Source organism: Triplophysa rosa, linkage group LG25 (assembly GCF_024868665.1).
Source record: "Triplophysa rosa linkage group LG25, Trosa_1v2, whole genome shotgun sequence".
Taxonomy (NCBI): domain Eukaryota; kingdom Metazoa; phylum Chordata; class Actinopteri; order Cypriniformes; family Nemacheilidae; genus Triplophysa; species Triplophysa rosa.
Genome location: NC_079914.1, coordinates 13,915,213 through 13,981,925, shown reverse-complemented (window position 1 = coordinate 13,981,925; position 66,713 = coordinate 13,915,213). Strand labels below are relative to the sequence as shown.

The 66,713-nt window shown below is 38.0% G+C and overlaps 6 protein-coding genes across 10 annotated transcripts in view; 4 read left to right on the top strand and 2 right to left on the bottom strand.

The window, feature by feature from the left end:
• LOC130548501 (uncharacterized) overlaps positions 1 to 391 on the bottom strand; it is a 14,327-nt gene extending 13,936 nt beyond the window's left edge. Inside the window, exon 1 of the mRNA XM_057325323.1 lies at positions 380 to 391. The gene's annotated coding sequence lies outside the window, so the exon portion shown is untranslated. The remainder of the gene's footprint in view (positions 1 to 379) is intronic.
• The window catches only part of LOC130548504 (T-lymphocyte surface antigen Ly-9-like), a 49,392-nt gene extending 34,840 nt beyond the window's left edge, over positions 1 to 14,552 (bottom strand). Inside the window, exon 1 of the mRNA XM_057325328.1 lies at positions 14,108 to 14,552. The gene's annotated coding sequence lies outside the window, so the exon portion shown is untranslated. The remainder of the gene's footprint in view (positions 1 to 14,107) is intronic.
• Positions 6,058 to 9,981, top strand: LOC130548503 (T-lymphocyte surface antigen Ly-9-like). Of its 2 annotated transcripts, XR_008962045.1 has the most exons (4): positions 6,058 to 6,214; positions 8,690 to 9,013; positions 9,198 to 9,308; positions 9,736 to 9,981. XR_008962045.1 is itself a non-coding variant. In XM_057325325.1 (3 exons), the coding sequence occupies exons 1-3, from the start codon at positions 8,367 to 8,369 to the stop codon at positions 9,299 to 9,301; spliced, it is 555 nt and encodes a 184-aa protein (XP_057181308.1). In that variant the 5' UTR covers positions 8,212 to 8,366; the 3' UTR covers positions 9,302 to 9,981. The 2 variants fall into 2 exon arrangements, 1 of the variants encoding a protein (XP_057181308.1); XM_057325325.1 differs by lacking the exon at positions 6,058 to 6,214 and adding an exon at positions 8,212 to 8,493 and having other exon boundaries at positions 9,198 to 9,981.
• A 29,611-nt stretch (positions 14,553 to 44,163) lies between the features above and the next one.
• LOC130548489 (natural killer cell receptor 2B4-like) lies at positions 44,164 to 48,888 on the top strand. 2 transcript variants are annotated; one of them, XM_057325296.1, is made up of 9 exons: positions 44,164 to 44,336; positions 45,098 to 45,421; positions 45,658 to 45,960; positions 46,046 to 46,159; positions 46,238 to 46,311; positions 46,440 to 46,989; positions 47,396 to 47,734; positions 48,420 to 48,512; positions 48,585 to 48,888. In XM_057325296.1, exons 1-6 carry the CDS (start codon positions 44,303 to 44,305, stop codon positions 46,500 to 46,502), a joined length of 912 nt encoding a protein of 303 aa, XP_057181279.1. In that variant the 5' UTR covers positions 44,164 to 44,302; the 3' UTR covers positions 46,503 to 46,989; positions 47,396 to 47,734; positions 48,420 to 48,512; positions 48,585 to 48,888. The 2 variants fall into 2 exon arrangements, with proteins under 2 accessions (XP_057181279.1, XP_057181277.1); XM_057325294.1 differs by lacking the exon at positions 44,164 to 44,336 and adding an exon at positions 44,890 to 45,023.
• Positions 48,889 to 53,155: 4,267 nt separating this feature from the next.
• Positions 53,156 to 57,377, top strand: LOC130548522 (uncharacterized). The gene is made up of 5 exons (XM_057325361.1): positions 53,156 to 54,737; positions 55,591 to 55,926; positions 56,026 to 56,313; positions 56,402 to 56,490; positions 57,333 to 57,377. The coding sequence occupies exons 1-5, from the start codon at positions 54,689 to 54,691 to the stop codon at positions 57,375 to 57,377; spliced, it is 807 nt and encodes a 268-aa protein (XP_057181344.1). The 5' UTR covers positions 53,156 to 54,688.
• Positions 57,378 to 59,055: 1,678 nt separating this feature from the next.
• LOC130548492 (natural killer cell receptor 2B4-like) lies at positions 59,056 to 64,878 on the top strand. 3 transcript variants are annotated; one of them, XM_057325306.1, is made up of 6 exons: positions 59,056 to 59,138; positions 61,292 to 61,624; positions 61,702 to 61,992; positions 62,081 to 62,206; positions 62,290 to 62,360; positions 64,178 to 64,878. In XM_057325306.1, the coding sequence occupies exons 2-6, from the start codon at positions 61,336 to 61,338 to the stop codon at positions 64,220 to 64,222; spliced, it is 822 nt and encodes a 273-aa protein (XP_057181289.1). In that variant the 5' UTR covers positions 59,056 to 59,138; positions 61,292 to 61,335; the 3' UTR covers positions 64,223 to 64,878. The 3 variants fall into 3 exon arrangements, with proteins under 3 accessions (XP_057181289.1, XP_057181288.1, XP_057181290.1); XM_057325305.1 differs by lacking the exon at positions 59,056 to 59,138 and adding an exon at positions 60,337 to 60,738; XM_057325307.1 differs by lacking the exons at positions 59,056 to 59,138; positions 62,290 to 62,360 and adding an exon at positions 60,337 to 60,738.
• Positions 64,879 to 66,713: the final 1,835 nt, after the last annotated feature.

Sequence of the window (66,713 nt, the reverse complement as noted above, 5' to 3'; positions counted from 1 at the left end):
CTCTCGAATTGCATTATGTATTTGTAAAACGCTTTCTGTTTGTTTCAGAGTTTAGTTTCTTTTGCAAAAAAGGTTGCGTTTGTTTGCAAAACGCTGGATTTGTTTGTTAAGTTTAGGCACAATTTTCGCTCCATAAAAATCGCCCATCCCTACTGTCCTGTCCTAAATAAACATTTGACTTTTTGAGTGAACTGCACTTCTGTCATTCTTGGTCCCTGAATCCAGAGCTTCTGGGTGTTCCATCGACTACGACTAAACTCTTAAACTTTCAACCTAGACAAAAGTAATATCTTACAGTCCCCTCATTACACATATAATCATATTTTTCTCATATCAGGTGAATTTCATCACTTTTAAAGAGAACTTATAAACCGCTTACCTCTCCCAAGCGCTCATAGCGCGAACTGAAGAGGAGCTCCAAAACAACGTCAACTACACAGCGGTGTGTCAAAATACAAGTCCTCAAAAATAGTGTTAACAAAAGATCTTGCAAATTACATAAAATAAACAGAAATCAATACAATTAACTGAGAGGAGGATTTTAGTGAAAATGTAGTAAATGTTTACATTACAAGTATTTTTTTTAACCCGTATACACCAGACGGGAACGCTGAAGCATTGCGCCCATAGACTGTATGAAATATGGACGTAGTGTCCGTGACGTCACCCGTAGGTTTCTGATGAGCAGTTTTGAAGCTTAAAGTGGGCGGAGCCGGCCGTTGCCATCTTGGCGTCTATGGAAGGCCGTATGGAAAGCCGTTTGGGTCATATTTCGCCATCAACCAGACGCCTGGTGTTCAAAAGACGCCTGGTTTTACGGCGTTTAAGACTTACAGACGCCGTAAAGTACGGCGTTTTGTAGCGCATGCTTATCGAAAGCCAACAGGTTCAGAATTCGCGTGCTTTTGATCGCCGTATTAATATTAAAACGGCAATTTCTTAACGCCGCCAGGCAGGGCCGTAGCTAGTGGGGTGAAAGGTGGTGACAATTCTAGGGGCCCCCACTGCCCAGGGGCCTCACAAAATCCAATAGTTATACTATAAAGCCAAATGTTTTGTAAATAATTTTAATACATGAATTGCATACATGAGATTTTAATGAAATCCACATTCTAACTATATAAAGACGTAAACACATGAACATCTCCGAGCTGCTCTCAGAGTTTACTTCACACGCATTTCACTGTTTCCTTTGAGAACAGCTACTCGCACTGAAACTCAAAGGTCTTTGCAGCGGCCCGCCAAAATAAACTCCCTGCCGCCAGGCGTTAAATAAGCGCCGCCTGGTATGGCAAGCCGATGCTGTCACAATTACGCCATAGATTAAACGCGTTTATATCCGAACGCCGTTTTTGATGGATTCACAATTCGCGTGCTTTTGATCGCCGTATTGATATTAAAACGCAGATTTCTTGACGCCGCCAGGCGTTAAATAAGTGCCGCCTGGTGCTAAATTAACGTCATATGCCGCCACGCGTTTAAATAACGACGTTAACTTAATGTCACACGTCACTCAAAATGCAAACTTATTAGCTAATATACATAGCCCCTCCTCTTCTGGGTTTGCGCGCTCTACGGCAAGTCGGAGGCTCGGAGCATCCAGTTTGCAAGAGCGCTGGTCAATGGGATTGATGTTAGAGGTTAGTTAAAGTTTAAAGTTATACTCGTATATAGATAACAGAAATGTCTACACAACCTAATAATTTTAGAAGACGCCTATCAGCGATAAGGGATCGCATTAATTCACACCTTGATAGTTTTCTGGAAGCATCACCAGAGCATGGATAGCAAAGTCTTGCAGACAGGTAATGGTTAATTATAACGTCAGAAATTGATTGTTCAGTTTAATTTAAATACCAAAATTACTCTCTAAAGTATTAATTAACGTGTCTACGACATTACGACAGTATACTATATTAATTATTATATATTACATTATAATAACTATAACACTATTTAATTATACTATGCTATATTAATAATGTACTATAGTATACTACAGTTTAATATATATATTAAGTTGAATATAATTAGTATAATATAGCCAATTATATTAACTATACTGTATTATAATTAATATAACATCATAGTACGCTACAGTTTAGTATAGTGTGCTTTAATATTTTTTATGTAGGTTGTATTTGTAAAATAATGTATCATATCTAAGATATGTTCATACCTCAGGGAATAAGTTAATTAATAGTCCATATTAAGTGCTACAATCCTATGTGTAATTTTAATGTATAGCTTTCCTGTTGCGCAGTGGTTATATCATGACACTAGCAATGCCAGGGTCATTGTTTCGATCCCAGGGATTGCACATACACATAAACAAATGTATAGTATAATGCAATGTAAGTCCATAAAAGTGTCATAGATGTAATGTGCAAATGTTCTCTGAAAGTTTTGAAATGTTCCGCAATGAACATTCACGTGGTCCTGCTCGTCCCAGGAGGGCACGTAGGAGAAATATTACAGCCACATTTAGAGTCACTCTTCTCAGGCCATGTGTTGAGCGCTTTACATCTTCGAGAGGTAAGACCTCTGCTGTGTTGTTTATTAAATTGTTTGTCATGTTGATTGCAAACCGTATGTTAGCACAATTGTATAACACCTTTGCACACTTTTGCCCAGTAGATGCCATTGCCAGTCAGAGGGTAGTAGTGCAGAGAGAGCAGAGTGAGAGTCAGTTTGCAGAAACTCTCCGAAGCACGTTTCCACAACTTCAAGGGGGGGAGTTTGAGTTGTGCAGGGTTGATGCACAAAGACTGGTTTCTCCACTATGTCTTGAAGTAAAAACACCAGCAGCAATAATTGGTAGTGGGCAGTTAGGAAGATCAGCACTGTACATAAAAGAAAAGGTAATTTAGCAGTAATACTTTGTTTTTTTGTCTTTAATTACTCTTGCATAGAAACAATGTGTCCAGTATTTGATTTTGTGTCATTCTTTACTCGATATACAATTAGTTTTATGTAAGGAAACATATAATTAATTTCTTGGTTTCTTTACATGGTTTACATATAAATTACAATTAATCCATCAGTTGTTAATTTTTTTTAGACTACTTCTGCACTTGCACCAGTGTCCTCGTCTCCAGCAGCACCAGTGGCCTCCTCTCCAGCCCCACCAGTGTCATTCTCTCCAGCAGCACCAGTGGCCTTGTCTCCAGCAGCACCAGTGGCCTTCTCTCCGGCAGCACCAGTGGCCTTTTCTCCAGCCCCACCAGTGGCCTTCTCTTTAGCAGCACCAGTGGCCTCCTCTCCAGCCCCACCAGTGTCATTCTCTCCAGCAGCACCAGTGGCCTTCTCTCCAGCAGCACCAGTGGCCTACTCTCCAGCCCCACCAGTGGCATTCTCTCCAGCAGCACCAGTGGCCTCCTCTCCAGCCCCACCAGTGGCCTTCTCTCCAGCAGCACCAGTGGCCTCCTCTCCAGCCCCACCAGTGGCCTTCTCTCCAGCAGCACCAGTGGCCTCCTCTCCAGCCCCACCAGTGGCCTTCTCTCCAGCAGCACCAGTGGCCTTCTCTCCAGCCGCACCAGTGGCCTCCTCTCCAGCCCCACCAGTGGCCTTCTCTCCAGCAGCACCAGTGGCCTCCTCTCCAGCCCCACCAGTGGCCTTCTCTCCAGCCCCACCAGTGGCCTTCTCTTTAGCAGCACCAGTGGCCTTCTCTTTAGCAGCACCAGTGGCCTCCTCTCCAGCCCCACCAGTGTCCTTCTCTCCAGCAGCACCAGTGGCCTTCTCTCCAGCAGCACCAGTGGCCTCCTCTCCAGCCCCACCAGTGGCCTTCTCTCCAGCAGCACCAGTGGCCTTCTCTTTAGCAGCACCAGTGGCCTTCTCTCCAGCCCCACCAGTGGCCTTCTCTCCAGCAGCACCAGTGGCCTTCTCTCCAGCAGCACCAGTGGCCTCCTCTCCAGCCCCACCAGTGGCCTTCTCTTTAGCAGCACCAGTGGCCTTCTCTTTAGCAGCACCAGTGGCCTCCTCTCCAGCCCCACCAGTGTCCTTCTCTTCAGCAGCACCAGTGGCCTTCTCTCCAGCAGCACCAGTGGCCTCCTCTCCAGCCCCACCAGTGGCCTTCTCTCCAGCAGCACCAGTGGCCTTCTCTTTAGCAGCACCAGTGGCCTTCTCTCCAGCCCCACCAGTGGCCTTCTCTCCAGCAGCACCAGTGGCCTTCTCTCCAGCAGCACCAGTGGCCTCCTCTCCAGCCCCACCAGTGGCCTTCTCTCCAGCAGCACCAGTGGCCTTCTCTTTAGCAGCACCAGTGGCCTTCTCTCCAGCCCCACCAGTGGCCTTCTCTCCAGCAGCACCAGTGGCCTTCTCTCCAGCAGCACCAGTGGCCTCCTCTCCAGCCCCACCAGTGGCCTTCTCTCCAGCAGCACCAGTGGCCTTCTCTTTAGCAGCACCAGTGGCCTTCTCTCCAGCCCCACCAGTGGCCTTCTCTCCAGCAGCACCAGTGGCCTTCTCTTTAGCAGCACCAGTGGCCTTCTCTCCAGCCCCACCAGTGGTCTTCTCTCCAGCAGCACCAGTGGCCTTCTCTCCAGCAGCACCAGTGGCCTCCTCTCCAGCCCCACCAGTGGCCTTCTCTCCAGCAGCACCAGTGGCCTTCTCTTTAGCAGCACCAGTGGCCTTCTCTCCAGCCCCACCAGTGGCCTTCTCTCCAGCAGCACCAGTGGCCTTTTCTTTAGCAGCACCAGTGGCCTTCTCTTTAGCAGCACCAGTGGCCTTCTCTTTAGCAGCACCAGTGGCCTCCTCTCCAGCCCCACCAGTGTCCTTCTATTCCGGTAAAATACTTTAGAGTATAAAATGATGCTCAGTGTTTGGTATAATATGTGCCATCACTATATTAACTGTTTATTTCTACGTATAGTGTATTGATTTGTTGTTTCAGGCGTGTTTGGTGCTGATGCAGATGAAGTGTCAGAAGTGTCATACATTAGAACGTGTCAGAATACACAGAGATCATCTATACAGCCTTCAATACTGTGTTAGTAACACTGAATACACATGTGGTTAAATAAACTGATGCTTTATAAATCACCAGTGTCCTCGTCTCCAGCAACTCCTCGAAATTTTTGATGGACACGACTGGCAGAAACCTCTGTCATGCAATTCTAGAGGTAAAGCAATGTCTAATGTTTATATTTTACATATGTGTTTTACATAAAGCAGTGTGAACACCCTTCTTTATGATTTTCTGTATTTTCAGGTGTTTTTGTGCTTAAGTGAAGACACTTCCCCTGTGAAAATCTGATTATTCAGCCAATCAATAACTGTCAACACCCTAGTAGAATAAAACACCTTATAAGCACTGTATAGACACAGTAATGCTTTTATTGATGTGTGTGCGTGTGTGTGTGTGTGTATGCGCGTGTGTGTGCGTGTGTATGCGCGTGCGTGTGTGTGTGTGTGTGTGTGTGTGTGTGTGTGTGTGACAGCACTGTACAATGGTATGTACAAACAAATTGGAATGATGATAGCTGTGTGCCTGGTGCATGGTGGTGTGGAGCCACATTTCTTTTCGGAAAGGCTGTTCTGTCAGGCATATGCAACATTCAGACCCCCGTACCAGACCTTTAAGAGATCGTAGACTACGATTTCAGAGCAAAGATGATCAAGGTTAGTTAATGTATTATACATACATGAAATGTATATTATGTATAAAATGTTTACTATGTATGTTTACTAATGTTTTGTGTTTAGTTTCTGTTTGTAATCAAATGCTTATTTTGTAAATACTTTCTCAATTTAGATACAGTCGGCACAGAATGTACAGGATGCACAGGATGCAATAATGGAGGCATCTGATCAGCTAGTGATGCTGGGGTCGCTAAGGCACATCCAGACCTTAGAGGACAGAAATGAATTATTAGAGAACACTTGAGAACAGGCTAAGAGATTCTCTGGATCAGTGAGTTTCAGAATGTACTAATAATATTTTACCTGACAAACTAACTGTAATAGCTTATCATTGTGTAATATTGTGTATATCTTTTTATCTCTAGATTTAAAGAGGGCCTGGGGTGCCTTGGGCTTTTGCCTGGAATGCAGAAGCACCCAGGGCTCTTTAAAGATGTGTTCATCTATGAGGAAAAGCAACTTTTTGCAAAAGACTCGTCTGCTTTGTTTAGAGCAGAAGTTTCTCCAGCTGGCAGTAATAGAAGAGTTGTGGAAAGCAGAATCATCTGTTTTTGGAGGGACTGGCTCATAGAAGTGGAGGGTATGTACAGTATGCCATCATTCTGTACTTGTTAATTGTGAGACACATAAAACACTAATATGCATGTAATATGTTACATGTTTGAATGTTATAATACATAGAAAAATAATGTACTAAGGGTTACTTTTTCAAAATTTGTTAATGTCATAGACGGTTTCATCTTAACAACATAAACAAACGTTACTGCGCATGCACACTTTTGTGACCCCAACTGAACTTCCGGTACACATTCACAAACAATAGAGTGCCTGTAGATTATTTCTGATAACAATCAATAGAATCCGAGAAGACCCGTTACTTGGCTAAACTTGTCTCTCCAATATTTTGCATTTAGTCTGCGATACCAGACTCAACCGCTAGACGTCAATGTACCATACAGGGGTGCCTTTCCCGAACAACGACATAACTCGCTGGTTAACCACCATAGTACGATGCATCGTTGAGAAACTAACTAGCTACTTACGACTGCTTCCCGAAAACATAGTAACTTTGTCGCACATCTGTCGTTTGAACCAGGTTGGTTCAACAACATAGTTGATGACGTCACATAGGTGGTGGAGTAAACCCGTCTTCTAATTAATCAGTTTAGATCGATTTAATGTCATATTATTGCTGTAAATAATATACACTGCATATGAAAACTATTTTTGCTCTCTATTGTTTTTTCACAATATTTAACTCATTCAGAAGTTTCCTCCTACGTAACTCCACCCAGGGTCATAGAGCATGAGCAGGTCATGCGCATGAGCACTTTTCAAAAAACAGCACTTCTAATTTCTTGACAAACTAAAAGATGTCAAATTGAATTTGTATATAATTAGAATGATGGATATAGAATGCACTGCATGAATTCAACAAAATTCAAAAAATCGTTTGTTTAATACAATTATTATACAGTAAAATAACAATACAAATTAATATGAACATAAATTAAATAAGATATAAATAGTTATATTATTAGACACAAGCTGGAAAGTTAACTGGGGGTCAGGCGCGCCTGATGAAACGTCTATACCGACCGTAGTGTCATCTCAAATCCATGTCCAGCTTAACTTTGTGGAAAACAAAAAATTGGGGGGAAAAAACAACTGAAAAGAAAAACATATAACTAAAGGGCTCGGCATAGTCCAGGCGAATTGCGCTTTCATTCTGCGTTTTGGGGTAAAACGAAGCTCGAAAACGTTGAGAGACGGTATAGTGTTTTCGAACAATCCAACACCCCTTTGTTTCTGGAGGCGGGGTTTACATGACGTATGCAAATAGCCTCTGCGCACGTGGCCACACAAACAACACACCCACCTATTACGTAAAGCCCATGGACCAATGGTGGCTCGAGGGTGTTTACCGGCCAACACAAACTTTCCCGGAGAGTTCTATTTGGTTTTCTGCAGCGAACTAGTGAAACGAATTGTCGTTTGGACCAGATTTTGTTCGAAATCAGGTCACAGACGGTCGTTTTTCGATTTCGAATGTAGTATGCTGAGCCCTTAATACAGTATGTTCCAGGTAGCAATATGTACAATTTGTAAAAGTAAAAATAAGTCAAGTCATGATTAAAGGTATAGTTCACCCCCAAAACGAAAATTCTGTCATCATTTACTCACCCTCTTGACATTTTAAACCTGTATGACTTTCTTTCTTAAGCAGAACACAAAAGAAGATATTTTGAAGAAAGTTGTTAACAGAAAACCGTTGGTCCCCATTGACTTTTTCTTCATACAATAAAGTCACATTCTTCTAAACTCTTCCTTCTTCATCTGAAATCTCTGAGATTTGTTTATAATGTTTGAATGAAATCATTCGGTTTAGGTGGTCGTCCATAATTTAGCCATTATATCTGTATTCTCAATGAAGCATCATCAGAGAGAGCTCATGATCTCATCAGTCGATTGAAGCTTTGACATCTGACATGTTTTCTTGAATTTTTCTTAATTTTTTAATGGTGTGAAAGAATTTAAGTTTACGAGATTCAATTCAACCGTAGACGTGATAATATTTCTATAGGTTTTTCCCTGAGCTTCTAGTATTGAGGTCAGTATATGAGCTGAACACGTGTGGTTTATTCTTCTGGGTATAACAGTTAAACCAGAATATGTTTGTGTGCGTGCCCATGTCTCTGTGCAATATCTATCGTGTCTTCTCATAACCACGAATGAACGCCACGATGAGAACAAAAGTGTGTAAAAGATCAATGTGCTCCATAAACCCATTTTCTGTTGATGTGCAAACACGTGTCAGAATGATTGTCTCTCATCTGTGTGCTTTATTCCTCCTGTCTGGTGAGTGACTGCATTTCATTTCTAGATTATGAGTACAAATCTAATTCTGTTTGTTTCTACAGATTTGTGCAATTAACAAACAGTTAAAAACATTATAAAATACTTTAGAGAATAAAATGATGCTCGGTGTTTGGTATGTGCCATCACTATATTAACTGTTTATTTCTACTTATAGTGTATTGATTTGTTGTTTCAGGTGTGTTTGGTGTTGATGCAGATGAAGTGAAGTCAGTGATGGAGGGAGATTCTGTCACACTACACACTCATCTTACTGACATACAGAGAGATGATCACATACTGTGGATGTTTGAATTTCACAACACTCTTATAGCTGAAATCTATAAACAGAATGTTATTATGCATGACAGTAATGAGATATTTGGAGGCAGACTGAAGTTGGACAGTCAGACTGGATCTCTCAGCATCACAAACATCAGATTGAGAGACTCTGGACTTTATCAACTACAGATCAGCAGTAACAGAGGAACTTCACACAAGAGATTCAGTGTTACTGTCTATGGTGAGTTTAATATCATTCTCAAACGGAATTTCAACAGTCCTCTGAAAGGTTTAAGATTATTTTCCATGTATTTTAGAGCAAGACGACATCATTACGCAACACACTGATGAAAAAATGTTTTACTGTTTAAACTGATCTGATCTTCTCTGTACTGAAAGGTTCTTGCCATTTTTATCTGTTTCAGGTTTTCAGCGAGTAAATTTGTTTCTTTATGTGGTGATTTTGCTGTCAGTTGTGATAGTTGTGATGAGTGCTGTGATATGTCTGTGCAGTAATGTCCAAACATAACTAGAGAGTAAGTGTCCTTTAACTAATCCAACACTATAGCTGCGTCCCAAATCGCGCACTTATGCACTACATTATTAGTATAAATAGCTTGGTGTGTTCACATTGAACGTTCTCAAAAAAAGAAGTGCACTAATAAGTACGCGGATGATGCACTCATTCAACCGAAGATATGTAGCGTGCAACGCTGTCCACTTCACGCACTTACAGTTTCGCTTTTGTCCTCGTCTGGCAAACCGCATAACTTCCCGTTAGTATAAAACCGCACGAGTATTCCATGTGGGACGAGACCTTCTTAAAGTCATACACTACATGGTTGAGTGCACAGCGCATGTAAGTGCATAGCTCATAGTGTATAGTATGTCATTTGGGACCCAACTAATGTATAATAAATACACACAATAAACAACAGTAATAACACACACATGTGCTTTCAGATGAAGAAGGAAGAGTTTAGAAGAACGTGTCAGAATACACCGAGATCATCTATACAGTCTTCAATACTGTGTTAGTAACACTGAATACACATGTGGTTAAATAAACTGATGCTTTATAAATCTGAACTGTAATTTGTTATGTTTCTAATATATTCTGTTAGTTTGGTCTGTGTGCGCGTGTGTGTAACGTGGTTTCATCTCGTCCAGAAATAAACTTCACACGAGAACAAAAGTGTGTGAAAGATTAAAGTGAAAAGTTTTCTGAGTAATGTTTAGCAGGCTGATTTTCTCACTTCTGTTTGATCTGATCCTGTTTGTGGCAAGTTGTCACTCTTCACACTGATCTTACTGAACTACAGAGAGATGATCTGATACTGTGGATGTTTGGACCTCAAGGGACTCGTATAGCTGAGATCTATAGGCTAATCGGGGTATTGATATGTTTGATAATAGCAAGTCGTTTGGAGGCAGACTGAAGCTGGACAGTCAGACTGGATCTCTCAGCATCACAGACATCATCATCACAGACTCTGGACGTTATCAACTACAGATCAGCAGGGATAAGATCTCACACATTTATACTAATGTTGTAAGTAATGTTAAATAATATAAATAATGAAGTAAGTAAAGTGTATTTGACCATCTGTCACATTTTAGCTCGTCTGTCTGTTCCTGTCATCACCAGAAACTCTTCTCAATGTTCTTCATCATCAGAAAGATCTTCAGTGTCAAAATGTGTGTTGTTGTGTTCAGTGATGAATGTGACACATGTGAGTCTCTCCTGGTACAAAGTGATACATCCGTAGGATCTGAATTTCTTAAAAGCAACCTTGGTGTTTGTTTGTATTTTGTCAACCCGTTCTCATCAATTGCGTATAAATAACATGCTGTTGCAATATCGTTAAATACATACGCCAAAGTTCAATTTTGCGTGCATATGATATGCCATTATTTGCGTGCAACTCGCTGGAGAGCAGCCATTTTGAAACGTACACGAAGAGGAAGTGATGGAGAGAGATTCCATCACTCTACTTGTCAATGTTAAGAAAGATCTGATAACATTAAGAGGATGTTTTAAAGCAGCATTGAGAGAGGTCTCCATCTTTACTGTATCTCATCGTGGTGTGGAAGGGTTTCTGGTGTGAGGTCAGGTGTACTCCCTCTCCCTACTGATATCACCATTTAAAGCTCTGAGGTGACATCCTTATCATGTTATTGAGTAAAAGCACGCTCAAAATCTGACACTGGGTTTGTAACAACACAAGTGTGAGTAAACAAGGACGGAAGTGTTGGTCTGAATTGTCCTTTAATGCTCTGTGTGCAGGATGTGGCTAGTAAGTGATAGAAAGACGTATTAACAACAGAGAGAGAACAATGTTAAAGTGCATCTGTTGAGTCGACAAGTTAACGCTTAACACTGGAGACTCATTTTAGCGTTTGCGTTTGATTGTAAATTAGTTTTTGTACTCATTTTTGCTTCACACCGATGACGAACATGTTATAGAAATTCCTGTTTTCGCATTAAGACGTGTAATGAACATCAAAGCTGATAAATACGTTTATTTGAGTTAGCTTCGCTTAAGATGTCAGAATAAACACGCAACACATGAACACGTGTACAGTATGCATTGCATTTGTCAGGAAGCAGTTGATTTGCGAGGCGCTGCATGAAGTTTGATCTGCAGCCGTTTCATAATCTAGTGGTTGTCCAACTGAGGATGAGTCTCTAGGGGACCACATATTCAGTGGCATATTATGAAAATGTCATTTAAATCAGAAAAATAAGACCACCAACCACAAGAATTGATGTTCCAGCATTGTATAACTGAATATGTTTTTCACAAAGGGGGGGGGCCTTTTCAACGAAACATTTAGTGAACCACTGATCTAAACACTAGTGTTCATCTTTCCAGGCAGGATTGTTTGTTAAACATATTTCGATAAATGCAACATTAGTTCAGTTTCAGAAAAAGTCCTGTGTATGACCCTGTCTGTGGCTTCTGCCGGGGGCGTCGCTAGACTCCTTTTACTGGGGCACGTGCTCCAGTATAAATCTGCTGTGCCCCAGTATAAATTTCAAGTTTAAGTTTTAACAGTTTACTTTATTTGTCAGTGTAATCATTTACATTGATAATAGCGGCAAAAACGGATCTATATATACAGTATCTCACAGAAGTGAGTGTCATGGTTCTGCCCCATCTTGTCTTGCTTTTCTTGATCTAGGGGCAGAAGCATGACAGAACCTCTTGTTTCATGTGGAGAGAGGCGTTTTGTCCCTTTTGGCTTGCCATACTCTCTCTGGTTTCTTCTCTGTTCCTGCCCTCTCGTCTCCTCATTATTGCTTGTTATTGGTTTCATGCCCTACACCTGTCCCCTCTTGATTTGATCCCTTATTTAATGCCCCTTTGTTCTCTGTCCTGTGCTGGTTCATTGTGCGTGTCACTTGTATGGTGAGTGACGGTTCCGTGTCAGTCTAGTCTAGTCTAGTCTAGTCTAGTCTAGTCATGTTTATGTTAATCTTAATCTTAGTCTTGTTAGGTGTAATTAGTCTTAGTCCTGTCCTTTTGTAGATTCCCCTGTTTTGTTATGCTACTCCACGTGGGTCTTTGTTTTGTATTTTTGTTCATAAATGTCTTGTTAATACCCCTTACCCTCTGTCTGCGTTTGGGTTCTCTCTCCTTGTCTCACCACCACAAGTGAGTACACTCCTCACATTTTAGTAAATATTTGATTATATCTTTTCATGTGACAACACTGAAGAAATGACACTTTGCTACAATGTAAAGTAGTGAGTGTAGAGCTTGGATAACTCTCACTAAATCCTTGGTGTTTCGAGTCAGATCCGTGGGCGTGGCTTGTTGGTTTTGACTAAATCTTTGGTGTTTCAAGTCTTACGAAACCTTTGCCCTAACCCACACCCGAACCCTAACCTTACTGTAACCATCTAAACTACTTAAGGTTGTTAAAATTGAAGAAAAAACACGTTTGGGTGATGACGTCAGACTCGAAACACCAAGGATTTAGTGAGAGCCCTGCACTCTGGGGGCTGAGGCTACTCTGAGGAGTCGCCGTTTCCCCATAGAGTACATTTCCTATACTTCTGCTGCTGCTATAAGTGTGTCACACAGGAAGTGGCCAGGAACGAGCTTTACCCTACTCCATCCTTCGTACTTTCCTTCCATAAAATGTGTATTGATTTTATTTATTTTTTATTTAATGGACTATTTTTATCTCCACGGAGACACACTTTAGAACTCATTGGTAAAATATATAAGTGTAAAAAGCATCACATTTTTATTTTTATAGCAAATTAATGTCAATGGCTCAATTATCCTGTGTTAAAATAACATGTTAATAGGCTTAAAGGCTCTAAACGTGATTCGATGGTCCAGTAAAAAACGCTTTGTTTGTGTGTTCTATTAAGTTGATAGCTTATTTAAAGTTTATGGTTTCATAGTTTTAAGTTTATAACATGGCTGTTTAGTACACAGTTCAATGCAGAGGTTGTGTAGATTGTTAGGAATAGATGAGCCCCAGTTGACTCCTTTGGCTTCGGTGTGCCGATTCTGAAACGTTCTTGACTTTTGAGGGTTTTACTTTTTCTGGCAGTCCTTAGTGACTGAATGTAAACTCCAATAGATTTTGTTTGTCCTTAAACAGGCTTCACGAATCTGTAGTTTGTTTAATATGATAATCAAATGTGTATCTGTTACGTTGATCTGTTTACACGGTTTTTCTAAATAAAGTTTCCTGATGTCTTCATCTGAAGCCTTGCGCTTTGTCAGGTTTTACGTTCCACATTTTCTAAACGTTATTTGTTTTGTGGAGTTTCATGTGTTCAGGTGTTTTTTTTTATATTGTCCCAAACCTCAGTCTTTCATTTGAGATTGCGCTTGTGGACTGTGTTGATTTTATTTATTGCTATTTGCTGCCATCTACTGTACAACGTATAACGTAACAGTTTAGTCCAACTTTATTTTTGTTAATGAGCTTTAAAGAGACTAATCCTATCCAACCTTTGCACATCATCCGATTCAAACCCAACAATATGTGCACTTTCCCCAAATAGGCCTACTCTTTACATATTTTTTTTTTTTTTAATATCACTTTCTTGAACATTATTTTGAAATTACTTATCCGTTTTAAAAATGCAAAAAAATATTTTGATATAAAATTATTATATTTTCCCTAATGTGTATATCAGTGGAACAGAAGCAGCAATAGAAGAAGCTCTTTGTTTCCTTCCCTTGTTGCTCACAGACTTTGAAGGAACAAGATCTCCGAGTCTGAACTTCCTTAAAATGAAGTGAAATCACGATCTCAATCTATGCCTCTTTTCGATCTGCTCAACAGAATGTGCGATGTTACATACCGTGTGTGATGAGTCATCTGTTCAGCTCAAAGGTCAAAAGGGGCACATGGTTGATTTGTCTTCTTTCTGGTAAAACTCCGACTCTCCATGTTACTGTTCTGCTTTCTGAATTTTCTGACGGATTCTGTCACCAGTACACACTAATGCAAGTGTGTTTTGCTACAGAACATACATGCCTGAGAAGTCACGTAATCCACTCCACACCCTGTACACGGAACAACACGAAACGCATTTTAGTGGACCGTCCACACTAGTGCTGCGCGAGACATATCAACACCAGCGCGGTATCGCGATACCGTGCCGTTAAAATCGCGTTATTCCGCTTTTGATAAGGATTAAGAGCGTTTTAACCAAATCCATGTTTCTTGAGTGTCGTCGATATGCGGAATGCAACGGGGCAGAGTCTGTCTGTCTGTCTGTCGTGTTATTTGAGACTTTGGGCGTGACACGTGACTAACGTTTTTTCCCTCTCGGTTGCGTTTCAGTTTCCTGGCGGCGACAAATAAGCCTATCTGTAATAGGCTACATGAAGCGCCATAAACCAAGCCATTCGTTTATGAAGTCGATTTTTTTTGGTTAATAATTGAAAGACATTGTTTGTGAACTTTGTTCCCAGTGTTCAGCTTTCACTTTCTTTTGTTAAGCAGCAGATTCGTTTTTTGCCTGACAACTCATGACGTCATAGTCTCGGATTGGTTAGAATAAGTTGCTCAAGTCTAAGTAGAAACGTTTCGCCGAACACATTTGAGATGAATCTAATATCTAAAATTCTCGCTTTGGCTATTTTCATGGTCACTCCATGTGTTCAGACAGGTGAATAATGCACATGTTAATGAAGTTGTGTTTTATGGTAAATTATTGCACGTGCGATGTCTTTTAAAATGAGATTTAAATGATTTGTATTAAATAAAAAATTAAAAACTGCACCAGTTACAATATCCATCATTGGGGTGGTCTCTTTAGAGTTTCTTTCTCTACCTCTACAGGTACAAAACATACAACTCTTCTTTTTTATGTACACAATTGTACCCCAAGGACCTATGGTATACATTTAATTGAACAATTGAATGTTTTGCTCCACTAGGATCAACATTTTACCTTCACAATAGCTATTTTTCCTGACAGTGTTAGTGTTAGTTTTAGTAATCTTATTTGTGATCAGTTTAAGTCAAAAGTAGGTTAAAACACTAAAATATGAGATATGTTAAAACACTTATGTTATATTATTTATTTGTGCAGCTAAACTTATACTCACAATGCGAATTTGGCATTGTTGAGTGAGTGTGGTGATCTACACAACCACCTGAAAAAGGCAATTTTCCTTTAATACACACATGCTTGTCCCAGTTGCAGACAGGTTTTTTTTCTGACCAGTGTGAAAATGTATGTGATGTTCACTTTCCTACACTGCTGATCTTTGGTTAAGTCAGAATTTCTAACTTTGCCTTCAATAAATGTTTACTATTTATTGTTAAAATCACCCATAAAATGTGTTCAATACAACATGTATTCAAATGGAGTCTGAACATTTGTTTGAAGCAAGTCATTCAAACTTTAGCCAAACTTTAGTACTCTTAATTTGTTTCCCTGTTTAATTTATGTGAGTGCTCTTTCCCAGCACAGAAATAAATTGACATCACATTACATTAAATGTGTGTGATTCTTTCTATGTTAGAGCTCTTAGTTTTTATCAGTTTCATCTTATTTGCTTAATCAATGTTTGATAAAGTGTGTTGATAAAATGTTTGTATATGTTTAACAACAAAAACATTTAATTCTGAACCCTTGTTGGCACTTGAAAAGCATGAAGGATGTTTTAAAAAGACTTTCCCAACTTCAGGTAATTATTGATCCTCCGAGCCCTTGACAAGTCCTGGTGTTAAAAGAAGACTCTTCAATTCAATTGTATTTATATAGCGCTTTTCACATTTTTCATTGTTGCAAAGCTTCACATAAATAAAAGTTAAGTAATAATAGTAATAATAATCAATAAATAAATGAAGACAATACGGCTATAATACATGCAATTTTTCTCTATGCAATGTACATTGATAAAACTTGACTGAGTCTGTTGGATTGTCAGAAACTGTCGATTGTTTAATTTAAGTCTATTATTTTCCTAGGTGGTCCTAGGTGATTTACAATATGATAATGTGCAGAGTATCAATGCGATCTTAGTCATATCCATTAACAATATTAACGTTACTGACGCTGGGTTATTTACAATATTATAATGTTCAAAGTATGGCATGGTTGGAAAAAACGCAATTATTGTCAGTACTGGCAATATAGAAAAATGTGTAATACCATAACATGTTACAGTTAAATGCACAATTAAAATGAAATGTAAAATGTTTATGGAGTATGGAGAAGTCAAGGTTACCACATATTTTTGTTACCACTTAAATTTTGTTTTCATGGAATGCAACGATGCCTTTCTTCTACAATACTTGAAAACACATTGCAGCTTTTTTATACATTTCTACTTTACTACGTTACTTTTTTTTAACGTTTTGCTTGTAGCTCTTGTTTGCCAATTGTCCTTATTTGTAAGATGCATAGATAACAGCACCTGCTAATGAACTATAATGCAAATCTGAAGGTGACTACTAGAGGTATCATGATACAACTATGGTTGAAATGTACTTTTGTCATTTAGTCTGATGGTATTTCAAATGCTCTAGAATGATCAATATCTCTATAATGTACCACCACAGTACTGACAGTCCACTGTCACACTTCAATATCTAATAAATGATTGACAATTTGTGAAAGCAGAACTGCTTTGAGGAATTTGGTGTAGCGCAAGCATCAGGTGCTCTTGATATCCACCAGAGGGCGCTCTGCTCTTGTCCATTGTCGATTTAACATGATCCACATTTCCAGTGGGCCTGAACTCAGTGTTTATTTTCATCCACCTGTTAATCATTTACCTTTTACAGGGATGGGAACTGTTAGGTGTGGAGTTTGCATGTTCTCCCTGTGGCAGCGTGGGTTTACTCCGGGTACTCTGGTTTCACTCATCTAATTTGTTTCTGCCAGACTAAAACTTGTTAAAATCTAAAAAGTAAGACTGATTAGCCCTAACTAATCCATAGTCAGTGAGACTAGTTGTTAAGACATAGTCTTAAACTTAGCGGCTATGTTTATGCAACTGGCCTAAGATCTTGAGATAACAACTTTGACATCAATTTATAATTGTATGTATGTAGCCTACCCACTAGGCCCAACTGGTTTGGTCTTAAAAATATTTTGTGATGTTTTGTGAAAGCATGCTTAAAACATTTTTTATCAGAAGCACTTAGCTTAGAACCGCAGAAGTTACTCAGCTCAGTAAACGTCAAACTCTGAACTCTGAATTACATCATATTTGTCATATAGCTGCATCTTTTGAACTCATTTTTCATTTTCCCAAGCAGCGTTTTGAAACGACTACAAATAGTTTTGAAACGCTCTTATAATAACAGAAGGATCATTCTCACAGCTCCAGTTGTTGTCATATGATGGTTAAGCTTCGCTATGGAAGGTAACCGAAGACAAAGGTTACATCATGTTTGGTCTTGATGCAGGGGAACCTGAATCCCGAAGAAAGAATAACAGAGAGAAAGGCTGCGTCACTATTCTTGCTGTTTACAAACTAGAACTCTGAAGGAAGGCGGGTCTTAAACAAGCCACTATAAAAATGTGGACAGATCAGTTTGATCCTCTCTTCTCAGAGGCTCTCTCATAACACGCCGTTTATTATTCCTCGATTTATTTTTGCTGGTGGAATGAAACTATTTACAGTAAACGTATGTATTTATCAACTAATAAAATGTTAATGTTTAATAATGTTTTAGTGTTGTTCTTTGTGTTCCCTAAGAGCAGCGTTTCTCAAAGTGTGGGGTGGGCCCCACTGGTGGCGAATAGAGACATGACAGGTGGGGCGCGGCAAACGGGAGGAAATTGAGTCATTTTTATTCATTCCTTTATTTATTGACCATACAAACAAAACAACGACACATTTAAATGTAAGCCTTACATAAAACAACACCAGACTGCAAAGAAAATGTCTTATGGAACCATGGTCAAGTAGCTTTCGAGAATGATTTCACGTCGGAAGGTTCTTTGAAGTGACACAAAAACTTTAATGTTCGGCAACCGAAAATATTCGGCCAGAAATAGCAGAAAAAGATCACCCTAATTCATCAGCTGGTGTCGCGTTTAGCGTTAAACCTGCGAAGAAATTGGGACCTTAAATCAGGTAACGTTAGCCCCCCGTTAAATCCATTATATGGAGGAAGACCCGAAAATGTTTTCCTCAACAACCTTGGATTCGTTTCTACAGAAGAAATAAAGACATGGATGTCTTGGATGACATGAGGGTAAGTAAATAATCATAAAATTGTAATTCTAATTAAGGTTGTTTATAGAGCCACACAAAGGATTATTTTTAATAACCTTGTTCTTTAACAGTGCATGCTTAAAACCGAACCGTAAAGATGTTTCTTATTTTTGCATTTGCATTGAACTTTTTTGTAAACCCATGAAACGTGAGGCTTGATGCACTGTGACACAGAACTTTCCTGATTCATAGAGATGTGCTGTGGTGTTGTCTATATAGGTCAGTATTCAGGGGCATCCAGCGTGCAGACCCATGTAAACAAGCATGTCTATTATTGGATGCGTGTGATAGGTTTGCAGATATCCGGTGTCGTATCAAAATCGGACTCCCCGTGAGATTATGAGTCCTCTGTTTTCCCCTACGAAGGTTAGGGTTTGGATTAGGTGTTGGGGCGGGCTTTAGAGATAGGGACCAATCACAAAGCAGCATCCTAAGAGAATGAACCAATCAAAAGTAGGGGAGTCAAAATTTCACGGGGAGTCAAACTTCGGTACAACACCAGAAAACGCTGTGTGAAGTTTGCAGGTACAGTTTCTTGTATTTACAAAGTCGTCTTTAAACCTCACTATCGTTTTTGCCAGAAAGTCTAAACGGTGTGGTTTGAAGTCGATTTAAAGCGTTCGCAATACATTTGACTTTAATACATCATATTTGCACATTTGCATCGTGTTTTAATCCACTTGAATGACTTGCAAATCGTACAATAGTAATCAGTTGTGTGCATCACGTTCTACCAGATGAGATACAGGGAAGCCTTAAATATTTACTATGACAAAGTTGGGACAAGCAGCAGATTCCTAGACGTGATAATATTTCTATAGGTTTTTCCCTGAGCTTCTAGTATTGAGGTCAGTATATGAGCTGAACACGTGTGGTTTATTCTTCTGGGTATAACAGTTAAACCAGAATATGTTTGTGTGCGTGCCCATGTCTCTGTGCAATATCTATCGTGTCTTCTCATAACCACGAATGATCTCCATGATGAGAACAAAAGTGTGTTAAAGATCAATGTGCTCCATAAACCCTTTTTCTGTTGATGTGCAAACACGTGTCAGAATGATTGTCTCTCATCTGTGTGCTTTATTCCTCCTGTCTGGTGAGTGACTGCATTTCATTTCTAGATTATGAGTACAATTCTAATTCTGTTTGTTTCTACAGATTTGTGCAATTAACAAACAGTTAAAAACATTATAAAATACTTTAGAGAATAAAATGATGCTCGGTGTTTGGTATAATATGTGCCATCACCATATTAACTGTTTATTTTTACGTATAGTGTATTGATTTGTTGTTTCAGGCGTGTTTGGTGCTGATGCAGATGAAGTGAAGTCAGTGATGGAGGGAGATTCTGTCACACTATATACTGATCTCACTCACATACAGAGAGACGATCAGATACTGTGGATGTTTGAATTTCACAACACTCTTATAGCTGAAATCTATAAACAGAATGTTATTATGCATGACAGTATTGAGATATTTGGAGACAGACTGAAGGTGGACAGTCAGACTGGATCTCTCACCATCACAAACATCAGACTCACAGACTCTGGACTTTATCAACTACAGATCAGCAGTGACAGAGGAACTTCATACAAGAGATTCAGTGTTACTGTCTATGGTGAGTTTAATATCATTCTCAAACGGAATTTCAACAGTCCTCTGAAAGGTTTAAGATTATTTTCCATGTATTTTAGAGCAAGACGACATCATTACGCAACACACTGATGAAAAAATGTTTTACTGTTTAAACTGATCTGATCTTCTCTGTACTGAAAGGTTCTTGCCATTTTTATCTGTTTCAGGTTTTCAGCGAGTAAATTTGTTTCTTTATGTGGTGATTTTGCTGTCAGTTGTGATAGTTGTGATGAGTGCTGTGATATGTCTGTGCAGTAATGTCCAAACATAACTAGAGAGTAAGTGTCCTTTAACTAATCCAACACTATAGCTGCGTCCCAAATCGCGCACTTATGCACTACATTATTAGTATAAATAGCTTGGTGTGTTCACATTGAACGTTCTCAAAAAAAGAAGTGCACTAATAAGTACGCGGATGATGCACTCATTCAACCGAAGATATGTAGCGTGCAACGCTGTCCACTTCACGCACTTAGAGTTTCGCTTTTGCCCTCGTCTGGCAAACCGCATAACTTCCCGTTAGTATAAAACCGCACGAGTATTCCATGTGGGACGAGACCTTCTTAAAGTCATACACTACATGGTTGAGTGCACAGCGCATGTAAGTGCATAGCTCATAGTGTATAGTATGTCATTTGGGACCCAACTAATGTATAATAAATACACACAATAAACAACAGTAATAACACACACATGTGCTTTCAGATGTAGAAGGAAGAGTTTAGAAGAACGTGTCAGAATACACCGAGATCATCTATACAGTCTTCAATACTGTGTTAGTAACACTGAATACACATGTGGTTAAATAAACTGATGCTTTATAAATCTGAACTGTAATTTGTTATGTTTCTAATATATTCTGTTAGTTTGGTCTGTGTGCGCGTGTGTGTAACGTGGTTTCATCTCGTCCAGAAATAAACTTCACACGAGAACAAAAGTGTGTGAAAGATTAAAGTGAAAAGTTTTCTGAGTAATGTTTAGCAGGCTGATTTTCTCACTTCTGTTTGATCTGATCCTGTTTGTGGTAAGTTGGCACTCTACACACTGATCTTACTGAACTACAGAGAGATGATCTGATACTGTGGATGTTTGGACCTCAAGGGACTCGTATCGCTGAGATCTATAGGCTAATCGGAGTATTGATATGTTTGATAGTAGCAAGACGTTTGGAGACAGACTGAAGTTGGACACTCGGACTCTCTCAGCATCACAAACATCAGAACTGAACACACTGGAATGTATCAACTACAGATCAGCAGGGATAAGATCTCACACATGAGTTTTATACTAATGTTGTAAGTAATGTTAAATAATATAAATAATGAAGTAAGTAAAGTGTATTTGACCATCTGTCACATTTTAGCTCATCTGTCTGTTCCTGTCATCATCAGAAACTCTTCTCAATGTTCTTCATCATCAGAAAGATCTTCAGTGTCCAAATGTGTGTTGTTGTGTTCAGTGATGAATGTGACACATGTGAGTCTCTCCTGGCACAAAGTGATAGATCCGTAGGATCTGAATTTCTTAAAAGCAACCTTGGTGTTTGTTTGTATTTTGTCAACCCGTTCTCATCAATTGCGTATAAATAACATGCTGTTGCAATATCGTTAAATACATACGCCAAAGTTCAATTTTGCGTGCATATGATATGCCATTATTTGCGTGCAACTCGCTGGAGAGCAGCCATTTTGAAACGTACACGAAGAGGAAGTGATGGAGAGAGATTCCATCACTCTACTTGTCAATGTTAAGAAAGATCTGATAACATTAAGAGGATGTTTTAAAGCAGTATTGAGAGAGGTCTCCATCTTTACTGTATCTCATCGTGGTGTGGAAGGGTTTCTGGTGTGAGGTCAGGTGTACTCCCTCTCCCTACTGATATCACCATTTAAAGCTCCGAGGTGACATCCTTATCATGTTATTGAGTAAAAGCACGCTCAAAATCTGACACTGGGTTTGTAACAACACAAGCGTGAGTAAACAAGGACGGAAGTGTTGGTCTGAATTGTCCTTTAATGCTCTGTGTGCAGGATGTGGCTAGTAAGTGATAGAAAGACGTATTAACAACAGAGAGAGAACAATGTTAAAGTGCATCTGTTGAGTCGACAAGTTAACGCTTAACACTGGAGACTCATTTTAGCGTTTGCGTTTGATTGTAAATTAGTTTTTGTACTCATTTTTGCTTCACACCGATGACGAACATGTTATAGAAATTCCTGTTTTTGCATTTAGACCGGTAATGAACATCAAAGCTGATATACGTTTATTTGAGTTAGCTTCGCTTAAGATGTCAGAATAAACACGCAACACATGAACACGTGTACAGTATGCATTGCATTTGTCAGTTGATTTGCGAGGCGCTGCATGAAGTTTGATCTGCAGCCGTCTCATAATCTAGTGGTTGTCCAACTGAGGATGAGTCTAGGGGGACCACATATTCAGTGGCATATTATGAAAATGTCATTTAAATCAGAAAAATAAGACCACCAACCACAAGAATTGATGTTCCAGCATTGTATAACTGAATATGTTTTTCACAAAGGGGGGGGGCCTTTTCAACGAAACATTTAGTGAACCACTGATCTAAACACTAGTGTTCATCTTTCCAGGCAGGATTGTTTGTTAAACATATTTCGATAAATGCAACATTAGTTCAGTTTCAGAAAAAGTCCTGTGTATGACCCTGCCTGTGGCTTCTGCCGGGGGCGTCGCTAGACTCCTTTTACTGGGGCACGTGCCCCAGTATAAATCTGCTGTGCCCCCGTATAAATTTCAAGTTTAAGTTTTAACAGTTTACTTTATTTGTCAGTGTAATCATTTACATTGATAATAGCGGCAAAAACGGATCTATATATACAGTAACTCACAGAAGTGAGTGTCATGGTTCTGCCCCATCTTGTCTTGCTTTTCTTGATCTAGGGGCAGAAGCATGACAGAACCTCTTGTTTCATGTGGAGAGAGGCGTTTTGGCCCTTTTGGCTTGCCATACTCTCTCTGGTGTCGTCTCTGTTCCTGCCCTCTCGTCTCCTCATTATTGCTTGTTATTGGTTTCATGCCCTACACCTGTCCCCTCTTGATTTGATCCCTTATTTAATGCCCCTTTGTTCTCTGTCCTGTGCTGGTTCATTGTGCGTGTCACTTGTATGGTGAGTGACGGTTCCGTGTCAGTCTAGTCTAGTCTAGTCTAGTCTAGTCATGTTTATGTTAATCTTAATCTTAGTCTTGTTAGGTGTAATTAGTCTTAGTCCTGTCCTTTTGTAGATTCCCCTGTTTTGTTATGCTACCCCACGTGGGTCTTTGTTTTGTATTTTTGTTCATAAATGTCTTGTTAATACCCCTTACCCGCTGTCTGCGTTTGGGTTCTCTCTCCTTGTCTCACCACCACAAGTGAGTACACACCTCACATTTTAGTAAATATTTGATTATATCTTTTCATGTGACAACACTGAAGAAATGACACTTTGCTACAATGTAAAGTAGTGAGTGTAGAGCTTGGATAACAGTGTAAATTTGCTGTCCCCTCAAAATAACTCAACACACAGCCATTAATGTCTAAACCGCTGGCAACAAAAGTGAGTACACCCCTAAGTGAAAATGTTCAAAATTGGGCCCACAGTGTCAATATTTTGTGTGGCCACCATTATTTTCCAGCACTGCTTTAACCCTCTTCGGCATGCGTTCACGGAGCTGGTGGATGTTAGAAACCTTGTGCAATCATATCATTAATAGCCCCTGTGATGCACATCAGAATTTGTTTGTGCAAAGGAGGGAAATGGAAGTATGTTAAAGACACATAAATATTGACCTTCCCCAGTATTGTCGCACTGTAGGAATAGTGGTTTCATCAAGGGAAGTTTGTAAAGTGCTTTGTGTTGCACATTTCTTGCACACAGCAGGTTTAAGAAAGAAGAGATAGAACAGTAATGGCCGGTGCCCAGTAGAGCTTTAGGTAGCAACGCCCCTGCTGCTGCTATTTATTGCACAGAATGAAACAAGACGTTTCCTATGAACTTGTAAGGACACTACGATCATCTCTCATTAAACCTCCTCTCAGTGTTTCTGAGTACACACACTGAATGCAGAAGGAAACAGTGAAGAAATGTGGACTTGTGTGTTTCTAGTTTGTGTGACGGGTAAGAAAGCGTTTGATTTTCATTCATGTGTTGAATTGAGCTGAACTCACATCTGTTATTGAGTGATTGAGTGAATAAACAGCGCTCTTGGCCACTTCACGTATCATCACACAACACAGTGAACGCAAGACTAAACTCTGCAGACACAACGTTTATTCTGCCTGATTGTAAATATACTGTATTAGTAACATTCAATATAATTGTGGTTAAATAAACAGATGCTTGATAAAACGTGCTGAACAAGTCTGAACTGGAATGTCTTATTTATTTAAATATATGTGAGTAAACTAGTCTTTCATAAGCTAAATAACATGAAATATACATGAAAAACGTTATTTTTTTTAACTGAAGCTTGTGTGAAATGCAGTAGACGTCACAAACAGACTGTGAGATTCTTTGTGAAGTCACACTGAAGTGAATTCATGTATTTGTTCGGTTTGTCTGTACGGGTGTGTAAACGTTGGTCAGTATGAAAGTGGTTTATTCTGCTCGCTGGTGCACGAGATCAAGTCTGAGGGTGTCTTTTAGGAAGTGTTATGCACTTGTGTTTGTGTGCATGTGTGTGTGTGTGTGTGTGTGTGTTTGGGAAGGGGAACTCGGTTTCATCGCATGTCCAGAAATAAACTTCATACCGAGAACAAACGTGTGTGAAAGATCCGAGTGAATGTTTAACAGGATGATTTTCTCTCTTCCGTTTGCTTTGATCTTGTTTGTGTTGCGTGGTAAGTGAAAATAACTCTTTTAATAATAATTATAATTTTATGTCAGACTGAATTTAGTTTTTTATATGTTCTGCAGGTGTGTTTGGTGCTGATGCAGATGAAGTGAAGTCAGTGATGGAGGGAGATTCTGTCACTCTACACACTCATCTTACTCACATACAGACATATGATCACATACTGTGGATGTTTGGACTTCAAGAGACTCGTATAGCTGAAATATATAAGAGAAGCATTGATATGTTTGACAGTAATAAGATATTTGGAGACAGACTGAAGTTGGACAGTCAGACTGGATCTCTCACCATCACAAACATCATCATCACAGACTCTGGACTTTATAGACTACACATCAGCAGTGACAGAGGAACTTCATACAAGAGATTCAGTGTTACTGTCTATGGTGAGTTTAATATCACACACAGTATGTTCATGCTGATTCAATCGTGACAGAATTACACAAAAAATCTCCTTATAGGTATAAGATTATTATTCATCGATCTTTTTGGAGCACAGTAAGTATTTAACACACGGTAAGACATATAATGTGTTAAATAATTGTGATATCTCAGATATCATCACAAACCACACACAACATCTCAACATCAGTGATGTCTGTCAGCCATGTTCAGGTATGAGCACATGGTTGTTACATCATGGTTGGGTGTGTCGTGGTTGTGCCACTTATTAAATACATGTTTTATTTATATTTTAGACTCCGCACAAGTACCTTCATTTCTTTATCCAGTGTTTCTTCTATCGTTTGTGGTCTTTACCATCTGTGGTATATTGTGTTGTCTATACAGCAAAAACCAAACAGGCGTTAAAAGTAAGTATGTCTTTCAACTCATCCAACGCATAAATACACAAATTGAACTACAGAAATAACACACACATGTGCTTTCAGATGAAACGGGTGAGAAGGACATGTCAGAATACACAGAGGTCATCTACACAGAGATCTGAAGTCTCTATCAATAAACAACACAGTGAAAGTCAAGATTAAACCCCAGAGAGCTGCAAGCACATATACATACAGGAGGAGAGCGCAGATTTGAGAGAACACCAGCAGAGGGCGACAGAGTTCAGAAACTGACTTGAAAATCTGATTACACACAGTATAAACCTAAAGCTTTTTCAGTGCTTTTATATGTTATTCAGTTTGTGACACACAGACATTCCAAATAAAGTTGAAAAGGCAAAACTATGTTTGGATCTGTTATTATTAACATCTGATAGCACGAAGAGAGTTCTGTCTCACGGTGATGCTACAGGTTTCTACTTTGATCATTTATGGTTTATTAGGTTAAAGATCTGATGTGAGGTCAGACGTGAATCAGTGCTTCTGGTCATCTCATTGTGTGTGGTTGATGTAGTTCAGTGAAGATGGTTGTTCATATTTCAGCCATTACATCTGTATAATATAAATCACCATCAGAGGGCGCTCATGATCAGACAAATCAAATCAAGAGGAACAGACTCCTGAGTTTTCTTGAAATTGTATTTATTTAGCAGTTTTATAGTGAGAAAAACTAAGACTCAGTGAATGGTTGAACACATGTGGTTTATGAGAACGCATGCGTCTGTGGACACACATGAACCTCATGATGAACACAAGTGTGTGAAAGATCAACATACAGCTTCAATGCTTCATCAAGACAAGAAATTATAATGATGTTCTTTCATCTGTGTGCTTCATTCTTCTTGTCCAGTAAGTGACTGCAAGACATTATATGAATAATTTGAGCTTTTAATTAGTATCTCAATTTCACCAACATCAGAACTGAACACTCTGGACTTTATCATCAAACTATGAGCAACAACAAGATCTCACACATGAGTTTTAATGTTATTGTGGTAAATGCACTACAGTGTTTAGTTATAGAAATAAATGTAGAGTTGATGTGATGTGATGGGCGGGAGTCTGGCAGTATTAAGAAGATATATCTTTACTTTATTGATATCATGCTTACTGCGGTTAAATCTGGATTGACATTTACCCCTCATTTAGTCTCTTCTTAATGTGTGTTTATGTCCTCTCTCATCAATATTTGAATAAAGCTCTTTCATATACAGTGGTCATTTAGACTTCAGTATAGTTTCCACATGTACTTTATACTTTTAAGTTGCTGTGACACTTGTGACACACAGAAATTCCAAATTAAGTTGAAAAGGCAAAGTATGTTTGAATCTGCGCTGGCGCGGTAAGTGTCCGACGAGACCGACGAGAGTAAAGACCTGCGACTCTACCTGCACGACTCCACCGAGCAAAGACACCGGCAACGCACATCAGTATATGTAACATTTCTTTGCTTTCATTTAATTGTACACTAACATCATGTGTTTCCAGTTTATTCCTGTACTCCACCGCAGACAGTGTTCTCACCCAAGACCAAAGGCACGATGCGCTCACTCTCACGCGCGTCCCATTCACACCTCCCCTTCTACACCTCTGTGGGTCTCTCGAACTGCCAGTCAGCTGTGAACAAGACTGACTTCATCCATGCGTTTGCCAGCCAGTCTGACATTCACATTCTAGGTCTTACTGAAACATGGATTCGTCCTGAAGACTCAGCCACACCCGCTGCTCTCTCCACAAACTACTCCTTCTCTCACTCTCCCCGCCAAACCGGAAGAGGAGGAGGCACAGGTTTGCTTATCAACAATAATTGGAAATATTCCCCACTATCTTCCCTATGCAACAACTATTCATTCTGCAATGCTCTCCTTGCTGGTCTTCCTGCAAAGGCTATCAAACCGCTCCAGCTGGTTCAGAACGCAGCAGCACGCCTCGTCTTCCAACAGCCCAAAAGTGCTCATGTGACACCCCTTTTCATCTCTCTCCACTGGCTACCGGTTGAAGCCCGTATCAGATTCAAGTTACTAATGCTTGCCTACAGGACTATCACTGGATCTGTACAGGCATACTTTCACACCCTCCTACACCCCATCAAGAACCCTGCGTTCAGCAAACCAGCGGCGTCTTGTATTGCCTTCTCATAAGGGCAGTAAATCGCTCTCCCGCTCATTCTCCTTCACAACTCCTTCCTGGTGGAACATTCTTCCTAACTCGGTCCGGTCAACCACATCTCTCACAACATTCAAAAAACTACTTAAAACCCATCTCTTTTGTGAATACTTGACAAATGAAAAAAAATCTCTCTAACCCTCTAACACGAACCCTCTCTCTTTCTCTCAACAGGTAGTGGTCTGGCTTTTGTTGAAACCAGTAACTTTGTATTGGCACCTATTGCATTATTGCTCCTATATGACATATCGCTTATTGCTCCCTGAACTCTCTGTAAGTCACTTTGGATAAAAGCGTCTGCTAAATGACTAAATGTAAATGTAAATGAATCGGTCATTATTACAAAAGATCTAAATTTGTGAAGATGATAATTACTGGGTAGTGGGACTGAAGCCTCACATTGACCCTACAGGTCTAATGTGTAATTTTATTCAATCTCATTTTGATTCTGATCTGAGGGCAGGTGTGGATGTGCATCTGCTGGTGCTTCTTGTGCTGGCGAGGAAGCCACAGATCATCTGTAATTCATGAGATCATTCATCTTTTGTTTCTCACGTTAAAATAAAAATGTTCTTTAATTTATGCTGTAAGAGAATGAAAGCTTACATTTAAATTCAACAGAAACTTGATGATGTTTATATTGAAAGTCTGAACTATAGCTGAACATTAGTAGTTTATTCTTCTGTAGTGAAACAGTTAAACCAGATCAGGATGTGTGCGTGTGCGATCATAGGTGGAATATCTATCGTGTCTTCTCATAACCACAAATGAACGCCATGATGAGAACAAAAGTGTGTAAAAGATCATCACAAAGCACCAATGTTCTCCATAAACCCTTCTTCTGTTGATGTGCAAACACTTGTCAGAATGATTGTCTCTCATCTGTGTGCTTTATTCCTCCTGTCTGGTGAGTGACTGCATTTCATTTCTATATTTGTGAGTAAATATGGAGTGTTTACTTCAGCACAGAATCTAAATCTGTTTGTTTTTAATAACTCCTTATTTTTACGTATAGTGTATTGATTTGTTGTTTCAGGTGTGTTTGGTGTTGATGCAGCTGAAGTGAAGTCAGTGATGGTGGGATATTCTGTCACTCTTCACACTGATCTTACACACATTCAGATACATGATCGCATAATGTGGATGTTTGAATTTCATGACACTGTTATAGCAGAAATCCATGCACAGAATGTTAATATGTATAACAGTAATAAGATATTTGGAGACAGACTGAAGCTGGACAGTCAGACTGGATCTCTCACCATCACAAACATCAGATTCACAGACTCTGGTGTTTATACACTAGAGACCATCAGTGACAGAAGAACATCACACAAGAGATTCGTTATTGGTGAGTTTAATATCATTCTCATACAGACAGTATAACAGAATTTCAACAATTCAATTCAATTTTATTTATATAGCGCTTTTCACAATGTGCATTGTTCCAAAGCAGCTTTACAGGAGCAAATAAGAAAAACACAGAAAGGTAAAACACAGCACAGTGCATGGTGTTTATAGACCAAGCAAGATCATTATAATAAATAATATCTAATAAATAAATGAATAAATAAATAAATAAATAAATGCAGTCTTCACAGTACTGCAACAGTACTTCTTACAGGATGAAGATTATTTCCAAGTACCTTTTTGGAGCAAGACAACATCATTATGTAACATACTAATGAGAAAAGGGTTTTTACTGTTTACTAAACTGCACTGTAAAAGAAATACGTAAAAAAACGGAAATTTTCCGTAAACTGGAAAAACAGAAATATACCGTAAAATATTTTTTATAGGATATAAAATTAAAACGTTTTAAAAGGATATATATTAAATAGTTGTCAACATTTTTCTTGTAAATGTGTTCTCTTGTTCTGTAATTTTATAGTTTCTGACCGCAATTTAAAAAATAAATTAAAAAATAAATCTTCCCTGTAAAAATACACCTTTACCTTGTTTTTCTTGTGAATTTGCAGTCTTTTTCTGTAACTTTACGGGTTTTGACCGTATTTAAAAAAAATCTGTAAAAAACAGTCAAATATAGTTTTTTTGACATTTTACTTGGAACACAAAACAATTACAGAAAAATTCTGCAAAATTATTTTTTTTATAGTGTGATCTGATCTTTTCTGTACTGAAAGGTTCTTGCCATTTTTATTTGTTTTAGTCATTCAGCAAGCAACTGAAGTTCTGCATGTGATTCTGCTGCCAGTGATATTTGTGATGTGTCTTCTGATGGGCTGTCTGTGCTGCTGCTGCTGCGTGTGCTGTTTGTGCTGTAAAAAGCGAACAGGACCTGAGAGTAAGTGTGTCCATCAACTAATCCAACACATACACACATTAAATATACAGTAATAACACACACGTGTGCTTTCAGAGAAGAACATGTCAGAATACACAGAGGTCATCTACAGTCTTCACGTGAGGGATCCGTCACAGGTCAATGAATAAACATCACACACGTTCATGATAAATATCGTCCTTCTGTTCATCTACTTCCTCATCATCTACTTAAACATGTTTGTGTTTGTATTAGTTTATATGAAATTAATCTCTCTCTCTCTCTGTGTTTGATAGAAGTAATATCAGCATATGGACAAAACGATGAGATCTGTGACGTATCACCACACAACACACACAAGATTCAACAGAGAGCGGCAGACACCATGTTTATTCTGCAAAACTGTGTTAGTAACATGGAATATAAATGTGCTTGAATAAACTCATGCTGAATCAATCTGAACTGTAATTTGTTATTTATTTTCATATGTTTTAGGTAGTCTTTCCCAAGCTAAATAAAATAAGATACACATTAAAAAACATTTAAAGTGAACTGGAGCATGAGGGAGTATGAATGTGTGAAATGCATTAGATGTCAGACAAACAGACTATGAGCTGATAGTTTGGTTCAGATCTAGTAAATAAATGAATGTGGTTTATTCGGCTGCTGGTGTTGTGCGCTTCTGTTTGTGTGCCTTTCTGTATGCATGTGTGTGTAGATAATGTGGTTTCATCTCATGTCCACAAATAAACTTCACATCAGAACAAAAGTGTGTGAAAGATCAGTCTGAAGAGTTTATCAAGATGAGTTTCTCTCTTCTGTTTGTGTCGTGTCGTGTGGTGAGTGAATATAAGAAGCTCTTTTAATAAGAATTATAATGTAATGTGTGACTGGATTCATTTTGTGTTTTGTGTTGTTTCAGGTGTGTTTGGTGTTGATGCAGATGAAGTGAAGTCAGTGATGGAGGGAGATTCTGTCACACTCATCTTACTGAAATACAGACAGATGTTCTGGTAACTTGGAGTTATTTGGACTTGAAACAACTAGTATAGCTGAAATCATTTAAAGGGAACATATGAGCATTACTTTGTTAGTAAGGATGGGATATTTAGAGATCATCTACAGATGGACACTCAGACTCTCTCACCATCACAAACATCACAACTGAACACACTACTTTATAAACAACAGATCAGGAGGGATAAGATCTCACACATGAGTTTTAATGTTGTAAATAACGTTAAATAATATAAATAATGCACATCTATAGATTTCTGTAAGTAAAGTGTATTTGACCATCTGTCACATTTTAGCTCATCTGTCTGTTCCTGTCATCATCAGAGACTCTTCTCAATGTTCTCCATCATCAGAAAGATCTTCAGTGTCAAAATGTGTGTTGTTGTGTTCAGTGATGAATGTGACACATGTGAGTCTCTCCTGGTACAAAGTGATAGATCGTAGGATCTGAATTTCTTAAAAGCAACCTTTGTGTTTGTGTGTATTTTCTAATTATATAATATTTCCTTATCCTTGTTATTCATAATTTTGTTTTAATTGACTATTTTTATATAGTTATTAGTTACATATTGTATCTATTTATTCTGTTCTATATTACCTTTATATATACCAACCGGACTGTTGATAGACTTTTTTTCTCCACAATACATCATGTCCTCTCTCTCCGTTGTAAAGAAACAGAGTATGTATTCACCTTACAGTAGATGAGCTCTTCTGCCCTCTGCTGTCTACTGTGATGTACTGCAGTGGAAAATCCAAAAATCCAAAATCCAAAAACAGTATTTTACTCTTTTAAATAGTCCATTTCAAGCACTATACAATATACACTACATTCTATATTTTTTTAAAGAAATTTAATATTTCACATTTTTAGTGTCTATTTTGATTTTAAGATGTTTTTAAAGTGATGTTTGCATTGTATTACAACAGTGAACGACAATCACTTGTTCTGTTAAGCAATATTTGTTCTTAAAGTCCCAGTGAAATAAAAAATGACAATTCTTATTTTTTCATGAAATGTTGCAGCATTTATAGCAGATAGCTTATCAATGTGGGTCATTTTCTTTTTAAAATTCATGAACCCTCATAATCTTCAGTTAGAATCTGAAAATGCACTTCCGCCCTGAAATGACGATCCATCTCAAATGACGTAAATCAGACGGCTTGGCCGGAGCATCCGTTAACTCCTCCCCTTCAGCTGTCAGTCTGCTGCCATTTTCTCCAATTTTTCTCCTTTTAAATTCCTTTTCATTTGTAAATGTGTCAGAATACAGAACGATCGCAACTTCCGGTTCACGGGCATTTTAACATTTATCAGGCTGATTTTCTCTCATCAGTTTGTTCTGGTCTTGTTTGAGCCGGATGGTAAGTGCAAACAAATCTTTTAACAATAATTATTATTTAAAAACTATTTTATCTATTGTAAGACTACCTAATTGTGTTTCAGGTGTGTTTGGTGTTGATTCAGATGTGAAGTCAGTGAAGTCAGTGATGGAGGGAGATTCTTACTCACATACAGACACAAGATCAGATACTGTGGATGCTGGAATCTGAAGAGACTCATTTAGCTGAAAGGTATGAGCGAAACGACAGTAATGAGATATTTGGAGACAGACTGAGGAGGAGAACACAGACATCAGTGGACACCAGGGGGCGATAGTGTAAAGGTTATGTACAGTAGAGAGTAAAGGTTTTCAGTGGTTTTATGTCAAATTTATTCCAAATAAAGTTTAAGACTTAATACGTTTGGACTTGTCAATGTTAAGAAAGATCTGATAACAATAAGAGGATGTTTTAAAGCAGCATTGAGAGAGGTCTCCATCTTTACTGTATCTCATCGTGGTGTGGAAGGGTTTCTGGTGTGAGGTCAGGTGTACTCCCTCTCCCTACTGATATCACCATTTAAAGCTCCGAGGTGACATCCTTATCATGTTATTGAGTAAAAGCACGCTCAAAATCTGACACTGGGTTTGTAACAACACAAGTGTGAGTAAACAAGGACGGAAGTGTTGGTCTGAATAGTCCTTTAATGCTCTGTGTGCAGGATGTGGCTAGTAAGTGATAGAAAGACGTATTAACAACAGAGAGAGAACAATGTTAAAGTGCATCTGTTGAGTCGACAAGTTAACGCTTAACACTGGAGACTCATTTTAGCGTTTGCGTTTGATTGTAAATTAGTTTTTGTACTCATTTTTGCTTCACACCGATGACGAACATGTTATAGAAATTCCTGTTTTTGCATTTAGACCGGTAATGAACATCAAAGCTGATATACGTTTATTTGAGTTAGCTTCGCTTAAGATGTCAGAATAAACACGCAACACATGAACACGTGTACAGTATGCATTGCATTTGTCAGTTGATTTGCGAGGCGCTGCATGAAGTTTGATCTGCAGCCGTCTCATAATCTAGTGGTTGTCCAACTGAGGATGAGTCTAGGGGGACCACATATTCAGTGGCATATTATGAAAATGTCATTTAAATCAGAAAAATAAGACCACCAACCACAAGAATTGATGTTCCAGCATTGTATAACTGAATATGTTTTTCACAAAGGGGGGGGGCCTTTTCAACGAAACATTTAGTGAACCACTGATCTAAACACTAGTGTTCATCTTTCCAGGCAGGATTGTTTGTTAAACATATTTCGATAAATGCAACATTAGTTCAGTTTCAGAAAAAGTCCTGTGTATGACCCTGTCTGTGGCTTCTGCCGGGGGCGTCGCTAGACTCCTTTTACTGGGGCACGTGCCCCAGTATAAATCTGCTGTGCCCCAGTATAAATTTCAAGTTTAAGTTTTAACAGTTTACTTTATTTGTCAGTGTAATCATTTACATTGATAATAGCGGCAAAAACGGATCTATATATACAGTAACTCACAGAAGTGAGTGTCATGGTTCTGCCCCATCTTGTCTTGCTTTTCTTGATCTAGGGGCAGAAGCATGACAGAACCTCTTGTTTCATGTGGAGAGAGGCGTTTTGTGCTGGTTCATTGTGCGTGTCACTTGTATGGTGAGTGACGTTCCGTGTCAGTCTAGTCTAGTCTAGTCTAGTCTAGTCTAGTCTAGTCTAGTCTAGTCATGTTTATGTTATCATTATTAATCTTATCTTGTTAGTGTAATTGTCTTAGTCCTGTCCTTTGTAGATTCCCCTGTTTTGTTATGTTACCCCCACGTGGGTCTTTGTTTTGTATTTTTGTTCATAAATGTCTTGTTAATACCCCTTACCCCTGTCTGCGTTTGGGTCCTCTCTCCTTGTCTCACCACCACAAGTGAGTACACTCCTCACATTTTAGTAAATATTTGATTATATCTTTTCATGTGACAACACTGAAGAAATGACACTTTGCTACAATGTAAAGTAGTGAGTGTAGAGCTTGGATAAGTGTAAATTTGCTGTCCCTCAAAATAACTCAACACACAGCCATTAATGTCTAAACCGCTGGAACAAAAGTGAGTACCCCTAAGTGAAAATGCCAAATTGGGCCTCAGTGATCAATATTTTGTGTGGCACATTATTTTCCGAGCTACCTTCTCCCCAGTATTGTCGCCTGTAGGATAGTGGTTTCATCAAGGGAAGTTTGAAAGCGCTTTGTGTTGCACATTTCTTGCACACAGCAGGTTAAGAAAAAGAGAAGAACAGTAATGGCGTGCCAGTAGGCTTTAGGTAGCAGCCCTGCTGACTGTATTGGTTTATTGCACAGAATGAAACAAGACTTTTTTCCTATGAACTTATAATGGATAAACACTACGATTCATTGCTCTCATTAGAATACAGTCTTAGTGTTGTCTAGCACACAGCATATCGGGGGTGTTGATTTGCAGAAGGAACTCAGTGAGATGAAATGTGGACTTGTTTGTTTCTAGTTTGTGTGACGGGTAGAAAGCGTTGATTTTTTTTCATTCATGTTTTTGGATTACTTAATTCTCAGGTGCGTCAAGATCGATTTCTGGGACACATGTGTGTTCTGATCAGTGTTTTGGTTCTAATAATATAGTCAGTGACGGAGGGAATTTTTCACTCTACAACAGCTCATTGCGTATTGAGAATTATTCAGATACCTGTGGAGTCACATACTGTGATTCTTGACTAACACTTTCGTATCTGCGTGAATCTTTCATCTATAGTGCAGTTTATTCGTTTTTCAGTGATTTACAGACTGATGCTAACGTGGAGATATTCTCACCATACAACTCAAATCGAAGACTCTGGACTTTAATAACATCTGATAAAAACGGAGGAAATTCATAAAGAATTCAAGTTTACTGTCTATGTGAGTTTTTAGATCATGTCTCTCTGTGTGTTATCATTATTTTGAGCGCAAATGCGCCTTGTTTTGTTATACCTTTTGTATTCACACAGTAGTCATTTTTTTTTTTCAGCTCGTCTGCCTGTTCCTGTCATCACCGAGACTCTTCTCAATGTTCTTCATCATCAGAAAGATCTTCAGTGTCAACATGTGTGTTGTTGTGTTCAGTGATGAATGTGACACGTGTGAGTCTCTCCTGGTACAAAGGAAAGAGTTTATTGTCCAGCATCAGTGTGTCTGATCTCAACATCAGACTCTCTCTACCTCTGGAGGTGGAATATCAGGATACAAACACATACAGATGTGTCATCAACAATCCCATCACAAACCACACACAACATCTACACATCACTGAACTATGTGGGTCATGTACAGGTATGACAGCAGTTATAATAATGTTTATTTACGGCACTGAATGTAGCAAAAGTTCTTACAGTTTTATTCCTTCTGCAAGAACCTTCATTTCTTCATGTGGTGATGCTTCTGTCAGTTGTGATGTTTGTGATGTGTGCTGTGTGCGGTTGTCTGCACCGTAAAGACCAAACAAGACCTGAGAGTAAGTGTGTCCTTAACTAACACAGTGTTTAATAAACACACAATTAAACAACAGTAACACACATGTGCTTTCAGATGAAACGGTGAGAGATGAGAAGAACATGTCAGAATACACAGAGGTCATCTACAGACTTCACACGAGAGATCCGTCACAGGTCAATGAATAAACATGCCATTCATATTTTGAGAGAGAGCGTTTGTGTGTTTTGCAGACGTTTATCACTTAAGTGTGTTTAAGTTTGTATTATGAAATTAATATCTCTCTCTGTGTGTTTGATAGAAATCATATGAGTATACGGACAGAACCATGAGCTCTGTGACGTATCAACACACAACACAGTGAACTCAAGATTAAACTCCAGAGAGCTGCAGACACAACCTTTATTCTGCATATTTGTAAATGGTAACATGGAATATAATTGTGGTTAAATAAGCTGACGCTCAATAAATCATGCTGAACAAGTCTGAACTGGAATTTGTTATTTATTGAAACATATTTGGGTAACTAGTCAAGCTAATATGCTTGAGAAGCCATTTATAATTTTTTAACTGAAGCATGAGGGAGTTTGAACATGTGTGAAATGCAGTAGACGTCACAAACAGACTGTGAGATTCTTTGTGAAGTCACACTGAAGTGAATTCATGTATTTGTTCGGTTTGTCTGTACGGGTGTGTAAACGTTGGTCAGTATGAAAGTGGTTTATTCTGCTCGCTGGTGCACGAGGTAAAGTCTGAGGGTGTCTTAGGAAGTGTTATGCACTTGTGTTTGTGTGTGTGTGTGTGTGTGCGTACTTGTCTGTGTACGTACGTGTGTGTGTGTTGTGTGTGTGTGCGTGCGCATCCGTGTGTGTGTGTGTGTCTCTATGTCTATGTGTGTTAGTACGTGTGCATATTGTGTGTGTGGAGTGTTTTGTATGTGGGTATGTCTGTCTTCTGTGTTTTCAACCTTTTCTTGTCTTTGCAGTTACAACTTTAATTATTTTGCTTATAGTCAATATGTCTCATGTACAGCTGCTTNTCCCTTTTGGCTTGCCATACTCTCTCTGGTTTCTTCTCTGTTCCTGCCCTCTCGTCTCCTCATTATTGCTTGTTATTGGTTTCATGCCCTACACCTGTCCCCTCTTGATTTGATCCCTTATTTAATGCCCCTTTGTTCTCTGTCCTGTGCTGGTTCATTGTGCGTGTCACTTGTATGGTGAGTGACGGTTCCGTGTCAGTCTAGTCTAGTCTAGTCTAGTCTAGTCTAGTCATGTTTATGTTAATCTTAATCTTAGTCTTGTTAGGTGTAATTAGTCTTAGTCCTGTCCTTTTGTAGATTCCCCTGTTTTGTTATGCTACTCCACGTGGGTCTTTGTTTTGTATTTTTGTTCATAAATGTCTTGTTAATACCCCTTACCCTCTGTCTGCGTTTGGGTTCTCTCTCCTTGTCTCACCACCACAAGTGAGTACACTCCTCACATTTTAGTAAATATTTGATTATATCTTTTCATGTGACAACACTGAAGAAATGACACTTTGCTACAATGTAAAGTAGTGAGTGTAGAGCTTGGATAAAGTGTAAATTTGCTGTCCCTCAAAATAACTAACACACAGCCATTAATGTCTAAACCGCTGGCAACAAAAGTGAGTACACCCCTAAGTGAAAATGTCCAAATTGGGCCCAAAGTGTCAATATTTTGTGTGGCCACCATTATTTTCAGCACTGGCTCTTCCGAGTGTATTGTCGCCCTGTAAGGATAGTGTGTTTCATCAAGGGAAGTTTGTAAAGTGCTTTGTGTTGCACATTTCTTGCACACAGCAGGTTTAAGAAAGAAAGAGAAAGAACAGTAATGGCGTGCCCAGTAGAGCTTTAGGTAGCAACGCCTGCCTGACTGCTATTTATTGCACAGAATGAAACAAGACGTTTCTATGAACTTATAAGGATATAACACTACGATCATCTCTCTTAAACCTCTCTCAGTTGTTCAGCACACACACTGATGCAGAAGGAACAGTGAATGAAATGTGGACTTGTTGTTTTTAGTGTTGTGACGGTAAGAAAGTTTTCTTCTTCTAATGTTTTGTTGGATTATTGAGCTAAACCAGTGGTTTAATTACGTATTTTACTATTTGTTTCAGGTGTGTTTGGTGTGATGCAGATGAAGTGAAGTCAGTGATGGAGGGAGATTCTGTCACACTACAACACTCATCTTACTCACATACAGAGAGACATGACAGATACTGTGGAGTTTTTAACTCGAGGAGACTCGTATGCTGAAATCATAAATGCACTCTATTATGATGTGATGAGAGATTTAAGCAGAATACAGCTGGACAGTCAGACTGGATCTCTCACCATCACAAACATCACAATAACAGACTCTGGACTTTATAAACTACAATCATCAGTGACAGAAACTTCATACAAGAGATTCAATGTTACTGTCTATGGTGAGTTTTGCTCAGCACAATGATATAAATCTAATGTGTTTACTAATTTTAATTTCCTCCAAAGGATTTACTTGTTTTGTTTTTTCTTTTGGTTTTCCAGCTCATCTGCAATGTTCTTCATCATCAGAAAGATCTTCAGTGTCAACATGTGTGTTGTTGTGTTCAGTGATGAATGTGACACGTGTGAGTCTCTCCTGGTACAAAGGAAAGAGTTTATTGTCCAGCATCAGTGTGTCTGATCTCAACATCAGACTCTCTCTACCTCTGGAGGTGGAATATCAGGATACAAACACATACAGATGTGTCATCAACAATCCCATCACAAACCACACACAACATCTACACATCACTGAACTATGTGGGTCATGTACAGGTATGACAGCAGTTATAATAATGTTTATTTACGGCACTGAATGTAGCAAAAGTTCTTACAGTTTTATTCCTTCTGCAAGAACCTTCATTTCTTCATGTGGTGATGCTTCTGTCAGTTGTGATGTTTGTGATGTGTGCTGTGTGCGGTTGTCTGCACCGTAAAGACCAAACAAGACCTGAGAGTAAGTGTGTCCTTAACTAACACAGTGTTTAATAAACACACAATTAAACAACAGTAACACACATGTGCTTTCAGATGAAACGGTGAGAGATGAGAAGAACATGTCAGAATACACAGAGGTCATCTACAGACTTCACACGAGAGATCCGTCACAGGTCAATGAATAAACATGCCATTCATATTTTGAGAGAGAGCGTTTGTGTGTTTTGCAGACGTTTATCACTTAAGTGTGTTTAAGTTTGTATTATGAAATTAATATCTCTCTCTGTGTGTTTGATAGAAATCATATGAGTATACGGACAGAACCATGAGCTCTGTGACGTATCAACACACAACACAGTGAACTCAAGATTAAACTCCAGAGAGCTGCAGACACAACCTTTATTCTGCATATTTGTAAATGGTAACATGGAATATAATTGTGGTTAAATAAGCTGACGCTCAATAAATCATGCTGAACAAGTCTGAACTGGAATTTGTTATTTATTGAAACATATTTGGGTAACTAGTCAAGCTAATATGCTTGAGAAGCCATTTATAATTTTTTAACTGAAGCATGAGGGAGTTTGAACATGTGTGAAATGCAGTAGACGTCACAAACAGACTGTGAGATTCTTTGTGAAGTCACACTGAAGTGAATTCATGTATTTGTTCGGTTTGTCTGTACGGGTGTGTAAACGTTGGTCAGTATGAAAGTGGTTTATTCTGCTCGCTGGTGCACGAGGTAAAGTCTGAGGGTGTCTTAGGAAGTGTTATGCACTTGTGTTTGTGTGTGTGTGTGTGTGTGCGTACTTGTCTGTGTACGTACGTGTGTGTGTGTTGTGTGTGTGTGCGTGCGCATCCGTGTGTGTGTGTGTGTCTCTATGTCTATGTGTGTTAGTACGTGTGCATATTGTGTGTGTGGAGTGTTTTGTATGTGGGTATGTCTGTCTTCTGTGTTTTCAACCTTTTCTTGTCTTTGCAGTTACAACTTTAATTATTTTGCTTATAGTCAATATGTCTCATGTACAGCTGCTTNGGGGTGTGTGTGTGTGTGTGTGTGTGTGTGTGTGTGTGTGTGTGTGTGTGTGTGCGTGTGGGGGGGATTGTGGTTTCATCGCATGTCCAGAAATAAACTTCATACCGAGAACAAACGTGTGTGAAAGATCCGAGTGAATGTTTAACAGGATGATTTTCTCTCTTCCGTTTGCTTTGATCTTGTTTGTGTTGCGTGGTAAGTGAAAATAACTCTTTTAATAATAATTATAATTTTATGTCAGACTGAATTTATTTGAGTTTTTTATATGTTCTGCAGGTGTGTTTGGTGTTGATGAAGTGAAGTCAGTGATGGAGGGAGATTCTGTCACACTAAAGAAAGAACTGTGTATAAACAGTGTATTTGGGACTAAATGATCGTGCTTCTAAATGTTTGGTAAATTTTCCATTTATTGTTTTGTAATTAGTTTGGTTATAAAAAGTTTGAGTGAAATAATAATAATAGATCAGTATTTCCTCATTGTTGGTTGTGTTATGCAAATTGAGTCTGAATTGCACTTAAAAAGAGTGCACTTGTTTGGCTCCACCTCATTTTTATGTGTCGTCTTCATTGTTACAGTGTCTGGAGAATTACTGGAAGAATCTTCTATAGCTTTAAAGTAAATATTTAAAGTTAAATAATTTCATGAGTATAATAAGGAGTATAATTTAGTAAAGGGCAGAAACTGTCATTTTTCATTACAGTCCATTAAGTCATTAGGGCTTTGTAAAAGTGCCTCATAACACTGCAGACATGATTAATAGGGTGAACTTGCATAAACTGCTTGAGAGAACGTTGGCATGCGTGATACCGCGGTAAAATTTAATCCATCATCATCACTCACCCAAAACTTCATCCCCCCGTCATCGTATTTACATCTGATGAGCTCTTCTGCCCTCTGTCTGCTGTGATGTACTGCAGCGTAAAATCACAAAAACACAGAAAACTATTTTACTCTTTTAAATAGTCAATTTCAAGCACATTATTATACACCGTCTACTACTATATTTTTGTACAGAAATCTAATATTTTACATTTTCAGCGTCTATTTTGATTTTAACATGTTTTGTCAATGTTCAGTTTCAGATGATTTCCTTTTTCAACGAAACATTTAGTGAACCACTGATCTAAACACTAGTGTTCATCTTTCCAGGCAGGATTGTTTGTTAAACATATTTTGATAAATGAAACATTAGAAATGACACTTTGCTACAATGTAAAGTAGTGAGCGTACAGCTTGGATAATGGTGTAAATTTGCTGTCCCCTCAAAATAACTCAACACACAGCCATTAATGTCTAAACCGCTGGCAACAAAAGTGAGTACACCCCGAAGTGAAATTGGCCAAATTGGGCCCAAAGTGTCAATATTTTGTGTGGCCACCATTATTTTCCAGCACTGCCTTAACCCTCTTGGGCATGGAGTTCACGGAGCTGGTGGATGTTAGAAACCTTGTGCAATCACATCATTAATAGCCCCTGTGATGCACATCAGAATTTGTTTGTGCAAAGGAGGGAAATGGAAGTATGTTAAAGACACATAAATATTGACCTTCCCCAGTATTGTCGCTCTGTAGGAATAGTGGTTTCATCAAGGGAAGTTTGTAAAGTGCTTTGTGTTGCACATTTCTTGCACACAGCAGGTTTAAGAAAGAAGAGATAGAACAGTAATGGCCGGTGCCCAGTAGAGCTTTAGGTAGCAACGCCCCTGCTGCTGCTATTTATTGCACAGAATGAAACAAGACGTTTCCTATGAACTTGTAAGGACACTACGATCATCTCTCATTAAACCTCCTCTCAGTGTTTCTGAGTACACACACTGAATGCAGAAGAAAACAGTGAAGAAATGTGGACTTGTGTGTTTCTAGTTTGTGTGACGGGTAAGAAAGCGTTTGATTTTCATTCATGTGTTGAATTGAGCTGAACTCACATCTGTTATTGAGTGATTGAGTGAATAAACAGCGCTCTTGGCCACTTCACGTATCATCACACAACACAGTGAACGCAAGACTAAACTCTGCAGACACAACGTTTATTCTGCCTGATTGTAAATACTGTATTAGTAACAGTAAGTAAGTAAGTCTGAACTGGAATTTGTTATTTATTTAAATATATGTGAGTAAACTAGTCTTTCATAAGCTAAATAACATGAAATATACATGAAAAACATTTTTTTTAACTGAAGCTTGTGTGAAATGCAGTAGACGTCACAAACAGACTGTGAGTTTCTTTGTGAAGTCACACTGAAGTGAATTCATGTATTTGTTCGGTTTGTCTGTACGGGTGTGTAGGGGTGTGTGTGTGTGTGTGTGTGTGTGTGTGTGTGTGTGTGTGTGTGTGTGTGCGTGTGGGGGGGATTGTGGTTTCATCGCATGTCCAGAAATAAACTTCATACCGAGAACAAACGTGTGTGAAAGATCCGAGTGAATGTTTAACAGGATGATTTTCTCTCTTCCGTTTGCTTTGATCTTGTTTGTGTTGCGTGGTAAGTGAAAATAACTCTTTTAATAATAATTATAATTTTATGTCAGACTGAATTTATTTGAGTTTTTTATATGTTCTGCAGGTGTGTTTGGTGTTGATGAAGTGAAGTCAGTGATGGAGGGAGATTCTGTCACACTAAAGAAAGAACTGTGTATAAACAGTGTATTTGGGACTAAATGATCGTGCTTCTAAATGTTTGGTAAATTTTCCATTTATTGTTTTGTAATTAGTTTGGTTATAAAAAGTTTGAGTGAAATAATAATAATAGATCAGTATTTCCTCATTGTTGGTTGTGTTATGCAAATTGAGTCTGAATTGCACTTAAAAAGAGTGCACTTGTTTGGCTCCACCTCATTTTTATGTGTCGTCTTCATTGTTACAGTGTCTGGAGAATTACTGGAAGAATCTTCTATAGCTTTAAAGTAAATATTTAAAGTTAAATAATTTCATGAGTATAATAAGGAGTATAATTTAGTAAAGGGCAGAAACTGTCATTTTTCATTACAGTCCATTAAGTCATTAGGGCTTTGTAAAAGTGCCTCATAACACTGCAGACATGATTAATAGGGTGAACTTGCATAAACTGCTTGAGAGAACGTTGGCATGCGTGATACCGCGGTAAAATTTAATCCATCATCATCACTCACCCAAAACTTCATCCCCCCGTCATCGTATTTACATCTGATGAGCTCTTCTGCCCTCTGTCTGCTGTGATGTACTGCAGCGTAAAATCACAAAAACACAGAAAACTATTTTACTCTTTTAAATAGTCAATTTCAAGCACATTATTATACACCGTCTACTACTATATTTTTGTACAGAAATCTAATATTTTACATTTTCAGCGTCTATTTTGATTTTAACATGTTTTGTCAATGTTCAGTTTCAGATGATTTCCTTTTTCAACGAAACATTTAGTGAACCACTGATCTAAACACTAGTGTTCATCTTTCCAGGCAGGATTGTTTGTTAAACATATTTTGATAAATGAAACATTAGAAATGACACTTTGCTACAATGTAAAGTAGTGAGCGTACAGCTTGGATAATGGTGTAAATTTGCTGTCCCCTCAAAATAACTCAACACACAGCCATTAATGTCTAAACCGCTGGCAACAAAAGTGAGTACACCCCTAAGTGAAAATGGCCAAATTGGGCCCAAAGTGTCAATATTTTGTGTGGCCACCATTATTTTCCAGCACTGCCTTAACCCTCTTGGGCATGGAGTTCACGGAGCTGGTGGATGTTAGAAACCTTGTGCAATCACATCATTAATAGCCCCTGTGATGCACATCAGAATTTGTTTGTGCAAAGGAGGGAAATGGAAGTATGTTAAAGACACTTAAATATTGACCTTCCCCAGTATTGTCGCACTGTAGGAATAGTGGTTTCATCAAGGGAAGTTTGTAAAGTGCTTTGTGTTGCACATTTCTTGCACACAGCAGGTTTAAGAAAGAAGAGATAGAACAGTAATGGCCGGTGCCCAGTAGAGCTTTAGGTAGCAACGCCCCTGCTGCTGCTATTTATTGCACAGAATGAAACAAGACGTTTCCTATGAACTTGTAAGGACACTACGATCATCTCTCATTAAACCTCCTCTCAGTGTTTCTGAGTACACACACTGAATGCAGAAGAAAACAGTGAAGAAATGTGGACTTGTGTGTTTCTAGTTTGTGTGACGGGTAAGAAAGCGTTTGATTTTCATTCATGTGTTGAATTGAGCTGAACTCACATCTGTTATTGAGTGATTGAGTGAATAAACAGCGCTCTTGGCCACTTCACGTATCATCACACAACACAGTGAACGCAAGACTAAACTCTGCAGACACAACGTTTATTCTGCCTGATTGTAAATACTGTATTAGTAACAGTAAGTAAGTAAGTCTGAACTGGAATTTGTTATTTATTTAAATATATGTGAGTAAACTAGTCTTTCATAAGCTAAATAACATGAAATATACATGAAAAACATTTTTTTTAACTGAAGCTTGTGTGAAATGCAGTAGACGTCACAAACAGACTGTGAGTTTCTTTGTGAAGTCACACTGAAGTGAATTCATGTATTTGTTCGGTTTGTCTGTACGGGTGTGTAAACGTTAGTCAGTATGAAAGTGGTTTATTCTGCTCGCTGGTGCACGAGATCAAGTCTGAGGGTGTCTTTTAGGAAGTGGTATGCACTTGTGTGTGTGTGCATGTGTGTGTGTGTGTGTGTGTGTGTGCTGTGTGTGTTTGGGAAGGGGAACTCGGTTTCATCGCATGTCCAGAAATAAACTTCATACCGAGAACAAACGTGTGTGAAAGATCCGAGTGAATGTTTAACAGGATGATTTTCTCTCTTCCGTTTGCTTTGATCTTGTTTGTGTTGCGTGGTAAGTGAAAATAACTCTTTTAATAATAATTATAATTTTGTGTCGGACTGAATTTGTTTTTATTTGTTCTGCAGGTGTGTTTGGTGTTGATGCAGATGAAGTGAAGTCAGTGATGGAGGGAGATTCTGTCACTCTTCACACTCATCTCACTCACATACAGACACAAGATCACATACTGTGGATGTTTGGACCTCAAGAGAAACGTATAGCTGAGATCCATAAGAGAAGCATTGATATGTTTGACAGTAATGAGATATTTGGAGACAGACTGAAGTTAGACAGTCAGACTGGATCTCTCAGCATCACAAACATCATCATCACAGACTCTGGACTTTACAAACTACACATCATCAGTGACAGAGGAACTTCATTCAAGAGATTCAGTGTTACTGTCTATGGTGAGTTTAATATCACTATCACACAGTTCATACTGATTCAATCGTGATAGAATTACAACTATTCTCCTATAAGATTATCATTCATTGACCTTTTTGGAGCACGGTGACATAGAGTTTTATAAGACATACAGTGTAATGTGTTAAATAATTGTGATATCTCAGATATACTGTATATTAACATGTAAGAAGATTTAGCCATAGTGAAAACTGCATGATTTTTATTGTGATGTTTCCAGCTCGTCTGCCTGTTCCTGTCATCACCAGAGACTCTTCTCAATGTTCTTCATCATCAGAAAGATCTTCAGTGTCAACATGTGTGTTGTTGTGTTCAGTGATGAATGTGACACGTGTGAGTCTCTCCTGGTACAAAGGAAAGAGTTTATTGTCCAGCATCAGTGTGTCTGATCTCAACATCAGACTCTCTCTACCTCTGGAGGTGGAATATCAGGACACAAACACATACAGATGTGTGGTGAACAATCCCATCACAAACCACACACAACATCTACACATCACTGAGATCTGTCGGCCGTGTTCAGGTATGGGAGCACATGGTTGTTACATCATGGTTGGGTGTGTCGTGGTTGTGTCACTTATTAAATACATGTTTTATTTATATTTTAGACTCCGCACAAGTACCTTCATTTCTTTATCCAGTGTTTCTTCTATCGTTTGTGGTCTTTACCATCTGTGCTATATTGTGTTGTCTATACAGCAAAAACCAAACAGGCGTTAAAAGTAAGTATGTCTTTCAACTCATCCAGCACATAAATACACAAATTGAACTACAGATATAACACACACATGTGCTTTCAGATGAAACGGGTGAGAAGGACATGTCAGAATACACAGAGGTCATCTACAGACTTCACACGAGAGATCCGTCACAGGTCACTGAATAAACATCACACACATTCATGATAATAGACTTCCTGCTCATATTAGAGAAAACTAAGCACTTTCTGTTTCAGTTTGTATTCATTTGTATGAAATAAATGTGTATTTCTGTGTTGGATAGAAATCACATCAGCGTATGGACAGACCCGTGAGATCTGTGACGTATCAACACACAACACAATGAAACTCAAGATGCAAACACACAGGATCCATTCTCGAAATATTAGTAACATGGAATATTAATGTGGTTAAACTGATCGATGATGCATGTTTGAAGATCTGAACTCTAGTGTTATCTCTTTTAAAGTATGAAGAGTTTCACTAGATCTCTCTTCGTCAGGAAATGAATGAATCTGTACTCAAAATATCTCTGTTGTCAGTTAACCTTGTTCAGTTCGTCCTTTGTCAGTTTGGTTAAGATCTGAACTAAATAAATGTGGTTTGTTCTGCTCTGCTTGGCCGAGACTGTGTGAAAGTGTGTGTGTCTTTGTGTTGTGTGTGGAAAATGTGGTTTCATCTCACATGCGCGAGTCAACTTCCTAATGAGAACAAAAGTGAGAGAGAGATGAGAGGAAAGCTCAGATAAATTAATTGACAAGAGTTTATGATAAAAAAACAATAAATGTTTTTCAGCATGATTTTCTCTTTTTTGCTCCTGTTTGTGCTGCATGGTGAGTGAAGAAATGACTTTTATTAGTAAAAACATGATGTTTATTTAAACAGTATTTATTATTACACTGAAAAAAACAAATAGGATTTACTTTGTTTTGTGGCAAGTTTTTGCACACAGTTTTTATTAAAGTAAATTTGCTATTAGTTGTTGTTTTTTCAGTGTATACTATCATTATTTCATTCTGTTTAAGCGCATTTTTACTGATAAATGTGTGTTGTCTATTTAATAATAAAAATGAGGTACATTTTATATCTTTCAATGTAAGAAAGTAAAAACATTTGATCGTCAGATATGAAATATCATGTTTTAAACTGCACTTGATTTTTAATAACAGTCTCCATTGAACGTTGTCATTTGAGTTTGGATTCATTGGATCAATTTTTATTTTTGTATCTGTGTTTCAGGTGTGTTTGGTGTTGAACCAGAAGAAGTGAAGTCGGTGTCAGTGATGGAGGGAGATTCTGTCATTTTACACACTGATCTTACTGAACTACAGAGACACGATTACATAGTGTGGATGTTTGGACCTCAAGGGACTCGTATAGCTGAGATGTATAAGAATCGCATTGATACGTATGACAGTAATGACAGTAATGACACATTTGGAGACAGACTGAAGCTGGACAGTCAGACTGAATCTGTTACCATCACAAACATCAGACTCACAGACTCTGGACTTTATCAACTACAGATCCGCAGTGACAGAGGAACTTCATACAAGAGATATAACGTCACTGTCTTTGGTGAGTTTAACGTCACTCACACGGTTTATTCTGATTTATTCGTTTTGAAAGGTTTAAGATTATTTTCATTCACCATTTTTTAAACAAAACATTGTGTTATATAATGTGTGATTATATTTGTGAGGACATATATGTGTTAACATCACCCTCTTTTTTTATGACCACAGACACTAAATCTGTTTATATCATCACACCCTCTGATTTACTACATCTCTGACAGATTGTTATAATTTGTGTTAACAGTCACAGATTTTTCATGTATTTTTATAAATACGGTCAAAAAACGTAAAATTACGAGAAAACGGGAAAACATGTAATTTTACAGGAAAAAAATATTTTACAGTTTATTTCTGGCGCCCCAGCTGCCGGAAAATTTCTTTTTTTTACAGGATTTTTGTTTGTACGGTCAAAAATGTAACAATTACACAAAATTTTCAAGAAAACGTGTCATTTTACAGGGAAAAAGTGTTATTTTATGGTTTATTTCTGGCACCCACAGGATTTATTTTACAGTGCAGAAATAACTTCTGCCATATAAATTCTTATTATATTTCGTAGTGTTTGCAAATTATGGGAAAAAATGCAGCATACTGATATATACTGTACAGAGTGGTAAAGACACGAGAAATATCGCTTTATCCATAGTAAAAAGTTCAACTATAAACTATGCATTCATGTTTTTCAGCTCGTCTGCCTGTTCCTGTCATCATCAGAAACAAAACCATCACAAACCACACTCAACATCTCAACATCACTGAGATCTGCGAGTCATGTTCAGGTATGTTGATGTATATAACTGCAGTGACTTTTATTTTGCTTCACTAGTGTATAGTGTTGTATTTCTTCTCAGACCACACCCCCTGTTGCAGTTTAACTGAAACTGTGAGCCGATTGGTCATCTCTGCTGTGGTGGGCGTGGCTGCTCTGACTGTACTGCTTTATGAACTGAGTTAAACAGGAGGAGAAGAGGACACCAGGAGGCGATAGTGAATTGAAAATCTTCTTACACAGTACAGACATAAAGCTTTTTTCAGTGCTTTTGTATGTTGTTGTGTAATTTGTGACACACAGGAATTAGTTGAACATCAAAACTGATCTGTCATTATTAAGAAAGATCTGATAGCATGACGAGTATATTTACGCAATAAAGTCGGTCTCACACATCTACAGCTATATTGAATCTCATTATGACGCTGAAGAGCTTCTGATCTGCACTCTTAAAAAAAAGGTGCTTCAAAGGTTTCTTCGATTCCATAAAGAACCTTTAACATCTGAAGAACCTTTCTGTGTCATAAAAGGTTCTTCGTGGTGAAAAAAGGTTCTTCAGATTATAAAAAAGGTAAGAAATAGATGGTTCTTTAAGGAACCTTCGACTGAATGATTCTTTGTGGAATAAAAAATAGATGGCATCGCTGTGAAGAACGTTTTAAGCATCTTTATTTTTAAGCGTGTGAGGTCAGGTTTCCACCTACTGGTGTTGTGCAGTGCTTTATAAAGAAGAGTACATTGTCTGTGATTTAAAGCCTCGTCTAATCTAAATGTACAGGAGTGAATCACATTGAGAGGAGCGTTATCCACCATGAGATCACTTTAGCATGGCCATCTGTTGTAAGCAGTCAATTGCAGATGCTTTTAACCAGTAACTGGAACAATGGCCTATAAAAATCCTGGTTTAAGAGCTTTGCTGAGGATCAGTTATAAATCATGAGGGTTTAAGAACTGACATTGTTGAACAGCAGTAGTTTGTGTCTGTGTGAAGTGTGTTTTTGATTGTGTGTTCATGCGAGCGCACACGGGTCATTTCTTCTGAAAACCACAAATGAACGTTTTGAAGAGAACACAAGGGTGTGAAAGATGAACACAAAACATCAATGTGCTTCATAAACCCATTTTCTCTCGATGTGCAAACAGGTGTCAGAATGATTTTTTATCATGTGTGCGTGACAAAGTGGAATTATAAATATGTTTGGATCTGTTATTATTGAGAGAGATCTGATAACATGAAGATGATATTTAAGCAATAGTGTGAATGAAGTGTGTCTCATGGTGACATCATGATGCTGAAGAGCTTCTGATCTGAGGTCAGGTGTTCACCTGGTTGGTGTTTCTTATGTGGTGCTGGAACAGAAACAGCAGATCATCTGTAATTTATAGCTTCTAGTCAAAGGGGAAGTGCACATCGAGAGGAACATTATTCACCCTTAACAAACTTTATCATGTGCTTCTGTTGTAAACACCCATTAGCAGGTGCTTTGAACCCAAGCCATTTATAGTCACAGCAAAAAGCCCTGGAGAAACCCTGTGTCAAGAGGTTTGTTGATGGGTTCACTATACTGATGCATGACGTTTCTCTTCTTGTGTGGCATTCAGAACTGAGATCATTGCTCCTCCGGAATATAAAAAAAAAACAGCCTTGTGTTATCAAACAGACAAAGGCAAATGAAGCCTAGATCTGATTAAACGAACGTTGACAGGTGTCACCTGCTTGTTCAGCTTCAGGTGGACTTTGTACGTGTGCCCTTAATCTTTATTTATGTCATTTGAATGTGGAAAAACTGATGTTTGGTTTGCTGTCAAGAGAACACAGGTTGCACGCATGCTTCAATGGTCTGTTGAACCCCATTATGTTTGTAAACTGCAGCTGTTGCTGAGAGACTGAAGAAATTCTCAAGGGGGACTTTTATTTTATTACAATATACCAGTTACCAAAGGTATACTGATGGTAAAAAAAGTTGTGGAAATTCAAGTGGGCACTAAAATATAATAAACCATGGGAGGTTAAAAGTAAATTCTGTCAACCAGAGCTCACCTTCATGTCGCTTCAAACTTGTTTTACCTATTTGCGTTCCACTTTCTTTTTTTTTCTGTTCCACTTTTCACAGCAGATTGAAAGGGCTTTGTATTTGTAGAAACAACAGGTGAATAAATAAAAGTGTCATTTTTTAGGTGAGCTTTGTATGGGATGTGGTTATATAAATTTCTTTATTCTGATGAACACAGAGAAAGATATTTGGAAGAATGCTTGTAACCAGACATATTTTGCCCCCCATTGACTATCATAGTAGGAAAAAATACTTATTTTTGTTCTGATGAACACAGAGAAAGATATTTGGAAGAATGCTTGTAACCAGACATATTTTGCCCCCCATTGACTACCATAGTAGGAAAAAATACTTATTTTTGTTCTGATGAACACAGAGAAAGATATTTGGAAGAATGCTTGTAACCAGACATATTTTGCCCCCCATTGACTCCCATAGTAGGAAAAAATACTTATTTTTGTTCTGATGAACACAGAGAAAGATATTTGGAAGAATGCTTGTAACCAGACATATTTTGCCCCCCATTGACTCCCATAGTAGGAAAAAATACTTATTTTTGTTCTGATGAACACAGAGAAAGATATTTGGAAGAATGCTTGTAACCAGACATATTTTGCCCCCCATTGACTCCCATAGTAGGAAAAAATACTTATTTTTGTTCTGATGAACACAGAGAAAGATATTTGGAAGAATGCTTGTAACCAGACATATTTTGCCCCCCATTGACTCCCATAGTAGGAAAAAATACTTATTTTTGTTCTGATGAACACAGAGAAAGATATTTGGAAGAATGCTTGTAACCAGACATATTTTGCCCCCCATTGACTCCCATAGTAGGAAAAAATACTTATTTTTGTTCTGATGAACACAGAGAAAGATATTTGGAAGAATGCTTGTAACCAGACATATTTTGCCCCCCATTGACTCCCATAGTAGGAAAAAATACTTATTTTTGTTCTGATGAACACAGAGAAAGATATTTGGAAGAATGCTTATAACCAGACATATTTTGCCCCCCATTGACTACCATAGTAGGAAATTGTTAAATGGCAGTCAAAAGTGCCCCAGAACTGTTTGCTGTCCTACATTCTTCAAAATATCTTCTTTTGTGTTCAACAGAACAAAAAATTACAAAGAATTTTTTCCTACTATGGGAGTCAATGGGGGGCAAGATCTGTTTGGTTACAAGCATTCTTCCAAATATCTTTCTCTGTGTTCATCAGAACAAAGAAATTTATACAGATTTGGAGCAACTCGAAGGAGAGTAAATGATGACAGAATTTTCATTTTTGGGTGAGATATCCCTTTAAAGTGCATCTGTTAGGTTTACAAACTAAAGCATTTATTGGTTTGTTTGTAAATTTGGCATCTTAACATTTAACATAATAACATTGACTGTTATTAAAGAGGCGTTATTACTGTTATTACGCCTCTATTTAATTTTTTGCCAAAAAATCTTGCAGTCGTTTTGGTTTTCTTATCATGCCGATTTATGTATAAGTGTTTGTGTTTCTAAGAAGTTGGGTTTTAAATAGTTATAAGATGTTCTAAAAAGTGGGTGTGTCAACATCATTGATTTGATTGAGTCGTTATGGGCTCAAGCACTCCTCGCCTATACCTCCTCCCCCCTTGACCGTGTCGGTTTTGATAAAAGAGTTTTTGATAACAATAATAGAGCACGCTGTTGCCTTAGTCAGAGAACTTCATCAAACCCATGCGACCAGAACACACAAGTATCGTGTGCAGCAACGCACAAAAAGTCACCAATAACCATCTGAACCCCCTTGGGAGATTTTGGAAAAACAGGTTATTACCACGAGCATTCAATTCAAAAGAAAAATAGGCAAAACACTTGATTTCAATTTCATTTTCTTTATTGCTTATTTTTGTTTCGCATTAGTGCAGACCACCCCAAGACCTCTTGTCTTTGTGTTTTAAAGCCACAGATGGAACACGGTTGGAGGTATGCACTGTGACCCACACACATGCTCTGAATGAGACGTGCTGTGGTCGTCTTGTGTATGTAGGTCAGTTCAGCGCACAGAGCGTGTTGTATTGATGTGGTGTAAGGCCGCTTCTATTGTTGAATGTGTGTTATAGGTATGCAGAAGGTATTATGCATTCGCTGGGTTCAGTATGTGGGCGAAGATATGTCTGTTTACTTCATAGCGCTAAACCACACGGCCTACACGGTTACAATACCATTAGTGTAATCTACAGTAAACATCACAACAGTCAGTGAATAATGCACATTAAACAAACAATGTGTTTAGTCCTGCTGTAGTGTCCAGTCTTTTTTTGTGTGTTCTTTCTATTAGAAATCGCACGCTAGCATATTATGCATTTGTTTATTTCTGACCTAAACAAACAGCATGGTTTGATGATAACCATTAGCAGCCTTTAATACTGCCAAGAAATCTTTAATTGGTCTCATTAAATCGTTTAGTCTTGTGAATTTAATGCGCTCTTGTTTTTCTCGTTTTCTCACGTCATGCTTGTTTGGGCTGTTTGTTTTTAAGGTCATGCTCTCGTGTTTTTCTGTACCTCGTGTTTTTTAACCTCATGGTTTTCCCACAAATGAGAACTGAGACTGAATTGACAAAGTTAAAAGAATAAACGCTTCAGTTTGCATTCAGAGACAGCGCAGACATTCATTCTGTCAGAGAATGAGGGGGTTTCTTAAGACAGTGGCCGTGAGAATATCATTCACAGTCTGGCAGCTGTGGTCACTAGTGTACGAAAAAGTGCATATTACTATAGAGATTAACTGTGATCCAACAAACATGAGTTTCAACATGAGTCTAAATAAATAAAATTTGCTTTTGTTTCGATTCTTTAAATGACAGTATCGCACAGGAATTTCATAATAAACATGTTTGGGTTCAGACAGGATTTTGTCTAGACGGTCTAATAAGAGGCCTTTCAGCACCTATTTATAGCACTGGTAAGAAGAACTTGCGGTTTCATTTTTATTTATTTTCTTTTTAATTCGTACATATAATTGAATCTTAAAGATATTCGTGTAACATTTGGATTTGGTTATAGATGTTTTGTTGGTTGCATTTTTTTGTATTCAAACGTTTGTGTAGGGTTACAAAGTTGAAACAGGAAGTTCTGGACCAGCGTTGCTTACGTTTCTGAAGTGGTCTATAGTATAGACTCTTTTTTTTTAGTATATTTAAGGCGTCTTTATGGCGACATATTTGAGTCCTGGAAGTTTTTGAAGTTTATAACATGTAGGAGCAGGTGATGTGTGGTCTGTGGGAGTCAGAGGTTAAGAATGTTCAGGGACTTTCAGCCAAACAGTCATGCAGATGATGTGCATTAACAACAAATGATCTAATCATGACTAAACAAGATATCTCATACCAAACCAATGATGAGGGGTTTGATTTTCTTCATTTACTCTACTTGTATTACCTAGTTTATATGTGAATGGTTTATCATTTTTATGACCATATTTGTACTTTTTTGGTAAAACAAAGGGTTGTTTGTTAGCTACAGTCTGTATATGTCAGCCCTGTGTGTTTATGGTTGTAAAGAATTATAATCAGACTTTCAATAGACACAAAGAGACGTTGTGTGAATTCTACATACACCAGCAAGCTTATTTATGGTTTTGAATGAATGAATGTGAATACAAGCAGGTTGAACACAATGAAGACAAGCTAGACAGGGCTTCAACATATACATTAAAATCTATTTCCAAAAAAACAACAGATGCAGTGATATATTTAACTAGAACTCATAGAAGAGGGCCCAATGAAAGCGTAGCATCTCCCTCCCAAGTCACACCCACATTACACCCACTGCACTGAAGACGCACTTTGTGTAACATTGTATTGAAGAACCGAATCTCTTCGTCTTTAATTTTCTTTCCCCACGAAAACAGGAATTTATAGTCGTCATCCACAGTCTGTCAAACACCACAAACCATTTATTTGTGTTTTTCTGGCGCTTTTTGTTGATCTTTCTCGGACAGTTTTTTTTTCTTGTCGATCTTTAGTTTGAAGAAGTGAAAACTAATGCCAAAGTTTCGCTTACGAAACTTTTTTTAGTTTTGGACGTGATCCTCAAAACAACCAGATTACACCATGTGGAGCAGAAACGTTTCGATTGACGTTTGGAAAATATGATCTGTACATCGGTTTTATGCGCTCTGTGCTTATGGCTTGCACGTGGTAAGTAGTTTATTTTTATTCAAATTAATTAACAAAATCATTGACTCTTGTTGAACTTAAAATAATAGTCTACTTTTTTGTACTGAAGCCGTCGAAATTGGTTTAATGGCTGTGAATGCGCTTTGACTTTCGGCTGTATAAAGTATAAAAAGAGCTTGCGATAAATATTTGAGTAGTCTCCCTGATAGCACACATACATCTGGCTTACGTCTATTTGACGTCTGCATTTACATATGCAAGACATCTACAATACATCGTTTGCTCATCTGCAATATGTCTCGGAGATGTCTGCTGTCAGACGTCATATAGACATAGAAGATGTCTGTAAGATGTTTATGATTTAGAATGGATGTACAACAGCTCTTTCTAAGATGTTTAGCAGATGTTTTTAAGCAGCAGATCTCCAGATCTTTAGCAGACGTATTACAGACGTTCAGACGTCTCCGAGACGTATTGCAGATGAGCAAACTTGCAGATGTAAATGCAGACGTCAAATAGACGTAAACCAGATGGAGAGTGCTATCTGGGGTGAAGGATGTTCATCGGCTGTGAAAGCAATGCATGAAGATGAATGGACGTTCAGGTGACCGGTCGAAGCGCCAGATTTGAAGATAAACCGCGAACACATCGTGGCGCCTTTTCTTGTCCGTTTATTAGAGTGAAAGTGCAAAGTAAATCCCCCAACAATAACTAAACTGCTGAAGAGATACTGTTACTAAAATAACACACGTGCATTATACCCAACTGTATATATGTGTCTATATTAGTTTACTTATAAATATGTGTCTATTTATTTATACATGTGTTAGTGAGTGAGTGAGATGTGTCAGCTTTGACCTTTTTTGTGTTTCAGGTGTGTTTGGTGCTGATGCAGATGAAGCGACGTCAGTGTCAGTGATGGAGGGAGATTCTGTCACTCTACACACTCGTCTCACTCACATACAGAGAGACATACAGATACTCTGGACTTTTCAACTAACCACTCGTTTGGCCGAAATCATTAAAAGGGAACAGATGAGCATTTTCTTTGTTAGTAAGGATGGGATATTTAGAGATCATCTACAGATGAACAATCAGACTGGATCTCTCATCATCACAAACATCACAACTGAACACTCTGGACTTTATCAACTACAGATCAGCAGGGACACAACAATCTCATACATTAGTTTTGAAATGATTGTACATGGTGAGGATTTTTCGAGTATAATAAAAGAATGTGTAGAAATAATATTTCTTTCTATATAGTGTCTGTAAATTAAGATTATTTTGCTATTTTAATTTTCAGCTCGTCTGCCTGTTCCTGTCATCATCAGAAACTCTTCTCAATGTTCTTCAGCATCAGAAAAATGTGTGTTGTTGTGTTCAGTGATGAATGTGTCACATGTGAGTCTCTCCTGGTACAAAGGAAAGAGTTTATTGTCCAGCATCAGTGTGTCTGATCTCAACATCAGACTCTCTCTACCTCTGGAGGTGGAATATCAGGACACAAACACATACAGATGTGTCATCAACAATCACATCACAAACCACACACAACATCTACACATCACTGATGTCTGTGAGTCGTGTTCAGGTAAGACAGCAGTAAAATGAGTTCCTGGTGTTTACCTTCGTCATACAATATCATGATTGAACTTAATTTTTGAATTTGTTCATTACAGCACTCGTGCAGAATCCTCATTTGGTGGGAATCACAGTTTTTCTGGTAATGCTGGTTGTGGCGACGGCAGCTGTGGGAAGCACCCGCAAGGTCCTCCTGCCCAAGAAGGCCCGCCTGGCTCATCTTAAGTTTGACAATGAACATAACAATGATTCAGAAAAGGCTTTGGCGAAAGTGCTGGCACTGCTGTGAGACCAAAATGGACTCCTGTGTTTGGAGGGAGAGAAATGCTGACTATGCATTTCTGAGCGACAGCCAAGAACCCTTAAAGATTGACAGAGGAGTGGACTAAATGTATCCGGACACACGTGCAAACCTGGTGACCAACTATCAGAAATGTCTGACCTCTGTGCTTGCCAACAAGGGTTTCTCCACAAAGTACAAAGTTATGTTTTGCTCGGGGATCAAATACTTATTTCACTGACTGAAATGCAAATCAATTTATAACCTTTATATAACATTTTTCCCCCTGATTTTTTTTAATATTCTGTGTCTATCAGTTAAAATAAACCCACCATAAAAATGATAGACCCTTAATTTAAAGAAATGAAAAGGTAAGCAGGCAAAATCAGCAGGGGATCAAATAATTATTTCCCTCACTGTATATATATATATAAAACATAATTTGTGAACTTGGAAAAGCATAAGAAACAAAAGGCAAGTACTGCCCCCTAGTGGTAAACGTTAAAATATATTAATAGAAATTTTGTACAAAATGGCATGCTTTATCTGTCTGGTCTCTTGGCTTTAGTCTGAATGTGTAATGTCTATACAGCTCTACAAAGGCAAACACTAAATTGTGTTAACAACGAACACAGTTTATATTTTTCTCACACTGACTCCTAGCAAAGCTGAGCCAAACCAATGTAATGACTCAGGAATGAGTGTGAACTTGTTTTGTTTCATGTGTCTTGTCTCATGTGTCTTTACAGAAAGCTGATGACCACACAGTGTACTCAAGTGTTGCTTTGAGTTGACATCATCCTCGTATCATCTGTGTGTCTTCATTATGAACCAGACATTTATGTTGATGATATAACACATGTTTAGTCACAATAGAAATAACTCCAAAATACATTGCTTCAGAAAGTGGTATGAAGATAAATGACACTGGAATTCTTTAGACATTTGATTCATCGGTACTAGATTTCAGTATTATACTGTGTGACATTGTGCTAATGCATCTGTTATATCTGAATAGGCTTTGTTCACATTTCACAGTAATTTTTATGTGAATCTTCAAACAACAGATTGTAGATCACATGACTCCTGCTTTAAGTCACATAATCTTGAGCACTTGTGGTTTCATGTAAATATTGTTGATATACAAAAGACCATTTACAAAAATGTAAATTTTTGTATGTTGTGATGTTTGTATTAAGTTATATCGTAATTAATGTATACTGTGATTTCTGTTTTCTATAAATAAATGATCCACATATTGTTTCATACACCACATGGACAACAAGTGATGGTTTTATGGGATTTTATAAAAAAGATTTAAAATTAGACAAAACAAGCACTGAGATGAGCTTAAAACTAAAATTAAGATATTTCTTAGTGTATGGCTATACTATAGTGAATAATATAAATTGTAGGGATGCCAACCTATTGAATTATTTAATGGGTATTTAAATTGTATAACAACATGTTTATGTCAACTCTTGGTCCTGTGGTACAAATGCGGTAAAGAATCATTTCAAATTGATAGTTACAAGAAGGAAATTGAGACAAAAAATTATTTATATTTATTAATTTAGTAGTTTTAATATAAGTGCGTTGAAAGAATTTTTAACTTGGAGCCATATGTTGCAATACTGTTGTATAACCAAACAAATTATTGTGTGTGAACCTGGGGTAGAAGGAGGACAGGTGATAAAAAAAACAATGAACAAAAAAGGTAAGGAGTTTTGGGTATTTATTAGGAATAGAAGTTCATTGAAACTTAGCCCTAAAACAGTTGAGAAAATAATGCTCTTGAACAAAAACTCCTCCTCTTCATCATTTTCCTTGTTGTACATGAGCACATTCACTGCCTTCTGCCCAGTTAAACCCAGACACTTTCCAGAATAATAATATTGCCCCTTCTGCCTATTATGACCAAATAATTGAGCTACACACTTTTGATAGCCCCATTCATTTCAAGCCAATACGTCTATTACACTGTTATGTTATACAATCATTATATGCCACCAGACATATTATATTCATTTAAATAGATTAGCCTATGTGGAGATTGTTTTATTTCTTCACCGTTATTTCTAAGCCTTAACTGGCGCAAAATACAGTGTATCACAGACCACATCTGTAATGTATCTGCTTGTTTTACACTCTTTGGCCACTAGATGGTATTGTGAGCAAAAGAAGACTCGAGAAATGAACCCTTTTGTGAACAACTTGGCCGTAAAGCTTCAGTGCTTCATGAGGTTTTATCTCGCCACCTATCTAGTTACTAGCTTTGTTTATCAGTTTATTGTCGGGACATTCTACCAGAAACGTCCTCCTCAAAAAACATACAAAAACAAGCTTAAACTCATACAATGCAATGACAGAACTCACCCTTGATCAGTGTCAGCTTCACCTCAGTCAAATGATGTCATTTCCTCTGAGTCAATCCAAAGGCTGATGCATGACGTTTTCTTGTGTGGCTTTCAGAACTGAGATCATTAGCTCACAACGCTGAGCATTACAACCAATCAAGGACAGCGCATGAACGTAGTGACCAATCACATGTTTAGGTGAGTCACCAGTGTAACAGGTTTTTTTTAGGCGCACTATACGCTCGCTGACAGAAACAACAGAGTTCAGATACGGTCAGTCAAACTCATTTATTTTAATGGGAGTTTCACGCAATCAGTTTCATTCTGTAACACGAAATTATAACAGATTTACCGTTTTAGTAATGTTTTCCGCTCGATTTCTGTTTATTCCTGGTTTAAATAAATGTTTAATGAAATGTGAAGATTTACGAATGCAAAAACCGCAATAATAACCCTTGAATTGTTAGTCTGCAGTCTGCAAGAAAATATGCAAAAACGATTTTAATGTTTCGTTTGACATTTATAATCTTACAATACCAAAAGCAATAATAACCTTTTTTTTTGCTTAAATCAGCCTTTCACCTTTTTTTCTCATTTGTGATGTATTAACTTTAAATTACATTTAATTTAAATTACATTAATATTACAACATTAGGTTGTTTTGGTGTAATTATGGCACATTTGAGCAACATTAAACACTCTTTGTAACCATGTCATGCTGCTGCAGTTTAAAGATGGCTTTTGTTGATGTTGATAACATTTTACTGTCTATAGCTTGTCATTATTCATATTGATTGAAATAATTGATTAAATATGCATATTTAAAATAAAAGACAATGCACATTTGATGAGATAATTTTAAAAAATGTATAGAAGAATGTTCCTTTTGCACATTTTGGAAAAGTTTATTTCTGGTAGTATAAGTAACCCCTTCATTTTTTTAGCATTTGGATTTTATGATTCCTGGTTGATGGTGAGGTATACGTAGATAGATCAAGATTTCAAATTCTCATGTATTAATACTCTTTTCAGTTATTTTAAGACTACATCTCTTAAAGCAGAGCGCTCTGGTTATCGTTTCAGTAATGTCTTACACAGGGCAAGTTCTGCAATCGTGCTACATGTACATTGTGCAGTACTGCTGTTCATCTGGATTGTTTGGGGGGGAATTTATTTTGATTTTTGATCAATAATTTTTAAATATATAAAACTATTGATCTCATTTAGATGGATTTGTCTGTCTTTTATCAGATTTTGCTATTGTTATATGTTTTATTTGACCTGGGCAAACAATAGGTAGAATAGCCAAACTGACAGAATTGGGTGGGGCCGAATTTGCGTGGCTCCTCCCCCAACAGATACCTTTGAAAAACTTGAGAGCAGAGCCCGCCAAACAAACAAGTGTTGAAGAACTGAATCTCTTCGTCGTTAATTTTCTTTTCCGCACGAAAACAGGAATTAATCTGTAATTGAATTTATAGTAGCCCTATTGCATAGACTGATCCACAGTCTGTCGAACCCATTTATTTGTATTTTTCTGGCGGTGCGTCTTTCTTTTTGTTGATCTTTTTCGGACTGTTTTTTCTTCAGTTACTTCTCTTGTCGATCTTTAGTTTGAAGTGAAAACTAATGCCATGGTTTCGTTTTGTTTTATGATGTTCTGAAGCTCGCACTTTTTTTTAGTTTTGGACGTGACCCTCAAAACAACCACACAGCCCACACCATGTGCAGCATAAACGTTTTCAAAATATGATCTATACATCGTTTTTATGCGCTCTGTGCTTATGGCTTGCACGTGGTAAGTAGTTTATTTTTATTCAAATTAATTCACGTAACAATTAACTCTTGTTGAACTTGAAATAATAGTCTTGACTGTTACGTTTTTTTTGTACTGAAGCCGTCGAAACGTGGCCTGACTGAGAGTTTAAATGGCTGTGAATGCGCTTTGACTTTCGGCTGTATAAAGTATAAAAAGAGCTTGCGATAAATAGTTTAGTAGCCTGTGAAGGATGTTCCTCAGCTGCGTGAAAGCAATGCATGAAGATGAATGGACAGGTGAGGTCAGGTGACGGATCGAAGCGCACGATTTGAAAATAAACCGGGAACACACCTTGGACCCGCCTCTCCTTTGTCCGTTTATCCTGGTGAAAGTGCGAAGTACACGCAACGCGCGCAGACCCCCAAACGATAACTAAACTGCTGAAGAAGATATGGTTACTAAAATAAACACGTGCCTTCTACCTAATCCTATATGCCTCTTTATTAGTTTACTTATAATATGTGTCTATTTATTTATACGTGTGCTAGTGAGTGAGTAAGATGTGTCAGCTTTGACCTTTTTTGTGTTTCAGGTGTGTTTGGTGCTGATGCAGATGAAGTGACGTCAGTGTCAGTGATGGAGGGAGATTCTGTCACTCTACACACTCGTCTTACTGACATACAGAGAGACATACAGATACTCTGGACTTTTCAACTAAACACTCGTTTGGCTGAAATCATTAAAAGGGAACAGATGAACATTTATTTTGTTAGTAATGATGGGATATTTAGAGATCATATACAGATGGACAATCAGACTGGATCTCTCATCATCACAAACATCACAACTGAACACTCTGGACTTTATAAACTAATGATCGGCAGTGACAAAATCTCATACATTAGTTTTACTGTTATTGTCCACGGTGAGCAATGTTACATTATTGAAAATGCACATCTATAGGTTTCTGTAAGTAACATTTCTTTTAACATAATTTTTCAGCTCGTCTGCCTGTTCCTGTCATCACCGGAAACTCTTCTCAATGTTCTTCATCATCATCAGAAAAATGTGTGTTGTTGTGTTCAGTGATGAATGTGACACATGTGAGTCTCTCCTGGTACAAAGGAAAGAGTTTATTGTCCAGCATCAGTGTGTCTGATCTCAACATCAGACTCTCTCTACATCTGGAGGTGGAATATCAGGATACAAACACATACAGATGTGTCATCAACAATCCCATCACACACCACACACAACATCTACACATCACTGATGTCTGTGAGTCGTGTTCAGGTAAGACAGCAGTAAAATGAGTTCCTGGTGTTTACCTTCGTCATACAATATCATGATTGAACTTAATTTTTGAATTTGTTCATTACAGCACTCGTGCAGAATCCTCATTTGGTGGGAATCACAGTTTTTCTGGTAATGCTGGTTGTGGCGACGGCAGCTGTGGGTGTAATGTGCCTTCTCTACAACAGGAACACTAGACACATGAGACACGTGGGCAAGTATTGTGTGTTTTTAATTGTATTAACTGAATCATCTGTGCAAGAGCGTGGAGTGAAAACTGATTATTATTGAAAACAGTTCAGACTCGTGATGAAGAAGAGATTCATTATGCAGATACAACATTTCGTGCACGCCATAATGAGATTTCGGTAAGAGATTGTGTTGCTGTGTGCGTCTGTAGCTTGCTATTTGAGCCTCTGCGGTTTCTGTAAAAGCTTTGGTCTTTACAAGCAAAAAAATGTGTTGTTTGCGCCACTTTTGTAAGTTGTGCTGCATCAGGCGTCAAGCTGTCGTCAGGTGTCAAGTTCGCATCAGGTGTCAACTGTCATCAGGTGTTAAGCTGTCTTAAAAGTCTGGATGTTTGCCGCGTTTGTGCTGTATAGGGCTAAAAAACACCCAACTGCAACAACTCAAACCACACGCACGTGAGGGAAATCATTATTTGATCCCCTGCTGATTTTGTAAGTTTGCTGCTTACAAACAAATGAAGGGTCTATAATTTTTATGGTGGGTTTATTTTAACTGATAGACACAGAATATTTAAAAAAATCAGGGGGAAAAAATGTTATATAAAGGTTATAAATTGATTTGCATTTCAGTCAGTGAAATAAGTATTTGATCCCCTACCAACTAGCAAGAATTCTGGCTCCACAGATTGATTATGTGCCTATATGGACCACAGATGAGTCCTGTCACTTTAAGAAAGTACTCCTAAATCAGCTTGTTATGTATATAAAAGATGCCTGCCAACAGAATCTGTATCTTCCAGTTCAACCTCTCCAACACCTTGGTCCAGACCAAATAGGTTTTAAAGGATGTCAGCGACAAGATTGTAGACCTGCACAAACCTTGATTAGGCAACAGACAGAAGCTTGGTGAGAAGGAGACAACTGTTGGTGTGATTATTTGGAAATAGAAGATATACAAAATAACTATCAAATGCCCTTGTTCTGGAGCTCCCTGCAATATTTCCCCAATGGTTTAAAGATGATCTTGAGAAATGTTAAAGATCAGCCCAGAACTACACGGAAGAAGCCTGTTAATGATTTCAAGACAGTTGGGAACACAGTTAGCAAGCAAAACATTGGTAACACATTGGTAACACGCTATGCCACAATAGACTGAAATCCTGAAGCACCCGCAAGGTCCTCCTGCCCAAGAAGGCCCGCCTGGCTCATCTTAAGTTTGACAATGAACATAACAATGATTCAGAAAAGGCTTTGGCGAAAGTGCTGGCACTGCTGTGAGACCAAAATGGACTCCTGTGTTTGGAGGGAGAGAAATGCTGACTATGCATTTCTGAGCGACAGCCAAGAACCCTTAAAGATTGACAGAGGAGTGGACTAAATGTATCCGGACACACGTGCAAACCTGGTGACCAACTATCAGAAATGTCTGACCTCTGTGCTTGCCAACAAGGGTTTCTCCACAAAGTACAAAGTTATGTTTTGCTCGGGGATCAAATACTTATTTCACTGACTGAAATGCAAATCAATTTATAACCTTTATATAACATTTTTCCCCCTGATTTTTTTTAATATTCTGTGTCTATCAGTTAAAATAAACCCACCATAAAAATGATAGACCCTTAATTTAAAGAAATGAAAAGGTAAGCAGGCAAAATCAGCAGGGGATCAAATAATTATTTCCCTCACTGTATATATATATATAAAACATAATTTGTGAACTTGGAAAAGCATAAGAAACAAAAGGCAAGTACTGCCCCCTAGTGGTAAACGTTAAAATATATTAATAGAAATTTTGTACAAAATGGCATGCTTTATCTGTCTGGTCTCTTGGCTTTAGTCTGAATGTGTAATGTCTATACAGCTCTACGAAGGCAAAACATTGTAACAACGAACACAGTTTATATTTTTCTCACACTGACTCCTAGCAAAGTTGAGCCAAACCAATGTAATGACTCAGGAATGAGTGTGAACTTGTTTTGTTTCATGTGTCTTTACAGAAAGCTGATGACCACACAGTGTACTCAAGTGTTGCTTTGAGTTGACATCATCCTCGTATCATCTGTGTGTCTTCATTATGAACCAGACATTTATGTTGATGATATAACACATGTTTAGTCACAATAGAAATAACTCCAAAATACTTTGCTTCAGAAAGTGTTATGAAGATAAATGACACTGGAATTCTTTAGACATTTGATTCATCGGTACTAGATTTCAGTATTATACTGTGTGACATTGTGCTAATGCATCTGTTATATCTGAATATGCTTTGTTCACATTTCACAGTAATTTTTATGTGAATCTTCAAACAACAGATTGTAGATCACATGACTCCTGCTTTAAGTCACATAATCTTGAGCACTTGTGGTTTCATGTAAATATTGTTGATATACAAAAGACTGAATTTTTTTACATTTTTGTACGTTGTGATGTTTGTGTTAATTTATTTTGTCATTAATTTATGCTGTAATGTTGGTTTCCTATAAATGAATGATCCACAAATAATATTTTGTTTTTTCATACACCACATGGACAAGATATGATAGGATTTTGGAGTTTAATAGCTTCGGCCACATTTTTCTTTCGTTATCTAGATCTATTGACTTTTTAGTGGTCTCTGTAAAGTAAAGTAATGGTTTTTGGATAATACAAGAGAGAATAAATAATGAATATTTTGATTGACTTAATTTTGATTAAAATCGACTTAAAATAAGATAAAACAAGCATTGAGATGAGCTTAAAACTAAAATTAAGATATTTCTTAGTGTATGGTTATACTATAGTGAATAATATATATCTTAGGTATGCCAAGCTATAGAATTATTTAATGAGTATTTAAATTGTATAACAACATGTTTACGTCAACAGATGGCACTTTTGGTCCTGTGGTACAAATGCGGTAAATAATCATTTCAAACATGAAATTTAGACAAAAAATAGTAGTTTAGTAGTTTTAATATAATAGCTTGTTTAAGAAGTTGAACGAATTTTTAACTTGGAGCCATATGTTGCAATACTGTTGTTAACCTCTAGGTGGCAGTATAACCAAACGAATTAGTGTGTGTGTGAACCTGGGGTAATTTTGTTACCCGTGTCCCTTCCTTGAAAACAGCATCTAGTGTATTGGATGAATGCACTTCAGTGGAAACAATGTTGTTGTGAGAATGCTTCACAGAAGTAGGTTAGTTGTGTTTATCAGTTTATTGTCGGGAAATTCTACCAAAAACGTACATTTACCGTGACAGGGCCTGACACTTTAGCTCGTCCTCCTCAAAAAACATACAAAAACAAGCTTAAACTCATACAATTCAATGACTGAACTCACCCTTGATCAGTGTCAGCTTCACCTTTCATGTTTTTAATCAATCGATATCAATGTGTGGTGTTGTTACATTAATGCACCACTAGATGGCGATCGAGCTTCTTGAGTTGGATAGATATGTATAGGGAGGAGGGACGAATAAAAAAGTATGCTGAGCATGTGAATGCATGTTGAGACCCGTTAATAAAGTTTCCTAAGAGGGATCTACAGTCTCCAGCTTCTTGTCTACATGAAGACATAACAAAATGATAACAACTTAAACTTGCTATTGATGGAGTTTTTCTAAATAATTTTTTTAGAATTTTTAGCATAACAAAACTAAAGCTGTAGGTCCAGTTTGGCTGAGGAGAAGGAAAGGATTTGTGATTTTCAAAGCTTTTAATAAAAAAAATCTGATAATCTAATGACATATTCCTTTACTGGACAACTCACAGAAATCAAACATCAGTCAGTTTTAGACATTTTTTGGATGAAATATTAACTGTAACAGTTCAAGGGCAGATAATGTATGTTCTGGTGGAATGTCCCTGTCATTGCACAGAGACAAGATTTGTTTACATTATGTGTTAACCACAGAATCACTTACAATGGGCCCATTCTTCATACCTGGCTAACTCAGCTAGCTGGATTTGGTTGTTAAAGGTTTCTCATGATCTTAGATTGTTCGGTTCTTCGATGCTCATCCTGGACTTGTTGTCTTAGCAACAGGTCCGTAAATTTAAACCTGCTCAGGAGCAGGCTTATTTCATGTAAACAGGATTAGATCGCAGTCAAGTCGGCGTCATTCATACAAAATCAACTTGAGCAAGGTAGCCTACAGGAAGAGCTTTGCGAATTTAACATGTAATTAACGCAATGTTTTGCTTTTAGAACTATATTTATTGTAATGTTATATAATATATTTAGAACAATTTTTATTTTTCATTTACTGTGAAAAGTGTCAGGAAAGGTATGGTGGAAGAACCCAAGTGCAGGCAACGGCGATGAAGGGGTTAACAAATATATTTATTTAAACCACAAAACAGAACAAAAACACCCACAATGGGGGAAAACAGAACTAAGAAATATAAATAAAACAAAAGACTTCCCACGAGGGGGCAAAATGAAAACAAGACAAATAAACTAAACTCAAGGACACGACCAAACGTCTTAAATAATACAAGGCACAAAACTCACGAAACACAAACAGGCAAGGAACAGGAACACGGGTA

Coding starts and splice junctions, on each gene's coding strand:
- LOC130548503 (XM_057325325.1), top strand. CDS start 8,367: ATGAACGCCACGATGAGAACAAAAGTGTGTAAAAGATCAATGTGCTCC. Junction 8,494..8,689: donor TGCTTTATTCCTCCTGTCTG/GTGAGTGACTGC, acceptor TTGTTGTTTCAG/GTGTGTTTGGTGTTGATGCA. Junction 9,014..9,197: donor ATTCAGTGTTACTGTCTATG/GTGAGTTTAATA, acceptor TATCTGTTTCAG/GTTTTCAGCGAGTAAATTTG.
- LOC130548489 (XM_057325294.1), top strand. CDS start 44,966: ATGTTTAACAGGATGATTTTCTCTCTTCCGTTTGCTTTGATCTTGTTT. Junction 45,024..45,097: donor GATCTTGTTTGTGTTGCGTG/GTAAGTGAAAAT, acceptor TTTGTTCTGCAG/GTGTGTTTGGTGTTGATGCA. Junction 46,312..46,439: donor ACACGAGAGATCCGTCACAG/GTCACTGAATAA, acceptor TGTGTTGGATAG/AAATCACATCAGCGTATGGA.
- LOC130548522 (XM_057325361.1), top strand. CDS start 54,689: ATGATCTGTACATCGGTTTTATGCGCTCTGTGCTTATGGCTTGCACGT. Junction 54,738..55,590: donor GTGCTTATGGCTTGCACGTG/GTAAGTAGTTTA, acceptor TTTGTGTTTCAG/GTGTGTTTGGTGCTGATGCA. Junction 56,491..57,332: donor CTGTGGGAAGCACCCGCAAG/GTCCTCCTGCCC, acceptor GTGTCTTTACAG/AAAGCTGATGACCACACAGT.
- LOC130548492 (XM_057325305.1), top strand. CDS start 60,690: ATGATCTATACATCGTTTTTATGCGCTCTGTGCTTATGGCTTGCACGT. Junction 60,739..61,291: donor GTGCTTATGGCTTGCACGTG/GTAAGTAGTTTA, acceptor TTTGTGTTTCAG/GTGTGTTTGGTGCTGATGCA. Junction 61,993..62,080: donor TGTCTGTGAGTCGTGTTCAG/GTAAGACAGCAG, acceptor TGTTCATTACAG/CACTCGTGCAGAATCCTCAT.